The 72,089-nt window shown below is 35.8% G+C and overlaps 1 protein-coding gene across 1 annotated transcript; it reads left to right on the plus strand.

Moving 5' to 3' along the window:
- Window positions 1–48,834: 48,834 nt before the first annotated feature.
- Window positions 48,835–52,330, plus strand: LOC139858633 (F-box protein At5g03100-like). Its single transcript, XM_071847464.1, has 4 exons — window positions 48,835–48,972; window positions 50,001–50,935; window positions 51,097–51,327; window positions 51,821–52,330. The coding sequence occupies exons 2-4, from the start codon at window positions 50,015–50,017 to the stop codon at window positions 52,226–52,228; spliced, it is 1,560 nt and encodes a 519-aa protein (XP_071703565.1). The 5' UTR covers window positions 48,835–48,972; window positions 50,001–50,014; the 3' UTR covers window positions 52,229–52,330.
- The last annotated feature ends 19,759 nt before the right edge of the window (window positions 52,331–72,089 follow it).

Consider the following 72,089-nt stretch of genomic DNA (forward strand, 5'->3'; position numbering starts at 1 on the left):
TGGTTTTTAATTATCCAACCCAAAACAGCCCCCGGTTGCACTCCGACGTCGTAAAAACAGTTTTTAAGGTGTTCTTTGAAAAACCATGTTATACCTTGTTAAATTAGCATATTTTTAAGTTATATTACAGGTCTTGAAGTATTTTAAAAGTTAAGTTATAAGGATCTATTTAGTTTGCAAACAAGTTTGAAAACATTCAAACTATATTCTTGTTGTTAAAATTTTATACCACAAAATAAGATAGCTATATATATATGAATCGAATAAGGTTATGAACATAGTTACTACCTCAAGTTCCTTGGACAAGGTTGCTGTAAAAGAGGAGTAAAAAGCTAGAACCAAAAGGGTGATGGAATTGAATGAAAGATTGGAAGTAAGTTTGTGTTCTTGGAAGGATTTCTTGAAGTGTTTTTGTAAGGTTTTCTTATGAGGTTTAAGTGTTGTTTTTGAAGCTAAATGATGGGGAAAATGCTTAGAGATGATCAAGTATGAAGTTAAGAGTATTTTGAGAGAGAAATGAAAGTGTAAGTATGAGAAAATGGGGTGAAGAAATGGTGTGCATGCATAAAAACGTTTTTAGGTTATAAAGGAAAAAAAAAATACCTAACTTTGTTTTCTTGCTAAATAATTCATGCTACTTGACAAATGGTTGGTTCCACATATTTCTTAATCATTTAAGGCTACTAAGGAGCAGATTTTTATTGGTATATACCAATAGTAAATACATCTAGAAGCTGCGTATGATACGGGTACATATACCCTAGGTATACGTATAGAAATCTTTGAGAAAACGGAACGAGGATTCAAATATAGCTATCTTTTGTAAATATACTTATATTGTTTTATGTATTTAAGTCTTTAAAAGTGATTAAATACATTACTTATACGATATATGTATAAACATTATAGGTCATAAGTATTTAAGTCAAATAACGTTACGTATGGTTATCGTTTTGAAAACTTAAGTTAGTAGTTTCAAAATATACTTATAACTTATTGTTATTAATACAAAATGAGATATTAAAACATTCTTAGATCATGTTAAATATGTATATATACATATATATACACAAACGTATAATTATCATATATTGTATAGTTCGTGATATCATCGGTCAAACTAGACGGTCAAACGTTGTGTAAAACTTTTTTCGAAAACATAAGTCTCAACAATTTGGATTGCTTATCATGTTGGTAAGGTTTAATTTATATAAATATTAATCTTATAAGTATAGAACGATCGAAAAAGTGCGGGTCATTACAGTACCTACCCGTTAAATAAATTTCGTCCCGAAATTTTAAAATTGTACCTATTTTGCGTCATCGGAAAACAAGTGTGGATATTTTTGTTTCATTTGATCCTCTCGTTCCCAAGTAAACTCGGGACCCCTTCGAGCATTCCAACGAACCTTAACGATCGGTATGTTGCTCTGCTTGAGCCGTTTAACTTCACGATCCATGATTTCGATTGGTTCTTCGATGAATTGTAGTTTCTCGTCGACATGGATTTCTTCAAGAGGAATGGTGAGATCTTCCTTTGCAAGACACTTCTTAAGGTTTGAGACGTGAAATGTATTATGTACTCCGGCGAGTTGTTGTGGTAACTCGAGTCGATAAGCTACCGGTCCAATGCGTTCGATAATCTTGAACGGGCCTACATATCTTGGGTTCAGTTTACCCCTTTTTCCGAAGCGTATTACACCTTTCCACGGTGACACCTTTAACATAACCATGTCACCGATTTGAAACTCTAATGGTTTCCTTCGAACATCGGCGTAGCTCTTTTGGCGACTACGGGCTGTTTTCAATCTCTCCTTGATTTGTACTATCTTCTCAGTCGTTTCGGGTATGATCTCGGGACCAGTTAATTGTCGATCTCCTACTTCATTCTAGCAAATAGGAGATCTACACTTCCTTCCGTACAATGCTTCGAATGGCGCAGCTTTAATGCTCGCATGATAACTATTATTATACGAGAATTCTGCTAATGGTAGATATTTATCCCATCCGTTTCCAAAATCGATCACACATGCCCTGAGCATGTCTTCAAGAGTCTGAATCGTTCTTTCACTCTGCCCGTCGGTTTGCGGATGATACGCGGTACTCATATCCAAACGAGTTCCTAGGGCCTCCTGTAGTGATTGCCAGAACTTTGATGTAAATCTACTATCACGATCGGATATAATGGAAATAGGTATTCCATGCCTTGAAACAACTTCCTTTATATACAATCGTAATAGTTTCTCCATTCTATCCGTTTCCTTTATAGGCAAGAAGTGTGCAGACTTAGTGAGACGATCAACAATCACCCAAATGGTGTCGTATCCCCAGGCAGTCTTTGGTAACTTCGTGATGAAATCCATGGTAATACCATCCCATTTCCATTCTGGGATTTCTGGTTGTTGAAGTAACCCTGACGGCTTCTGGTGTTCAGCTTTGACTTTGGAACAAGTTAAACATTCCCCAACATATGTTGCAACGTCTGTCTTTAAATTAGGCCACAAATAATGTATCTTAAGATCTTGGTACATCTTTCCAACTCCAGGATGTATCGAGTATCTTGTCTTATGTGCCTCATTTAATATCAACTTCCTTAATCCACCCAACTTCGGTACCCAAATACGATTTGCAAAATATCGAATTCCATCTTCCCGCATAACGAGTTGCTTCTCATACTTCTTCATTATTTCATTTCCTATATTTTCTTTAGTAAGTGCTTCTCGTTGAACTTCTTTGATTTGTGAGTTGAGATTCATGCGAATTTTTATGTTCATCGCTCGTACTCGAATTGGTTCTCGTTCCTTTCTGCTTAAAGCATCGGCCACCACGTTCGCCTTCCCGGGATGATAACGAATTTCACAATCATAGTCGTTTATTAACTCGACCCACCTACGTTGTCTCATGTTCAGCTGTTTCTGATCAAAAATATGTTGAAGGCTTTTATGATCAGTAAACACAGTGCATTTAACCCCATACAAGTAGTGTCTCCATATCTTCAATGCAAACACGACTGCTCCCAGTTCTAGATCATGCGTCATATAATTCCGCTCGTGAATCTTCAATTGTCGGGATGCGTATGCAATAACTTTCTTTCGTTGCATAAGAACGCAACCAAAACCTTGTCGCGAAGCGTCACAATATATTTCAAAATCATCGTTCCCTTCTGGTAACGATAAAATAGGCGCCGTAGTTAACTTCTTCTTTAGTAATTGAAATGCACTCTCCTGCTCAGAAGTCCATTCATATTTCTTCCCTTTTTGCGTTAACGCTGTCAACGGCTTAGCTATTCGGGAAAAATCTTGAATAAACCTTCTATAATAACCGGCTAAACCTAAAAATTGGCGTATCTGCATTGGTGTCTTAGGAGTCTCCCATTTTTCAATGGCTTCAATTTTTGCTGGATCAACCTGAATTCCTTTGCTACTAACAACGTGGCCAAGAAATTGCACTTCTTTCAACCAGAAAGCACATTTAGAAAATTTAGCATATAGCTGTTCTTTTCTTAACAACTCTAATATCAACCTTAAATGCTGCTCATGCTCTTGCTCACTCTTGGAATAGATAAGAATATCATCAATGAAAACGATAACAAACTTATCTAGATATGGACTACAAACTCGATTCATGAGGTCCATGAATACAGCTGGCGCATTCGTCAATCCAAACGGCATGACCAAAAATTCGTAATGACCGTAGCGTGTCCGAAAAGCAGTTTTCGGTATATCTTCTTCTTTGACACGTAATTGATGATAGCCCGATCTTAGGTCAATTTTCGAGTACACACATGATCCTTGGAGTTGATCAAATAAGTCGTCAATTCTCGGTAGTGGATACCGATTCTTGATAGTTAACTTATTTAATTCACGATAATCTATACACATTCGGAAAGATCCGTCTTTCTTCTTGACGAATAAAATTGGAGCTCCCCACGGTGAAGTACTTGGTCGTATGAATCCACGATCCAGTAATTCTTTTAACTGACTCTGAAGTTCTTTTAACTCGGATGGTGCAAGTCTATATGGAGCACGAGCCACTGGTGCAGCTCCTGGTACTAAATCTATTTGAAATTCTACAGATCTAAATGGAGGTAATCCCGGCAACTCTTCCGGAAATACTTCAGGAAAATCTCTTGCCACAGGCACGTCATTGATGCACTTCTCTTTTTCATTCTTTTCGACTTTATTAACATGTGCTAAGATAGCATAGCACCCTTTCTTCAAGCACTTTTGAGCTTTCAAATAACTAATGAGTTTTAGCTTTGAGTTACCCTTCTCTCCATAAATCATAATGATTTTTGGATATAGTTTCAGGTTCATAGTAAAAATAATTTTTCCAGAATAACAACTTTTAAATCAAAGTTTATCATAGTTTTTAATTAACTAATCCAAAACAGCCCGCGGTGTTACTACGACGGCGTAAATCCGGTTTTACAGTGTTTTTCGTGTTTTCAGGTTTTAAATCATTAAGTTAGCATATCATATAGATATAGAAAATGTGTTTAGTTGATTTTAAAAGTCAAGTTAGAAGGATTAACTTTTATTTGCGAACAAGTTTAGAATTAACTAAACTATGTTCTAGTGATTACAAGTTTAAACCTTCGAATAAGATAGCTTTATATGTATGAATCGAATGATGTTATGAACATTATTACTACCTCAAGTTCCTTGGATAAACCTACTGGAAATGAGAAAAATGGATCTAGCTTCAAAGGATCCTTGGATGGCTTGAAAGTTCTTGAAGCAGAATCATGACACGAAAATAAGTTCAAGTAAGATCATCACTTGAAATAAGATTGTTATAGTTATAGAAATTGAACCAAAGTTTGAATATGATTATTACCTTGTATTAGAATGATAATCTACTGTAATAAACAAAGATTTCTTGAGGTTGGATGATCACCTTACAAGATTGGAAGTGAGCTAGCAAACTTGAAAGTATTCTTGATTTTATGTAACTAGAACTTGTAGAATTTATGAAGAACACTTAGAACTTGAAGATAGAACTTGAGAGAGATCAATTAGATGAAGAAAATTGAAGAATGAAAGTGTTTGTAGGTGTTTTTGGTCGTTGGTGTATGGATTAGATATAAAGGATATGTAATTTTGTTTTCATGTAAATAAGTCATGAATGATTACTCATATTTTTGTAATTTTATGAGATATTTCATGCTAGTTGCCAAATGATGGTTCCCACATGTGTTAGGTGACTCACATGGGCTGCTAAGAGCTGATCATTGGAGTGTATATACCAATAGTACATACATCTAAAAGCTGTGTATTGTACGAGTACGAATACGGGTGCATACGAGTAGAATTGTTGATGAAACTGAACGAGGATGTAATTGTAAGCATTTTTGTTAAGTAGAAGTATTTTGATAAGTGTATGGAAGTCTTTCAAAAGTGTATAAATACATATTAAAACACTACATGTATATACATTTTAACTGAGTCGTTAAGTCATCGTTAGTCGTTACATGTAAGTGTTGTTTTGAAACCTTTAGGTTAACGATCTTGTTAAATGTTGTTAACCCAATGTTTATAATATCAAATGAGATTTTAAATTATTATATTATCATGATATTATCATGTATGAATATCTCTTAATATGATATATAAACATTAAATGTCTTTACAACGATAATCGTTACATATATGTCTCGTTTAAAAATCATTAAGTTAGTAGTCTTGTTTTTACATATGTAGTTCATTATTAATATACTTAATGATATGTTACTTATCATAATATATATATATATATATATATATATATATATATATATATATATATATATATATATATATATGTCATCATATAGTTTTTACAAGTTTTAACGTTCGTGAATCACCGGTCAACTTGGGTGGTCAATTGTCTATATGAAACCTATTTCAATTAATCAAGTCTTAACAAGTTTGATTGCTTAACATGTTGGAAACATTTAATCATGTAAATATCAATCTCAATTAATATATATAAACATGGAAAAGTTCGGGTCACTACAATAGCCACCACCGATGATCATCAACCCGTTTGAACCACACCCGCCACTACCATCAACTACCCTCATCATCCAACCCACTTCAACTATCAACTATCGTGAGCCACTTTTCTCTCTCTCTCTCTCTCTCTCTCTCTCTCTCTCTCTCTCTCTCTCTTCTTCTTCTTCTTCTTCGTGAACTACCCTAACCACCACCATAGTCACATCGATAACCATCACCATCAAATACAACCGGTTACCACCACCCTCGTCATCTCTCTCTTTTCTATTCGTAACCATTTTTACTACAACAAGATGAACCGACACCTACACCTTGAACCTTTGATCACTTCCACCATAACCAAACCCTACGAAGAAGGTTACCAGTATGTTCAAGCCACCATCGTACACCACTATTCCAACATCACCTAGCTACACCATGGCTATGTTCGTTTCTGTTTCTTTTCGATGAACAAGGCCACCATGAACTAAACCAAAAACCTAAAATCCATTTAGATAAACTATCTTCTGCAACTTTCACATTTCTGTATCCGTTCGGGTAATAACGAGAGAGAACTAAACGTTAGTAATGTGCAACTTTTGTTGCTCCATTATTTATGTTTCTATTCCCAATTATGATGACAGGTGTATGGAAACAAAGATGGCACGTTTCTTTCTTTTGTTCTTTCTGGTCGACAACCAATCAACAAACCAACCCCACATATTGCACACTAGTGGTTGTTTGATACTTAATAAAAAGAAATTGGTTGTTACAAGATAGGGTCACCATGTCCTAATTTTTATTTTTTTATTTTGACAGAGAGTAAGTATTCTTGGTTGGGCCACGATCTTCGAGTTAGTATGTTGGGCCGTATATACTTGTATATTCTTCTGGGCTGATAGTATACACTTAGTGGGCCGGATATAAATCATTGATCATAAGAAATCGTTGCTTATGTATCTGGTAGTTTCAAAACTGAACAAGGATAGTAATGGTACACGAGATTATGATAATTATGATGTGGGACAATAGGGGTTATGATCATAATGAAAATAGAATAGAACGATGATGATGAGATGAATATGATGAAGATGAAGTGGTTGTGTATGACGAGTCACAGACAAGAGATAATAGAATTTAAGTACCATTTATATTAGAAAAACAATAAGCAGAATGATGGTCTTGGAGTGTTGTGTTAAACTGAGAGGTCTCGGGTTCGAGCTTGGACTCGAGTATATATATATTTTTTTTAAAAGAAGAAGAAGAAGGATATTATCGGGTTAGCGGGACGTCGCGGGTTCAAACCCGGACTTGGGCATTTTTTTTAGACGACTTCTTTGAGGTAGTTTTACTTATTACTCATTATTATTATTATTAAGATTATCATTATCAGTGCTATTATTATTAAAACCTATTATCATTACTACAATTTATTTAAAGTTATCCTTAAAACAAAAAGTATTATGATCATTAATAATATCAATATTGTTATTATTAAAAATATTATGAATATAACAAATAATGAAAGTTGTAAAAAATATTATTATTAGTAGAATTATAAGTATATATTAACTATATCAATAAATCATTTTAGAAATATTCATATTTATAACAATCTAGGTATTTTTAATATAACACTAAACAGATATACATATATATTAATATAACTATAAAAATATTAATCATTTTGAATATAAACACAAATTAAAAAGTATATGTTTTAATATATATATATGAATGATATAGGTTCGTGAATTCGAGGCCAACCCTATACTTCTTCAATGTCGTCATATGTATTTTTACTACAAAATACAGTATGGTGAGTTTCATTTGCTCCCTTTTTAATTGCTTTTGCAATATATATTTTTGGGCTGAGAATACATGCGCTGCTTTTATAAATGTTTACGAGATAGACATAAGTACTTAAAATATATTCTACGTTGAGTTGTACCACTGGCATATCTCCCTGTAGCTTGGTAACTACTATTTACATGTGGTATTGTAAACGCGAATCCTGTTGATAGATCTATCGGGCCTGACAACCCCAACCGGACTGGACGAAAAGTATTCAACGTTTGCACAGTACTTCGTTTCGGTGACTACACTTGGTACGGTGTAGTGAGATTTCATAATAAAGGGAATATGCGACGTTGATTAAATGTTAAGTATGGTTACCAAGTGCTCAACCACTTAGAATATTTTTATTAAAATGTTTGTGTATATGAAATCTTGTGGTCTATTAAGATATTGAAATGATTATTATGATAAACCTATGAACTCACCAACCTTTTGGTTGACACTTTTAAGCATGTTTATTCTCAGGTACGAATTAAGTCTTCCGCTGTGCATTTGCTCATTTTAAGGACATTACTGTTAGGATATTAGGACCCAAACAACGCTAGTAATTCTACAAGACTACTAGCCGAGTAGTGATTCTATCAAGATCACTCAAACCCACTTAATGAACGAAAGATAATAAATGCGTAAATGTAAGAACGACACAAGATATAACGTGGTTATATGCAATCGGTGTGATTGCTTTAGTCCACGGACCAACTAGAGAGTGTTTATTACTGAGAATCTGTATTTGGTATGTTACAATTGCATACAATGAGTTCTATATATAGGAGAAAACAAGAACACCATGAAAACTAGCTAGGAATCTTCATCATGACAAGTAATCATCTTGTTTACCAACTAGCCATGCTTTCCACCTTGTAATGGCATGATCACAGCCCTAATTTTAGGTGTAAAGTGATTAACTTTGCACCTAAAGTGAAAGGAGGCCAAAGCATGCTCGAATGTAAAGGTTGCAACTTGCCAACTTGCTGCCAGACACCAGATGCGCCGCATCTGATGTGTGATGCACCGCATCACTTTCTTTTCACGTTCCAAATTCAAGTACCAGCACTCGATGCGCCGCATCGAGATGGTGATGCGCCGCATCTGACCCCTGATGCGCCATATCAGCTCAATGCTCCGCATCAATAACTCTCGGAATATTTTGCTCGATGAATGCGCCGCATTTGACTGCTTCACGCTTCCCGAAATCTGCAAAATCCATGCAAGTGTTGGAACAGTTTTTTTTTCTCTCGTTTTGTATAAATGTCTCCATAATCTAACAAATCTCCCACTTGGAGACTTTGAACAAAACTCCAATCATATCAATGAATTAACCAAGAACATTAAACCACCTTCGATTACCGCCAAATACCATTTGGGACACGCACGCTCAACACATTCTTTGGATGAGTAGACTTTCGATAAAAGGTCTTCAATATTACTTGTTAAACTTGTAACACCATTCACATCTCTAGCTGGGGTCTTCTCTCATCAATTCATGAGAAGACCAATTGAGGTAATGCAAAACCTCAATTTCTCCGTCGTAACCACCTTAGTAAACATATCGGCAGGATTCTTCTTACCAAGGATTTTCTCCAAGAATAAAGTGCGATCATTTATATGTTGTCGAATAAAATGATACCTTATCTTGATGTGTTTCGTTCGACTATGAAACACTGGATTCTTCCCAAGATGAACCGCACTTTGATTATCACAATACAAGACGCAATAGTCTTGTCTTTTACCCAACTCACCTAAGAAGTTCTTCAACCACACTAGCTCTTTAGAAGCTTCCGCAATAGCCATGTATTCGGCTTCGGTGGTTGACAAAGCAACACTCTTTTGCAATCGAGATAACCAACTAATCGCCGTCTTCCCCATTGTGAAAACATAACCCGTAGTGCTTTTCCCCGAATCATCACATCCACCCAAATTAGCATCCGCATAACCTCTAAGTATGAGATTGTTTTTGGAGAAACACAATCCCATATTAGAAGTACCTTTCAAATAACGAAGCAACCATTTGACCGCTTCCCAATGCTCTTTCCCCGGATTAGACATATAATGACTTACAACTCCCACTGCTTGAGCAATATCGGGTCTTGTACAAACCATGGCATACATAATGCTACCCACGGCCGATGCATATGGAACCTTTTCCATATCCTTCTTGTCTCTTGCCATCTTTGGTGATTGACTTTTCGATAGTTTTAAGGTGCTTCCCAAAGGCATAGAACGAGCCTTTGAATCTTCCATGTTGAACCTCTCTACTACTTTCTCAATATATTTGGATTGAGACAAGTATAGAGTACCCTTCACACGATCACGCACAATACTCATGCCAAGTATTTGCCTAGCACCGCCAAGATCTTTCATCTCGAATTCTCGGGAAAGTAATCCCTTCAACTTGTTAATTTCGGACATGTTTGAACCTGCAAGTAACATGTCATCAACATACAACAATAAGATTATATATGAAGACTTGAATTTCTTCAAGTAGCAACAGTGATCCGCTTCACATCTTAAGAAACCAATCTTCTTCATAAAATCATCAAACTTCAAGTACCATTGCCGAGGTACTTGCTTCAATCCATACAAACTTTTCTTTAGCTTACAAACCCACTTCTCTTTACCCTTTACCTCAAAGCCCTCGGGTTGCCTCATGTAGATCTCTTCAATAAGATCACCATGCAAGAATGCAGTCTTCACATCTAGTTGCTCTAGATGTAAGTCTTCGGATGCAACCATAGAAAGTACCAAACGGATAGTAGTCATTTTAACTACCGGTGAAAATATCTCTTTGTAGTCAACCCCTTCCTTTTGTTGAAAGCCTTTGACTACCAAACGAGCCTTGTACCTTTTCTTGCCATCCATCTCATTCTTGATTCTATATACCCATTTGCTTTGCAATGCCCTCTTATCATGAGGTAACTTCACTAGTGACCAAGTCTTGTTCTTCTCAAGTGATCCCATCTCTTCTTTCATGGCAAGTTCCCATTGTATGGATTCTTTTGTTTTTCTTGCCACAAAATAACTTTCGGGTTCACCATTCTCGGTATAGAGCAAGTAGTTTGCTGATGGAGAATACCTAGGATTAGGTTTGGGCACTCTAGTCGAGCGTCTTAGTGTAGGATTAACCGGAATGGTTGGACCGGTTTCATTTGTAACCTCCTCATCACTAGAACTCGCACTATGTTCGGAATCATCACCGCTTTCCGAATCATCCCCATCATTAGCATTTCCCGACACCTCACCGTCATTCGGCAATTCATTGTTTCCCAAACTCCCACTAGAACCTGCAAGATCATCAATAGAAACATCGTCAAAAGTAACTTGACTCGGTTTAGGACTCCCCGTTTCCGGTTTGCCATAGACCGAATCTTCATCAAAAGTAACATCTCGCGAACGAATTACTTTTCTAGCTTCGTTGTCCCAACAACGATAGCCCATTTCATCCGACCCGTAGCCTATGAAAATACACTTCTTTGACTTAGCTTCAAGCTTGTCTTTATCGTCATCTATGGTCTTCACATATGCATTACACCCAAAGATCCTAAGGTGACCATAACTCACCTTCTTGCCTTGCCATTCTTCCTCGGGAATTCGGAAACCCAACGGTGTTGAGGGTCCCCTATTTATCAAATAAGCTGCCGTGTTAACCGCATCCGCCCAAAATATTTTAGGCAAACCGGCATGTAGTCTCATACTCTTAGCCCTTTCATTTAACGTACGATTCATACGTTCGGCGACCCCATTGTGTTGCGGTGTCTCCGGTACCGTTTTCAACATTCTAATACCGAGCTTTGCACAATGGTCTTTAAACTCAAGACTACCATATTCTCCTCCATTATCCGACTTTAAGCACTTAACCTTCAAGTTAGTCTCATTTTCTACCATAGCTTTCCACTTCACAAAAGTATTAAATACATCGGATTTAGCTTTAAGAAAATAAACCCATACCTTTCGAGTGGAGTCGTCAATGAAGGTGACTTTATAACGAGAACCTCCATGTGATTCTACATTAGTTGGACCAAACACATCCGTATGAACGAGCTCCAATTTCTCCAACTTAGGTGCATTCCCTGATTTCCCAAAAGTCACCTTCTTTTGCTTCCCATAAACACATGGTTCGCAAAACCCAAGTTCTAGCTTCTTCAAATCCGGAATTCTCCCACTCGAAACAAGCATCTTCATACCCTTCTCACTCATATGCCCGAGTCTTCGGTGCCATAGAGTTGATTCGGACTCAACATTAACCGTAGCAACCACCGTGTCTTCATCAAACACTTCAACCATATAAAGTGTTCCCCTTTTATGTCCACGAGCCACAATACTACTACCCTTAACCACCTTCCATTGGCGGTTTTCAAAAGTAACCGCGTTACCTTCATCATCTAATTGACCAACCGAAATAAGTTTCCTTTTCAATTTAGGAATGTACCTTACGTTCTTCAAAGTCCAATTAGAACCAAGAGTAGTCTTCAAAACAACATCTCCAATGCCCTCTATGTTGAGTTGCTTGTTGTCCGCCAATCTCACCTTGCCTTGATATGAACGAAAATTCTTCATCATGCTTTTGATATGAGTAGCATGAAACGAAGCTCCCGAATCCAAGATCCAAGACTCCATAGAATTTTCAACACTACACAAAAGTGCATCATCACTTTCCCCTTCGGCCAAGTTTACACCTTTCGTGGAACCATTTTTGCAATTCCTTTGAAAGTGCCCTTTTTGATTGCAACCCCAACAAGTAACTTCACTTCTATCTTTCGATGAATGCCTCTTCTTAGACTTCTTCCTACCCTTCTTCTCACCGCGTTCAAATTTTCTACCACGGTTGTCGGTACTTAACAAAGAACCGGATGTCAATTCTCCCGAGTTTCTTCTACGAGTATCTTCACCAAGAATCAAATCCCTTATAGCTTCAAACGCTAGCTTAGTAGTTCCCGTAGAGCTACTAACCGCGGTAACCGTACCCGACCAACTTTTCGGTAATGATGAAAGCAAGATAAGTGCTTTTAGTTCATCATCAAACTTAATCTCTACCGATTCAAGTCTTGAAACGATATTATTAAATTCATTGATATGATCCGTTGCACTCGTACCTTCCTTCATCTTAGTATTAAACAATTTACGCATGAGAAATACCTTATTTGCAGCTGTAGGTTTCTCATACATGTTAGAGAGTGCTTTCAAGCAAGCAAACGTCATCTTCTCATTCACAACGTTGTATGCAACGTTCTTAGCAAGTGAAAGACGAATAGCACCCAAAGCTTGACGATCCAAAAGCGTCCAATCGGCATCGTCCATGCTATCGGGCTTGGTCTCTAACAAGGGTTGGTGTAGCTTCTTTTGATACAAGTAATCTTCAATTTGCATCTTCCAAAAGCCAAAGTCTCTTCCATCGAATCGGTTGATTCTAAACTTCCCATCTTCCGCCATCGTTCCCTTAACGAAACCTCGTGCTCTGATACCAGTTGTTAGGATATTAGGACCCAAAAAACGCTAGTAATTCTACAAGACTACTAGCCGAGTAGTGATTCTATCAAGATCACTCAAACCCACTTAATGAACGAAAGATAATAAATGCGTAAATGTAAGAACGACACAAGATATAACATGGTTATATGCAATCGGTGTGATTGCTTTAGTCCACGGACCAACTAGAGAGTGTTTATTACTGAGAATCTGTATTTGGTATGTTACAATTGCATACAATGAGTTCTATATATAGGAGAAAACAAGAACACCATGAAAACTAGCTAGGAATCTTCATCATGACAAGTAATCATCTTGTTTACCAACTAGCCATGCTTTCCACCTTGTAATGGCATGATCACAGCCCTAATTTTAGGTGTAAAGTGATTAACTTTGCACCTAAAGTGAAAGGAGGCCAAAGCATGCTCGGATGTAAAGGTTGCAACTTGCCAACTTGCTGCCAGACACCAGATGCGCCGCATCTGATGTGTGATGGGCCGCATTACTTTCTTTTCACGTTCCAAATTCAAGTACCAGCACTCGATGCGCCGCATCGAGATGGTGATGCGCCGCATCTGACCCCTGATGCGCCATATCAGCTCAATGCTCCGCATCAATAACTCTCGGACTATTTTGCTCGATGAATGCGCCGCATCCATGTCAAGATGCGCCGCATTTGACTGCTTCACGCTTCCCGAAATCTAACTATTTTGCTCGATGGAACAATTTTTTTTTTCTCTCGTTTTGTATAAATGTCTCCATAATCTAACAATTACTTGGAGTCGATCATCGCAATGGGACCAAATGTTGATGACTTCGTCCAGGTGGTTAAAGACGGGTCCTTTCACACATGTTATGATATAGTAATATAAAAACGTTCACTAGACGGATCCACACAAAAAAAAAAGTTAAAATCATTCAAAAGCTTATCAATACAAAAACAAAAAATTTAAGGACTACGCATGAAAATTTAGATAAACCACATGGATTATCCACGTAATTTTATTTAATAGAAATCAACAAGTTTTACCTAACTTGCTTTATTTAATTAATTAATTAATTATTAATTTTAACTGTTCCATATTAAAAGAAGGTAACAATATCATATCACTAAAAACTTGGAGATTCGGTTGAGTAATTAAACGATATACATATCGAGTTTCCATTCACAATAAATCGTAATTATATAAACAGATTCGTAGTTTATACATTCACTATAATATTCGTAGGTTATATATTTACTATTCGCTATAGTAAAAAAAGATAGTATTCGGAAGAAGAAAAACAGGAAGTGAAGCGTGGGGAAACGTACGACGCTTGTTGATAAATTCGTTGTCGTTGTGAAGGTAATTCTGAACCCAACTTGAATATTATTACGTTATTAGGCTTGTGTAATCATACCGTATTAGTATAATTAATCCAAAACGACGTAAAGCAACCGTTAAACTATATTGTCTATATCAAAAGTTTTGGGACTTAAAAGGTCAATTTTTTGGCAAATAGGTTCCCAAAATTTCTAGTAGCTAGTAGTCTGTCGTTTACTAATATTGAATTTATTAAAAATTAGAACCAATTAGAAGATGAATATATCAGTAAGAGAATACTCTGTATAAAGTTTATCAAAAATTATATTAAAGTAACAAATAATGTTTTAATTCTATATAAACATGCCATTAAAAGTGGTTTGAAAAACATTATTATTGGTGTAGAGAACTTAAACCACATGAACTAACGTAAATGGTGTACTGCAGCTAATAGTTTCCAGAATCTGTCTATGTTTAAATAGTGCTCTGCGCATTGTTTTTTTTTTTTTTTTTTTTTTTTTTTTTTTTTTTTGTAATGAAAATCATGTATTTGCTTTATGTTATCAACGTGCAGCTTAAGTAGTGAGAATGAATCTACCTGCTGATAGACTAAGCAGCTTGCCTGACGATATCATCAACAAAATTCTGTCTTACATCGAAACCAAAGATGCTATCAAAACTAGTATTTTGTCATCTAGATGGAAGAATACATGGAAGTCAATCCCATATCTCAATTTCGATACTTATGATTTTGATTCATTACCCAAGTTCACTGAGTATGTTACTCATGTTCTGTCTTCCCGCAATAATGAAATAGAATTGTCGTCCGTTAGACTTTGTTTTGGTGGAGAAATTAGCCAAGCGTTTGTCGAATCAATTATGAACTATGCGTTTTCGCACAATGTCCAGAAGATGACTATTATTTGTTCTTACGTAAGAAAGCATATCGAATTCCCTCTTTCACTTTTCATCTCTCAGTCTCTTAAAGATCTCACTTTGTTTGAATGTTCAATATCAACAACAATCAAATCATCTTGGGACCTACCAACTTTAACAACATTGAATTTTGGTCGTGTCAATTTCCGTAACGTAATTCCTTTCCAAGACGGAGAAAGCCCCAGCACCGAAGTTAGCCATGCTAAAGGTGATGTTGAGTCTGGTGGTCTTTTTTCTAAGTGCCCAAACTTGAAAAATCTCACCTTAACTGACTGCAACATATATGTTGATGATTTCACCGTTTGCCATTCTCAACTTTCTAATCTCTCGATTAAAAATGGACGTTCGTATTCTGTTGTTAATGTGGTAGCACCTCATTTGAAGGATCTATCTATTGTAAAATTCAAAGGGGATGTTAAGATTTCTGCACCCAAATTATCCTCATTGACGTATGAAAGTGAATACTATACCGAATTGTATTCCGCATATGGTTTCTCTTCTTTGGAGAAAGTGGATTTCTATATTTCTTATCCATATGATGAAGATGCTCCCAAAATTATTCACGTGCTTCATCAGTTTGGAAATGTCAAATATCTTACGCTTGGATTGGAAGTTGTAGAGGTATTCATTTTTTAAGGTTAATACTTGAATCTATTAGCACTTCATTCTATTTTGAACACACTTCAGATAAAGTATATATATATATATATATATATATATATATATATATATATATATATATATATATATATATATATATATATATATATATATATATATATATATATATATATATATATATATATATATATATATATATATAGATTTAATCAAGAGGTAAGCACTTTTTTTGGGGGAAGTGGGGGGAAGTAAATTTTTTTCGTTTTTTTCAAAAAAAAATTTTCAGGCATCAAGACCACACGAGAATATGAACATTTTAAAAAGACACTTCGTGATATATTATTATTATTTTGGCGGGAAAACGCTAATAAATGATAACTTTCAGTGTACTGAATGTTTTGCTGCTGAGTTTTTTTTTTTAGGGTTTATAAATTAAGGTTTAGCTATTAGGGGTCAAATATTATGGTTTAGCTATTAGGGTTTAGCTATTAGGGTTTAGAAATTAGGGTTTAGATTGAATTTAACACGTACGGTTTAGAGTTTAGACTATAGGGTTTAGGGTTTAGGGTTTAGGAAATCGGGCTAAATCTTGAAAAAAAACTATACATATGATATAACACTCAGTAATAACATTACGCATACTGCATGTTATCAGTTTTCGCATTTTCCCGCCAAAATAATAACATTTATCAAAGTGTCTTTTTTAAATATTCATATTTTCGTGTGCTCTTAATGTTGGAAAATTTTTTTTTCGAAAAAAACGTAATGAAAAAAAATTACTTCTCCCTTCATCCCAAAAAAGTGTTTCCCTCTTGATTATATATATATATATATATATATATATATATATATATATATATATATATATATATATATATACACACACACACACGGAGTATATATATAATCATGTTCATTTTTGTATAATACTTTTCAGGTTCTTGCATCAAATGTGGAACTAGTCTCACATCAACCTTCTTTTGGTAACTTAATTAGTCTCAAGATTTATCCAAAAAACTTAAACTCGGTGGAGGAAGGACAAGAGAAAATAAACTTTCTTGAAGAAGTGAAAAATTATCTGGTTGATGGTTCTCTAAGTACCACTGTCACGATATTCTCACGTCAGGTAGTTTCACCATGAAGAATAATTTATATCCGAACTATCATTAACTTTTTGCTCTACTCAGATACTATTAATCATAAGCTGTACGATATCATGCAGGAGGCGCAAGCATTGCAGAATGTCGCATTAGCACAAAAACAGTTGGCTAAGTTGCGGTTGCTGCTAGAGCCTTGGGAGATCAATAAAGCTCATTTAGATCAGGTTGATGAAGAGAAACTTGTCAAAGAGAAATTATCACAGATCGAGAAATTTGGTTGGTTTCGTTTGGAGTTGTTGATTGACCATCGGAGAGCTAGGATTAATGAGATTCTTTCTAAGTTTTGTTATATTGAAAAATTATTGGACAATTTTCCAGCATCAAAGAAGGATGGGATTCAAGCATGTTTACCTAGTTTACGTGCAGAGGCCTACGTTGTCATGAAAAAAATGATAGATGAGTTTAAGATTGATTTCGATGAGATGGTGTCTGAAATGATTAACTAGCTATAGCATCACAACCGTCATCATAGCAAATGGTAAGTTTCTGATTTCCGTATGTTTTGCTTTCAGGTTTTAATCATTTTCTTATATGTTACCCCAAAAGCAATTAAACTGAAAATCATTTTATTATCATTATCTTTATGCTCTTAAACTGAATTGAAAATCTGATCAATATTTTTATTGAATACCTTTATTTCAAGGTTGTGTTCTCTTTACCATCCTATTAATTTCCCATATATGCAAATCTTGTTGGTCAACCAGTTTTTGTGATTATGTCTTTTTTGCTGAATGTTGCGACTTTTTTTGTTTTTGTAGTGTGGTCATATCCAACAAAATCACCACCAGATAGCCCATCGAGTGCATTTTTCGTTCAGGGATTTAAGTGATAACACAACCGAATGAACAGGGTGACAATCTCTAGTATAAAACAATGGTGATATAGTTATGATACTTATTCGTATTCTTATTGTGATTATTGTGGTTGTGGCATCTGCATTTGTGTGTGGCCTGATTGATTACTAAACAGAGAGTTTTTATTTTATTTTATTTTATTTTATTTTTTTTTTTGGATTTTAACTATTATTATTTCATGAAATTATTATATTCAGATTAGAAACCTAAATTATGTCACATGTCCGTTTTACAAATCCACAATGGGATTTTTTTAATTCGTTCACTTTTATATGCACCTCACATGATGATAGTTATTTTGGTCGATTAATAGAATGGTGAATAATTTGAATACTATTCAACCTTGCCTGTTTACCACACTTATAATAAATTTATTTTCTTCAACACAAATTAACATCAAGGTAAGAGTACAAGAAGTTCTGTTAGAAGTCGTTAGGTCTAGAATTATTGATGTAATTTGTATTCTCCGGAAAAGATTAATTAAAATGCCCTAGTCGATTAGCTGTAGCCATGAAAAGTGTTCTTGCGTCTGAGAATCCAACGAAAGTCTTGAAAATTACACACCATTTAAAACTCGAAATGGTGTTAATCGGTATTAGACATGGCAAAATGGACCCAAAGTCTTAAAAATGGGTCCATTGGATTTACTTGAAGACCCAAATGGGTCCAAGCATATAACATAACAAATATCTTAAAGACCCAAATGGGTCCAATCACATAATACAAAAATTACTTGAAGACACAAATGGGTTCACTTCAAAAGATTTTTTTTTCGGCGCGCGTTTTGGGGCGCGATTTCGGGGCCCGTTTTCGGCGCGCGATTTCGGAGCCCAATTTCGGAGCCCGTTTTGGGGCGCGTGTTTTCGGCGCGCGATTTCGGGGCGCGTTTTCGGCGCCCGTTTTCCGGCGCGCTATTTTTGTTGCGCGTTTTCGGCGCCCGATTTTGGCGCGCGATTTCGGGGCCCGTTTTGGGCGCGCGTTTTCGGCGCGCGATTTCGGCGCCGATTTCGGGGCCCGTTTTGGGCGCGCGTTTTGGTCGGCCGTTTTCGGCGCGTGTTTTCGGCGCACGATTTCGGGGCCCGTTTTCGGCGCGCGATTTCGGGGCCCGTTTTCGGCCCGCGTGTTCGGAAGAGACACAACAAAAAATACAAACAAGAAAATTTTTACTAGCCCGACCCAACCGACCCGGGTCTTGACCCAACCCGACCCGGGTCTCGACCCAACCCGTTCGACCCAACCCGTCCGACCCATTTTAATTCTGACCCGTTTCGACCCATGACCCATTTCGACCCGAACCCATTTGATCTTTGACCCAACCCGACCCATCTCGACCCGTTTGCCAGGTATAATCGGTATTAATGTTTCAGTTCCCCAGACCAAACCATCTGAAACAACTCCCAGACTTCTTCCCACACGGTTGAGAAGAAATTAAACACCTCGCATGTGCTCGAAGCCGATTTTGAGTAAATCGTCTAAGACTGAAAAAAACTCAAAACAGGGTGATCCAGAGTTTGCATTCACATCAAATCAATCAACCCAAAAACCCTAAGACTCCTACTGTCGTCAACCCAAGACGAATCACTTTATCTAGGACTTAATGATTATTCCAGCTATAAAAGCAACAAGATTAGACCATTCTTGGTAGCTAAAACAAAATGGGCAGGGAATATTCAGAGGATCATGACCAGTATGGTAACTAAACCATGGAAAATACCACTTTCCAATATTGACTTTGTGTCTACAAAACTACGAAACCCTTGTTGGAAATATAGGAGGTTATGTATATTATTTGTGGAAGAGGGGATTGATGATTTAGAAGTTTGATTGATATTGAAATTTTTTCTTTTATTGCTTATTGAATTGCTTTGTTGCTTGATTACAAATGAGGGGTGAAGCCCTCTATTTATACTACTCAATGGAGTAGTCTAGAATACTTCACAATCTACTAGTATCTAGATATTTCTTAGTATTATGATACTTCTAGACCTAGATATTTTGTAAGATCATTCTACACACTCTGTCTACTACATTTTACAAGAAGTTTCTACATAATGGATTATGATCTTGATCCAAAAGACTTGATACTTGCAAGCCCATATCCAAAACACATAGCCCAAAATCAAGTTTATTTTCCAACAGCCCCCCTTAAACTTGATTTCGTTACTCCGAGCATATTCCGTAATCTCTGAAACGTCTCGTGTTTTAGAGGCTTTGTGAAAATATCAGCAACTTGGTCATATGACTTCGCGTACTTTATTTGCACCTCTTTATTTGCAACACACTCCCTGATGTAATGGTATTTCGTATCGATGTGTTTGCTTCGATCATGGAAGACTGTATTCTTTGCTAGAGCAATCGCAGACTTGTTATCCACATATATCTCTATAGCTTCCTTTTGAAAAAACTTAAGCTCATTTAGTAACTTCCTGAGCCATATTGCATGACAGGTGCACGATGTTGCTGCAACAAACTCAGCTTCACACGTTGACAGAGTCACAATGGGTTGCTTCTTCGAGCTCCATGTGAACGCCTATCCGATCATCAACTCATTCAAATACCTAATTCATAAATTAGAGCAAAATCCAAGCATCAAGTTTACAAATCAAGTGAACACAAGTAATCTAAGCTATAATCATTGCATAAATAAGAACTAAATCAAAGAAATAACAATCATTCATCATTACAACTAGTTAAAGAAGAAAACTACCAAAATGAGATAAGAAACAAAAGGAAATGGAAAGGATGATGGAAATGGAGCTTCAATCTTCATGAATCTTCAACATATAACATGAAATTGGTATTGATCTTGAAGGAATCATGATTGAAACCCTTTTAGGGTTCCAAAACGGCCTAAAGTTGCAGCTCTCTTGGGTCCTCTTATCCCCTTTCATTTATAGTGGGTCAAAACAAAAAAATGTTGATTCAGCGTCGGTGCTCCGCACCATAAATTTTATAAATTTTAGGACTTAAATCATCAATTTTATAAATTTTTAGTAGCAGACTGTCGTATACTTGTATTGAATTTATTAAAAGTTTCAAGAATTTAAAAGATGAATTATACTCTGTATTAGACTATTAGTGTATTAACAAAAGTTAGTGATTTTATTGAATACAAGAATGAAGATTAAAATAATAAGATGATGCTAACCAAATTACATGAGATGATAATCAAGTAGTAAATTACTAATTAATTTTCAATGTTATTGGACTAAAAAATATATATTAACAACTTTAATCTTATGGAGTATTTAAGTATTTCAAATATAATACGAATATTTTTAAATTCAATATAAACATTCCATGAAAACTGGTTTGAACAAACATTATATTCGATGTAGAGAACTTAAACAATATGAATAACGTAAAAGATAGTTGATGTATGACACCTGGAAGTTTGCAGAACTTATACTGATTCTCAAATGCTGTAGCTTAAATGCAACAACAACATTATATATACTGATTCTCTGGTTAAAACTACTATGTTCGTGCTGTAGCTTAAATGCAACAACATTATACTGGTTCTTGATTTATGTTATTAACTTGCAGCTTAGATAGTGAGAATGACCACAGAAGGCGATAGACTAAGCAACTTGTCAGATGATATCATTAACAAAATTCTCTCTTATATCGACACCAAAGATGCTATCAAAACTAGTATTTTGTCATCTAGATGGAAGAATATATGTGTTAGAAATAAAAAGACAGCAAGATTAACTTTTACAAAAAGGGAAACATACCTTTATTTTTTCCATGATATTGTCATATAGCCGTTAGGCTATTCTCTGTATAAGTTTAGCTTTCATCTTCCAAATGTAAAAAATATATTTTTGAATACTCAAGCAAAATACAATTACAATTCTTATTTTAACATGGTATCAGAGCTTGTGTTGATGATCTAAATCATTCAATCACAGCAATTTAAATCATTTGCCTATTTTTTTTCGTTTGAGTGGTTATCATGGCAGAACATGACAGCCAAACTCAACTCATTACAGAATTAACTAGCCAATTGGCTAGAATTCTCCAAACCAACAATGAAAATCAATCACAAAGGCATCCTGATTCTTTAAAAATCAGTGTTACCCTTAACAACTCAAATTATTCATTATGGTCTCGTATGATCAAGGTTGCCATCGGAGGTAAATCCGAGGCCCTCCTCAATCATTTAACCGAAGATCCACCATCAACCAACAACCAGAAGTGGAACCAGGAAGACTTGGTGGTATTTTCATGGATCATTCAAAATATAGAGCCACAAATTGCAAGCAATCTGACCCAGTTCCCTACAGCAAAAACCTTATGGAATGCCCTCATTACAACCTACAGTTCTGGTAAAGACAAACTCCAAACCTTTGATTTACATGTTAAAACTAATAATATCAGGCAAGATGGTAAATCAACCGAAGAACTGTGGTTGAAATTGCAAGGAATCTGGGGTGAAATCGACACAAGGGATCCAAATCCCATGGAACATCCGAATGATATTGTCAAATATAACAACATCAGGTCAGAACAAAAACTTTTCCAGTTTTTAAATTCTTTAGATCATAAACATGACAATATCAAACGTGAGTTATTAAGAACCGATCCATTACCCACTGTCGAAGGAGCTTATGCTGCCATTCGAAAAGAAAATGCACACCAATTTATATTTAATAAAACGGATGCCTTTACCCAATCTGGCATAGCCACTGGTCTGGTAGCACCGGCATCAAAATCCAATGATTTCGACGGCCATGGTTTGCTATCAAGAAATCAACAGCGCCGGTCAGACTCCACGTCATCATCCCGAGATAAAGACAACCTTGAATGTACAAAGTGTGGTATGAAACGACATACCAGAGAACAATGCTTCAAGGTTATTGGATACCCCGATTGGTGGGCTGATAAACACAGAAAGGGAAAAGCCTCGATGGTAACGACGGCCACAACCAAGGGAAAACAGGAGGATAACGAAACCGGCACCACCACTCAAGGTGGTTTCGGTTTATTCACAGCCGAGCCACCATCATCATCATCATCATCCGGTGAAGGTAACAGGGGATTGGGATTAGGGATTAAATCCCTAAAAATCATACCCGACAAATTGAATAAAGTGGGTGGGGATAAATATGTCGATGAGTATGATGGGTTAGGAGTGTCGGTCACGAACTCGACACCCACCACCAAATTTAATTCCCCAAATTGTTTTATTAACACAAATAGTCCCTGTAATAATATAGTTGGTAATAAACAAATAAAACCTTTTTTCAATAAAACTAAAGATTTTAAAATTAAAAATAACGTTTCGTCAATTAATATTGTTTCAAATAAAACAAAAAGTAATGAGTGGATTATCGATTGTGGTGCCACCGATACTATGACTTTTAATAAAAATGATATTATTATAAATACGAAACCAAACAAAACCAAAATTAAAACCGCTAATGGCGGTATTATACAAGTCAAGGGCGGGGGAACAGTTGAAATCTCACCAAATTTAAATTTAAAAAACTGCCTTTATGTTCCCGATCTCTCCCATAAATTACTGTCTGTTAGTCACGTGACAAAAGAACTTAATTGTACCGTCTTATTACACCCTACATTCTGTATCTTACAGGACATCAGAACGGGGGAGATAGTTGGGCGTGGTACTGAACGGGATGGTCTATACTATGTGGATGAGGTCACTCAAGATTGTAGGATCATTCTAGCTCACGGGACTCCCGACAGACAAGCATGGTTGTGGCATAGACGTCTTGGTCATCCGTCTGCTGGATATTTACGCATTTTATTTCCTAATTTATTTTCTTCAAATAAAAGTATTGAGTGTGAAACTTGTATTTTGGCCAAAAGCCATCAAAACTCGTTTAAAACTAGTAATACAAAGACCGAACGTCCTTTTGCTTTAGTTCACTCCGATGTATGGGGACCCGCAAGGGTTAATGGGGGACACAATTTTCGATATTTTCTTTTATTTATTGATGATTGTACTCGTATGACTTGGACATATTTTTTAACTAACAAATCCTTAGTATTTGATAAATTTACTATTTTTTCAAACATGATTCAAACACAATTCCAAAGTAAAATACAAGTTTTAAGATCCGATAATGGTGGTGAATTTGTCAACAGTCAAATGCAACTCTTTTGTGAAGAAAGGGGTATTATTCATCAAACCACGTGTCCACACACACCTCAACAAAATGGGGTGGCTGAAAGAAAAAATCGTATTTTACTAGAAATAACCCGTGCTTTAATGATTGAATCTAATGTTCCAAGATCTTTTTGGCCTGAAGCTCTTGCCACTGCAACTTATCTTGTAAATAGACTCCCAACTAGAGCTTTAGAACTTAAGAACCCTCTTGAGGCCTTGACTAAATTTTATAAACCGCCATCTAATCTCACCCTAAGACCTCGAATATTTGGGTGCACGGTGTTTGTTCACATTCCTAAAATCGAACGAACCAAATTAGATGCGTGTGCTGAAAAATGTGTTTTTGTGGGATACGGGGTAAATCAAAAGGGGTATAGATGCTATAGTCCAAAAAGGAAACACATGTACACTACAATGAATTGTGATTTTTTGGAAACTGAATACTTCTATACCCAACACACAAGTCAGGGGGAGACAGACTTTGGTGACGCTGTGAGTTGGCTAGATATTCCATCATCTGAAGAAGTGACTCATCATACCACTCCACAAAGTCCTCCTCCAATCAGTACTACGGTTAATGATCTTCCCGACCATACAGAGGTAAATACCGAATCTCCTGATATTACTAATCATGAAAATTTAGAGGAGATTTTACAGGAAAATACAGAGCAAGTATATCCTGAAAATGAAACACAACAACAAGAACCGGAACGATATGTTCTTCCTCCAAGAATCAACCGAGGAATTCCTCCCAGGAGATACTCTCCTGAGAGAACTGTATCAAAATCAAGATATCCAATGGCAAATATTGCTAGAGGAAATCTATCAAAAGAAGCAACAAAGTTCACTTCCGCATTATACTCTGAAGAAATTCTAACAACGGTTGAACAAGCTCTAAAATCAACATACTGGAGGAAAGCAATGGAAGATGAAATGGAGGCTCTCAAGGTAAATAATACTTGGAAAAAATGTGTTCTTCCAGAATCAAAGAAACCAGTAGGATGTCGATGGGTATTCACAATCAAACACAAAGCCGATGGATCTGTCGAAAGATATAAAGCACGGCTTGTTGCCAAAGGGTACACTCAAACCTATGGCGTTGATTACTCAGAAACTTTCTCACCGGTTGCAAAAATTGATACTATTAGAATCCTTTTCTCCGTTGCCGCAAACAAAGACTGGCCACTTCACCAATTTGATGTTAAAAATGCTTTCCTACATGGAGAACTCAAAGAAGAAGTCTATATGGAAGGTCCTCCCGGTTTCACATCAGAATTCAAAGAAAGGGAAGTTTGTCATCTTAAAAAATCTCTTTATGGTTTAAAACAATCCCCTCGGGCTTGGTTTGGGCGTTTTACTATTGCTATGAAAAATTACGGTTTTAAACAAAGTAATTCCGACCATACTTTATTTTTAAAAAAAAGAGGAAACCTTATCACGTGTCTCATTATTTATGTTGACGACATGATTATCACAGGAAATGATCAAGAGGAAATTACAAACTTAAAAGCTAACCTTTTTAAAGAATTTGAAATGAAAGATCTCGGAGGTCTTAAATACTTTCTGGGAATCGAAGTTTTACGTTCAAAAAGGGGAATTTTTATATGTCAAAAGAAATATATACTTGATCTTCTTGCAGAAACAGGAATGGTCGACTGCAAACCCGCGGATACTCCTATGATTCCAAACCTCAGGTTATATATAGAGGATGATGCCAAAGCAGCAGATCGAATTCAATACCAAAGGATCGTGGGAAAACTTATCTACCTAGCTCACACTCGTCCAGATATATCACATGCTGTTGGAGTTGTTAGTCAATTCATGCATCAACCACAACAACACCATATGGATGCAGTATGGAGGATTATCAAATATCTAAAAGGCACTGCAGAAGATGGAGTCCTGTTCGAGAAAAACAATCATCTAGAAGCACAAATATTCACCGATGCGGGTTACGGAGGAGAAAAGGGAGATAGAAAATCAACATCCGGATACTTTGCCTTTGTTGGAGGGAATTTGGTTACTTGGAGAAGCAAGAAACAAAAGGTTGTTGCCCTGTCTAGTGCTGAAGCTGAATTTCGGGGAATTTCACGAGGTGTAACCGAGGCTTTATGGATCAAGAAACTTTTGACGGAAATTGGTTTTCCTCCTAATACCTCGATCAAGATCATGTGTGACAACGAAGCGGCAATTGCAATTTCAGAAAATCCAGTTCAACACGATCGAACCAAACATATAGAAATTGACAGACACTTCATTAAAGAAAAATTAGAAGCCGAAATCATATCTTTACCTCACGTCCGATCAGAAGACCAACTAGCAGATATCTTAACCAAGTCCGTCAACGGAAGACTTTTCAAAGGAATACTCTCCAAGTTGAACATCGGAAACCCCACTATTCAACTTGCAGGGGAGTGTTAGAAATAAAAAGACAGCAAGATTAACTTTTACAAAAAGTGAAACATACCTTTATTTTTTCCATGATATTGTCATATAGCCGTTAGGCTATTCTCTGTATAAGTTTAGCTTTCATCTTCCAAATGTAAAAAATATATTTTTGAATACTCAAGCAAAATACAATTACAATTCTTATTTTAACAATATGGAAGTCAATCCCACATCTCGGTTTCTTTAATTACAGTTCAGATTCATTACCCAAATTCTGTGAGTATGTTACTGGTGTTCTGTCTTCCCGCAATAATGAAATAGATCTGTCGTCTATTAAACTTGAAATTCATGAAGTTAGCCAAGAGTGTGTTACAAAGATTTTGAACTATGCTTTTTCGCACAATGTCGAAAAGATGACTATTATATATAGGCACACAAATGATATCGACCTTCCTTTTTCTATTTTTATTTCTCAATCTCTTAGAGATCTCAGTTTGAGAGGGTGTAATTATTACATTAAGATCAAATCATCCTGGGACTTACTAGCTTTAACAACGTTGTGTCTTTCTTCTGTCAGGTTCAGTAATAGAAATCCTAATGAGTTTGATAAGTTTGGTGGTCTTTTATGTAAGTGTCCAAACTTAAAGAATCTTACCTTAAGTGACTGCGACATACATTGTTTGAATGGTGCAACCATTTCCCATTCTCAACTTTCTAATCTCACGCTTTTTGGTGGGCGTTGGAATTCTGTCGTTTATGTGGTAGCACCTCTCTTGAAGCATCTCACTGTTGTAGATTGCCAATGGGATCTTACGATTTCTGCACCCGAATTATCCTCATTGGTGTTTAAAAGTCCATATTATAGGAAGTTTTCTGCAGATGGTTTGTTTTCTTTGGAGAAAGTGAATTTCTATATTGACAATCCAAATTGGGATGTTTCTAAAATTATTGACGTGCTTCAACAGTTCGGCAATGCCAAATATCTTACGCTTGGATTGGAAATTATAGAGGTATTCGTTCTTTACTGTGTATACGTGATCTATCATTACTCTATTATGTTATACATGCATTTAGAAAAGGATTCTACCTTACTCATTCTTTTTTGTACGTAGGTGGTTTAAAATTGTATCGTATTTTTTGATGAAATAACATTTTCATTAATAATGATACTTAAATTCATAACATTTTCACTTCAATCATAACATTTTCATTAATACTGATACTTAAACTCATTCTCATGTATTTGAATATTTATGTTTGTATACATCATGTTCATTTTGTGTAAAAATTTTCAGGCTCTTGCATTAAATGTACAGCTACTTTCACATCTACCTTCTCCATTTTCTAAGTTAACGAGTCTCGAAATTTATCCATATAACGTATACTTGGAGGAGGAAGGACAAAAGAAAATAAACATGCCTACGGAAGTCAAAAAGTATATGTTAGATGGTTCTCCAAGTGCCACTGTCACGATATGCTCACGTGAGGTATTTTTACAATGAAGACTTATGACTATTGATAACGGAGATTATTATATTGTTCATTATAAACTATGATATCATGCAGGAGATGAAAGAATTGTGGAATGCAAATAGAGCACAACGAATTTTGACCGAGTTGCATATGCTTCTAAAGGAGGAGAAGATTAAATGTGAGACCAATAAAACTCATATTGATCAAACTAAATCACAAACGGAGCGCCACAAGGAGATTATGAATGAACAAGGGGAGACATATATTGATGAAGGGAAATTTGTCAAAGAGGAATTTTCACAGATCCAGAACTATTGGAATGATCTGTTTGAGCAGATGAAACAAGGGGGTGATAAGATTAATGACATTTTTTCATCATTTGATCTGGTTGAGGATATAATGAAAAAGCTTCCAGCATCAAAGAAGGATAAGATTCAAGAACGTTTTTCTAGCGTACGTGCAGAGGCCTGCATTGTTATGAAATTGATAACGAGAAGCAAGATTGAAATAGGGTATGCCTTCATGAACTTGCTATAGCATCACAACCCTCTTCATAGAAAACTTTAAGTTTCTGATTTCCAAATGCTCATAGTTTCTGTGTTTTTTTTTTTTTTTTAACTTTTACCCTGATTGCAACGAACGGAAATTGATTGTGTAAACTGGAATGCTAAAAGTTTTATGTTTCGTGTACTCAAGTATTCTGCAGCTCCTTAGATTAATGGAGTTTAAAATTTTAATATGTCAAAGTATGATCCTTAGATTAATGGTAGTTGTAAGCTACTATGTTGATGATTTCACTGTTTACCTCAACTTTCTAATCTCACGACTAATAATGGATATACGTATTATGTTTTTAATGTGGTAGTACCATACCTGAAGGATATCACTGTTATAATACTTTTTCATATTCTGTTTCACGTTAACCTGTGCCAAATTTACCCGTTTGGACCCTTTACCCAACTTTACCGACCTTCCCATTTTACACCTATAGGTCTCTAGAATGATATCATCCATAGTACATTCAAGAAGCAACCTTGAAGTAGGAGAACTAATCCCTTATTGCTCGTGTGGTATTTGGGAAGATGTAATACTCTTGGGCCTACTCGACCCGACCCAACCCAACCCAACCCGGCCATTTGATTCATACATGTATTTGCTTGCATGTTTTTTTTTTCTTAAACACCGTTTCACCCATTGTTAGAATAAGAGATTATGTACATTTTATGATGTGAATAATGTTCGTTGTTCCTCGTAACAAGGGGAGTATACTATGAAAGGCGATAAATACTCCCCTTATCCAGTTAGACAATACTAAGAACACAATTCACTATAGCCTCACATAGTATACTCCATATTAAACACATATCCCATTATTAACCCCCCACCCCCCAAAGGTACATCTCGCGCCTATGGGCCACTATAACTATCCAAGAATACACTCGAAACTGGAAGGAGAACCTGAGATCTGATGCGAACAATTAGTCGAAGGAGCGGAGTTTAGAGCCTTGACTTTCTATATTAGTCAAGCGCACTCACTCTAACGGCGTACCTTCTAAACACAATTTAAACGCATAAATTCATCATATATATAAATACCCTCACACATTTTATCACAATAGCCTCCTCAACAGATAGTTCTTTAAACTTATATATTATAGACCTAAGCTAAAGCTAACATTAAAGGAAGCCGTGGAATTGTGTAATACATCATGCACAAGTTTATTTATACAATTACACAGTTCTCGTGTTGATCTTCATCTGATTCTTTCACATATTCATATATGATTTTGATCTTACACTTACATCATCATCATCATTCACAGTACAATTTCTATTGATCTCACGAGTGTTACTATTGAATTAACAAGATATAGCACAAATTAATATAATAACACATATTACACCACCCATTTGATCGGATGGATAATTTTGCCAAAATTTCCAACCAGTTTCAGTCTCCATAGTTGATCTAGGAAGAACTGAGATTGATTTAAGATCTTACAGTGCAAATTAAGTGAAATCCGAATTTCCGGTGTTGTTACACCCGTTATCAGATTCACAGATTGTGATTTTAGCCTTTCATAAAGCTAAAATTTCAAGATTCTTGTATAGGCAGCATGCAATGATTGTTTGTTATGTACATAATGATCAATATTCAATATCAATATTGTTGTTAAAAGAAATGCCTTAGGTATTTTTGTAGACGCTGGGAGAGGACCTTAAATCAACCTAACACGATCTAGAGGCGGAAAAACACTAGAACGAGCTTAAACGAATATCTATGGGTTTTCGGTTTTGTACGAGTCAAACCAAGATTAGATCTTGATAAACACGAAGCCTAGACTGACATTCTGTGGTATTTGGACATGAAGATTGGAGTGAGACCGGACATGGAACTGTTTGTGTGTGTAAAGTGTATTGAGTGATTAACCAAATTAGTGGAAATTAACTTGGCTTAAATATCCCAGATCTTTTGTCGGTCGACTGTGGTTGACAGTCGGTCGACTGACTATGTCAGTCGGCCGACTGTCGAGTAACATTACACATTACATTTAAACGTTTACAAATATATAAAGTAACAAATCGACAATCAACGTTTAACAATATTACAGGTTACTACATGATCGAATAAAACATTAAAGTTCATGGAACTAGGGATTACAAAATATGCACTAACAATTTTCACCCATGAAGATTGTGCACCTCTTCTTTTTTGAACCCCGTCTTTTGTATTTGAAAAAAAAAATACTACTCCTGCGTGTTATATAAGTAGAGGAAGTCATCCCATATTAAATGAGAAAAGACATGAAAGAATCATGTGTTTGTAAATACTTAGATTCTAAATGGGAATTGATTCTTAAACTACCATTTTTAGCCATACATCACTAACCGTGCATTATGGTGTTGTACAGTACAATACTTTAAAATATTTGGTAGTGTATGGCTAAAAAGTGATGGTGTACAAATCATCACTCATTCTAAATAGTACTTTATGTGAATCAACTAGCATTTAGACTTATGTTAATTAAAGTTTAATTCATGGTTAAATGGTATATAGATCTAAGTTCAAAAAATAATCATACAAATCTAAGTTAAATTTCAAAAATATAAGTTTGTATATAATCTAGGTATATAGCTCGTTCGACACAATAAGCTCGTTCACCTCGAATAATAAAACGAGTTTCCAAACAATTTAAGTCGAATTCTAGTTTTTAAAGCTCGATTCGATTAATTTTTAATCGATCCGATTCAAGTAGGAAGAGTTGTAACACCTCAAACTTTAAAAGGTATTTAATGAATTATGAATATGAATTGTATTATAAGTGTCTTAACTTACTAGATGTAATGTTATGAAAAGGACTTGGGTTGCAAAGAAATAGGACTCTGTGTGTAAGGAAATTGATGGGCAGGGTAGAATGTGTAAACGTGGCTAAATATAAAAATACCCAAATCAATTTTTTTACCTCCGTTGGTCCTTAAGTTATATACGAAATTGCAATTTGAATTCCTCAAGTTTTTAATTGAATTTTCGAGTCCTTTTAATTGCATAATTTGGCAATCCTAGTCCCTCCGTCTACCTGCCGTCTAAATTGGTTGTTAACCCTTAACATGTGACATGCATGTGAGGGTAAAATCGTCTTTTTACTCTTTTCTTCGACTTTTTTGCTCTGTTGGTCCTTCATTTATACATAAAATTGCAATCCGAGTCCCTCACGTTTTTAGTTCGACTTTTTATCCCTTTCTTTCATATACTTCATCTTCTTCCTTTACAATTAATTCATGAATCCATATATCATTCACATAATTATATTTAGCATCCAAATATCCCTCACTTCAGATGATCAAATCTAAGCAATTGCATCAATTTAAATTTTAAATAAATGCTAAAACAAAAACGCATTTGTTGAAACAGAAAAAAAAAATTAATCATAGTCGAGAAATTGGATCAGAAACCCATTTGTTCACTTCGATGATCAGATCCGGTGAGTGGTTGTGGCTGTTGAACCACCGCCGTCGTTGATGCGCCAGTAGCACCACCACCACCATCAATTGATGAATGGTATTCCTTTTAACAAACCTCCTTATCTTTAATTCATACTCGTCTAGTCATCATTATCATTTAAACCTCTTGTGTAAACCAAATCAAAAAACAAACTCAAACAATAATTATCAACCTTGAACGATGTAATCAAATCATAAATAAAATCATGAAAGCTTGAGATCGAACCAAAATAACAGATCAGCAAAATCCACTCTTTTGCACCAAGTTAACCCCAATTTGGTCCAGTAATGGGTCGTTCCAATTTTGATTTCATCTTGTTTTTAAATTTATATATATAAAGTAGATAAATAAAATTAAAAAAATATGGAGTATATTAAATTAAAGAAAAGTAAATATAATTATATTATAAGAATTTTTATAGTAAATATAATTATAATTATATTATAAAATTATAAATTAAAAATAAATAAATTAAAAGAATTTGTTGCGCCATTAGTCCCTCGTATTATGACTTAAGGGATCACCGTAGCTAAGCATTTTAAAAACGAGGGACCAACAGATCAAAAAAGAGGCAGAAATAAAATAATAAGACGAAAATGTTTATCACGTGTTAATTATGTGACGGCACTTAACGGCTAATTTAGACGGTAGACGGAGGGACGCAGATTGCCAAATTATGCAATTAAAAGGACTCGAAAATCTAATTAAAAACTTGAGGAGACTCTGATTGTAATTTCGTGTAAAACTTAAGGACCAACGGAGCAAAAAGGTCCAAATGTTTTTCTCATTTCCATCCCCAAATGCAGAAAATTAGATAAAGAAGCTTGTGTGTGCGAGAGTTGGTGATTTGGAGAGAAAGATGAAGAAGTCTTGAATCTTTCACATGCAATTATATGTAGGTGCGTAATCACCATTATTAATACTTGTTAGTACCGTTGGAACCCTAAATTATGTTGGGTTTTAATGAGTTTTACAAATATGAGGAATATTATAGTACAAGCCCAAAGCCCAACAATTTGGCCCATATGCAAGTTTGACTTGGTCTTGCATATTAGGGCATATACATACTCAAGTTGCAGCCACTTTGTTCAATAAGAGAGATCAGAGAGATCAAGAAAAAGTGTGAGATATTCCATTCCCGGTTTTGAAAACAGCAGGTCATAACAGAGACGATCCCCGGAGATCTAACCGTTGGATCTTCATCAAATTTGGGCTGTGTCTTCCTGACATCAGTGCCAAGGTTTTCAACCATTGAATTCTCCTAAAGAGGCCTGTAGCTCGTGTTCTCGCTGCTGGAACAGAGGGCAGTTTATTGGGTGAATCATTCATCTTTTGTCTTTAATTTCTTCATATACTTGTTGATTATTGTTGTTCAAGAGTATGATGATGTTGTATACCTCTATTTGATCTAGAAAAGGATTATTGTATTGCTCTCCTTGTTGATGATAGTGGAATTTAAGTGGCTTACGAGTCCCGTGGTTTTTACTCTCGATTTTGAGGGGTTTTCCACGTAAAAGTCTCGTGTGTATTGTGTGTGCTTTGTTATTTCGTATTTGCTGATTTGGGACAGAATTGGGGCTGATTTGTGGTGATTGTGGTATACCTTATTTGTTAGTTTCCTCACGGGTTCATACGGGTCGGGAAATGCTTGTCAAACGGGTTTGTTTCCGCTTTGTAGTTTGCCCGTTGTGACCATTTTCCCATCAAATTGGTATCTAGAGCTAGGTTATTTGATTTGACTTGTGTGAAAGATGGAAGCTAATACAAGTAAGATGATTAGTTTAAATGGTTCAAATTATCATGTTTGGAAAGGCAAGATGGAGGATCTTCTTTATGTAAAAGATTATTATTTGCCTGTTTTTACTGAGGATAAACCTGAGGAAAAATCTGATGCTCAATGGAAAATTTTGCATAGACAAGTATGTGGGTATATTCGGCAGTGGGTTGATGATAATGTAGTGAACCATATTACTGGGGAGACTGATGCTAAAGCCTTATGGAAAAAGCTTGAGCAGTTATATGAACGAAAGACTGGGAATAACAAGTTGTTCTTAATTAAGCAGATGATGGCTTTGAAGTACCATGATGGGACTCCTATTACAGATCACCTAAATGCATATCAGGGTATTATAAATCAGCTTGCAGGTATGGGTATCAAGTTTGAGGATGAGATTCAGGGTCTCTGGTTACTTGGTACATTACCGGACTCTTGGGAGACTTTTAGGACATCTTTGTCCAACTCTACACTGAATGGTACTATTACTATGGAATTGGCTAAGGGTAGTATTTTGAATGAAGAGATGAGAAGAAAGTCACAAGGTTCCTCTTCACAGTCAGATATCTTGGTCACAGAAATGCGGGGGAGAAGTCATAGTAGAGGTCAGGGTAAAAGAGGCAATCATCGTAGCAGCTCACGCAAAGGCAAATTTGCTAATGTTGAGTGTTATAATTGTCATGAAAAGGGGCACACAAAGTGGTATTGTCCAAAGTTGAAGAATGAGAAGAAAAAGGCATATGACAAGAATAAACAAAAGAAAAGTGATGGTGGTGATGATGATAAGGTTGAAGTTAACGCTATCACAGATGAGTTCTTTGTTTGTATTGATTATGATATGATCAATCTTACTCATGATGACACGAGTTGGATTGTTGATAGTGGTGCTACATGTCATGTTGCAATTTGTAGAGATCACTTCTCATCTTACACTCCAGGTGACTATGGATTTGCTAGGATGGGTAATACCGGGTTATCAAAGATCGTTGGTATTGGAGATGTTTGTTTGAAATTTGACACGGGAATGGAGTTAGTTTTGCATAATGTAAAACATGTTCCGGATATGAGACTTAATGTTATTTCAACAGGCATTCTTGATGATGATGGTTATTATAACGGTTTTGGTAATGGTATTTGGAAACTAACACTTGGTTCTATGATAGTGGGAAGAGGCAAGAAAGACTCAAGATTATACATCACGCGTCCGAAGATCATCCAGAACATTGTTAACGCAGTGGACAATGTTGATTCTACTGAGTTGTGGCATAAAAGACTTGGCCACATGAGTGAAAAGGGGATGTCTATCTTGTTTAAGAAGAATGTGTTGTCGGGTGTTAGTGATATTAATTTGAGTAAGTGTTCTCACTGTTTGGCAGGGAAACAGACCAGAGTTGAGTTTAAGAGTCATTCTCCTTTTCGAATGGAGAACATACTTGATCTAGTTTATTCGGATGTTTGTGGGCCTATGAAGACTAGGACACTTGGTGGATGTTCCTACTTTGTTACATTCATCGATGATCATTCCAGGAAGGTGTGGGTTTATACCTTAAAGTCAAAGGATCAAGTATTTGAAAAGTTTAAGGAATTTCATACACTAGTTGAAAGGCAAACGGGGAAGAAACTCAAGTGTATTCGGACTGATAATGGCGGTGAATACATTGGCAGATTTGATGCTTATTGTAAGGAGAATGGTATTCGACATCAAAAGACTCCACCAAAGACACCTCAGTTGAATGGCTTAGCAGAGAGGATGAACAGAACTTTGGTTGAGAGAGTTAGATGTTTGCTTTCACATGCAGGGTTGTCCGATTCCTTTTGGGGTGAGGCTTTAAATACGGCAGTTCATATTATTAATCTAACCCCTTGTGTTCCTTTGCATTTTGATGTTCCTAACAGGGTTTGGAGCGGCAAAGATGTTTCTTACCGTCATTTACGAGTTTTTGGATGTAAAGCTTTTGTTCATGTTCCCAAAGATGAGAGGTCAAAGCTTGATATGAAGACTAAGCCATGTGTATTCCTCGGCTATGGTGAAGATGATTTTGGGTACAGGTTATATGATCCAGTTCAGAAGAAACTTGTACGAAGTCGAGATGTTGTTTTTACAGAAGATCAGATGTTAAAAGATGTTGAGAAGACAGATTCAGTTCCTCAACCTAGTAATGATCTTGTTGATTTGGATCCAGTTACTCCACAACATGTTGGAGATGATGTTCAGAATGATGAACATGGTACTGATGTTGGTGATGCTCCGGAGCAGGTAGAGATTCCAGTACCAGATGTGCCCCCATTTGTCCCACTTAGGCGGTCTACCCGAGACCGTCATCCTTCTGTTAGATATTCTGCTGATGAGTATGTATTAGTTACTGATGGGGGAGAGCCAGAATGTTATTTAGAAGCAATGAAAGATGAGCATAAGAAAGAGTGGGGTGAAGCTATGCAAGATGAGATGAATTCTTTGCATGAGAACAATACTTATGAGCTGGTGAAGTTACCTAAAGGCAAGAGAGCTTTGAGAAACAAATGGGTATTCAAAGTGAAGCCTGATGAGCTTACTTCACAACCAAGGTACAAAGCTAGGTTAGTTGTTAAAGGATTTAGCCAGAAAAGAGGTATTGATTTTGATGAGATTTTCTCTCCGGTCGTGAAGATGGGATCTATTCGAGTGGTTCTTGGGTTAGCTGCTAGTCTTGATCTTGAGGTTGAACAGATGGATGTCAATACTGCTTTTCTTCACGGTGATTTGGATAAGGAAATCTACATGATGCAACCTGAAGGTTTTCGGGTTAAAGGTAAAGAAAATTATGTTTGTAGACTTCAGAAAAGTCTATATAGGTTGAAGCAAGCACCGAGACAGTGGTATAAGAAGTTTGAGTCGGTTATAGGAAAGCAAGGCTACCGAAAGACAACTTCAGATCATTGTGTTTTCTTTCAGAGATTTGGTGATGATGATTTCATTATATTGTTGTTATACGTTGATGATATGTTGATTGTTGGTAAAAATATGAAAAGAATTGCGCAGTTGAAGCGAGAATTGAGCAAGTCTTTTGCTATGAAAGACTTAGGACCAGCAAAACAGATTCTTGGCATTCGGATTTCTAGAGATAGAGGTGCTAAGACGTTACATATATCACAAGAGCAATACATTGAAAAGGTGCTAAGTAGATTCAATATGAAGAATGCTAAAGTGGTTAGTTCCCCTCTTACAAACAACTTTAAGCTAACAGAAAGAGATTGTCCTACTTCAAAGGAGGATGTTGAGGAGATGGATAAAGTTCCATATGCTTCAGCGGTTGGTAGCTTGATGTATGCTATGGTGTGTACTAGGCCTGATATAGCTCATGCGGTAGGTGTTGTTAGTCGGTTTATGTCAAATTCGGGTAAGAAGCATTGGAAAGCAGTTAAATGGATCATGAGATACTTACGAGGTACTTCAAAGTTGGGTATCACATTTGGAAATGGAGAACCGATGCTTGTTGGTTATACAGACTCAGATATGGCAGGAAACAAAGATAACATGAAATCCACTTCTGGATATTTGATGACTTTCGCAGGGGGAGCAGTTTCATGGCAATCAAGATTGCAAAAGTGTGTTGCCTTATCTACGACCGAGGCTGAGTATATGGCCGCAACAGAAGCGTGCAAAGAACTTTTGTGGATGAAAAGATTTTTACAAGACCTTGGGTTTAAGCAATCAAGATATGCGGTTCTTTGTGACAATGAGAGTGCGATTCACTTGGCTAGAAACTCTATGTTTCATAAGCGGACAAAACATATTGATGTGCGGTATCATTGGATTAGAGAATGTCTTGAAGATGGGTTGTTTGAACTTGATAAAGTTCATACTGATGATAATGGTTCCGATATGCTCACGAAGGCTTTGGCGAGTGAGAAGCTCAAGATATGTTGCTCGATCGCCGGGATGGCGATCCTTCCTCATAATTGAAAAGGGGGAGATTTGTTGGGTTTTAATGAGTTTTACAAATATGAGGAATATTATAGTACAAGCCCAAAGCCCAAAAATTTGGCCCATATGCAAGTTTGACTTGGTCTTGCATATTAGGGCATATACATACTCAAGTTGCAGCCACTTTGTTCAATAAGAGAGATCAAGAAAAAGTGTGAGATATTCCATTCCCGATTTTGAAAACAGCAGGTCATAACAGAGACGATCCCCGGAGATCTAACCGTTGGATCTTCATCAAATTTGGGCTGTGTCTTCCTGACATCAGTGCCAAGGTTTTCAACCGTTGAATTCGCCTAAAGAGGCCTGTAGCTTGTGTTCTCGCTGCTGGAACAGAGGGCAGTTTATTGGGTGAATCATTCATCTTTTGTCTTTAATTTCTTCATATACTTGTTGATTATTGTTGTTCAAGAGTATGATGATGTTGTATACCTCTATTTGATCTAGAGAAGGATTATTGTATTGCTCTCCTTGTTGATGATAGTGGAATTTAAGTGGCTTACGAGTCCCGTGATTTTTACTCTCGATTTTGAGGGGTTTTCCACGTAAAAGTCTCGTGTGTATTGTGTGTGCTTTGTTATTTCGTATTTGCTGATTTGGGACAGAATTGGGGCTGATTTGTGGTGATTGTGGTATACCTTATTTGTTAGTTTCCTCACGGGTTCATACGGGTCGGGAAATGCTTGTCAAACGGGTTTGTTTACGCTTTGTAGTTTGCCCGTTGTGACCATTTTCCCATCAAATTATTCACCTTCCATCTTAAATTGAAGATTTTGGAGGTTTTATAAACCCTAGAAGTATGAACTCGTATACTTTTAAATTCGAAATTTGTTGTTTTGATTCTTGTTTATAAATGGGATTAAAGTTGGTAGATGCTTAAAACTCCAAATCTCTTACTTGTGGGCTTGAATTTCTCAAAGGAAAGGGAGCTTACAAGCACTTTGAATGGGTTAGCTAGATGTTGAGTTTTGGCTAATAAAGTAGAGTAAAATGAACCTAAATTCATCTTTTATGATGATTTTTACACAAGGAAAGTTAAGTAAATTATTCGATTACTAATAAAAATCGTAATATTAACTAAACAATAAGAATTTAGAAGAATTTCTAATAATTGGTGAAAATTGTTGGTTCTTATCATTTTGTGACTAGCCAAAAATTGTTATGTGTGTCAAAAGGAATAAATCTGATGTAGGGAGATGATCTTGAAGGATCATGTGTTGTTGTGATGAGCCAAGAAATGTATATGTAATGAATGTATGTTTACATAGGTTAGCTATTGATTGGAAATTTGTCTTGTAGCTTTTGTGTGCTCGGAATCGACTGTTGCTTGGAATTGAGGTGAGTTCAAACTTGTACGATTATATATGTATGTGTATGCTTATGTGATTTATGTTGGCATATTTACCTCTGGGGATTTCCCTTGTGAGTTATGCTTTGCATCTTCGCCCGTAGGGGGTGGCCATGTGATTTCTGTTTGGCGTCTTCGTCTGTAGGGCTGGCCTTATGATTGATGTTTGGTTCTTCGCCCGTAGGGCTGGCCATTGGTTGATGATTTGTTGATGTAGATGATATGCTTATATGTATGTATATGTATTGTACTTGATGTTCTCACTAGGGAATCGCGTATCCGTTGTTGTTAAATATTGTATATTTTCAAATATGGATAAGGGTAAAGGTACTATGGATGACTAGTTGGCATGTTGTTTAAAGACTAAACTAGCAAGAGTAGGAGCTTTTGTGGAATTTAGGGTTCCCGATGAATCATGCTATGATACCATGATGTTTTAGGTCGAGTCAAATAGTGTTGTTTTAAATAATCGTATGTTGAATTGTTGTTTGTTAAACACTAAGTTTCTAATTTGGTTTAAAGGAATTGGTATTTTGTTTGGAAACAAGATGTATGTAACATCGTGTTTAATGAACTTGGTTTCGGGTAAGAACTGACCCGTGTGTGTCGTTTGAGTATAAAAGTAGACCAGAAATAGTTCCTAGCGTGTTTCTGGCCGTACCTAGGATGTACTCGCAGGGTAAAATACTTGAATTGGACCGTACCTAGGATGTACTCACAGGGTAAAATACTTAAAGTTGGGCAGAATGAGGTCCAAAAAAATCTACCTACCGACACGGTTTTAAAAAACGGTCGAGGCGTACGCCTCGAGGCGCGCCTCAATACAATTTTGGAATATATAGTTTTGGAATGTACACCTCAATTCTTGAAAAAAACGTACGCCTCAGATGGTGAGGCGGTTCGATTTTTGGCTGAGGCGGTTCGATTGATGAGGCGTGCGCCTCATGTTTCAAGAAGAAAAGATGAAGAAAGAAGGGAAGAAGGCTGGAGAAGATGAAGAAGCACGTTGATTTTATGGTTATCATTGTAGGTAATTATCAAGTTGAAGATGAGAAGATGAAGAAGCACGTTGATTTTAGATCTGATCTGGATCTGGAAGATATCAAGTTGATTTATTTATTTATATTTTAATTTTTTTATATATTATCAAATGACAATAACAGTCCCTGGACTTTTACTAAACTTAAATAACAAAAACAAACTTGATGATCACTCTTGAACCTTTAATAAAATGACAATAACAGTCCCTGTTCGCCTCGAACGTACGCCTCGGTTCGCCTAGAGGCGTACGCCTCGCCTCACCTCACAAAGGGAAATCGCCTCGAGGCGTGTTTCCGTTTTTTTAAACCTTGCCCGCCGGGTAAGATGTGTACCCACCGGGTGATTTTTGGGCAGAATGAAGTCAAAAAGGATCTACCTGACGGGTAAGTTGTGTACCTATCGGGTAAAGTTTTTTTTATTTTTAGTTTATTTTAATTTAAATAAGGTTGTTTCATGCGTCCCATTTTATGGGTTGGCAAAAGCGTCAGAACCCTTGTTTTTTCAGTCGGCTGAAAGTGTTGCGGGGGTGCTAAGCTTAGATGCAAGATCTCCCCTAACCTTTCCGTTTTGTTAGTTGATAGTATCCCGCTGTTGGATTCCAAGGTCTCGTATTAGCAAACATGGTCTGTTCGGATATGTGTTGTCTTGGTACTGATTTTGGATAGCTACAACAACATTCGAAGAGTGCTCGATCACAGGAGTTCACTTTGGTATCTCCCTTTTCGGATCTTGTGTCTTTTCATAGATTCGTTTGGCTGGAAATAATTAGCATTTCGGTGACATATGTTTCAAAAGAAAGTGCCTCGGAAGTTGGCGAGGTGTTGGCGGTGGCAAAGTCGTCAACAACCCTAGGTAGTGTAGGCTCTCTCTTAGATTTATTAAATCATCAAATGCGAAACACATTCATGATTCAGTTGAAGATTTGAAGTTGACATGGAGGATTCGATTTGCTCGATTTGCAATGTTTGGGTTTCTGAGGTTACCGATCTAAATTGTTTGAATCAGGTTCTTTTTGAGGCCTTCGGCCGTTAACTTTTGGTTTCCACTAATCTTTTTGTGATGTTTGGTGGCCCGGTGGAAGCGATTATCGGTTAATTTGCCTCTTTTGTTCATGTGTTTGTTAATTTGCCTATTTGTTTGTTTGGTTTGTATTTTGTTCCTGTGGGTTGGTTTTAGAGTTGTTTGTTTTATGTTTTGCTCGGTTTACATTTGTATCCTTATTGTTTATGGGGTCAGTTTTTGGTTTTATTCCTTTGACCGATTAGGCAAAGCTCGGTTTAGTTAGCTTTACTGTTATCGAGCAAGACTTGATGTCAAGTTGTATTGTTGTTGGTATTTTCCACGACCTAATACCTAACGATTAAATAATTGTTGTAAATGTGACTTTATTTAAGGATTTTTCTAACATAAATATAATGTGTACCTCATAACTTGTTGTAAATTTAGTGTAATTTTGGGTTTTAATCTACACTTGTAAATGGGTTTGGAGGTACGGAGTGTACATCCATTAAGTGATAGATTACCCGAAACCAAAAGTGGTTTTCCATTATTTACTATCATGACTTGGTCTACCTGAAATTTGACTAAGTGTTTTCAGTACTAAGTTTTCTTAGTAAGCTGAAATTTGGCTAAGTGTTTTGTGCTGGTTGTTCTGCATTGCTGGTCCTTGTGCTGGTTGTTCTGCATTGCTGGTCCTTGTGCTGGTTGTTCTGCATTGCTGGTCCCTGTGCTAGTTGTTCTGCGCAGCTGGTCCCTGTGCTGGTTGTTTTGCGCAGCTGGTCCCTGTGCTGGTTGTTCTGCGCAGCTGGTCCCTGTGCTGGTTGTTCTGCGCAGCTGGTCCTGTTTGCTGGTTCCTCTGCGCTGCTGGTCCTGTATGCTGACTTTTGCGCTGCTGGTCCTGTATGCTGACTTTTGCGCTGCTGGTCCTGTTTGCTGATTTTTGCGCTGCTGGTCCTTTTGCAGTGCTGGTTCTTAAGAGACAGCAGTAAGAAAACACTTAACACAATTTTGAGTGATTACGGAAGAATTATTCTTGCACCCACTTTTGCTTTAGTGGTTGAAGGAATAATACTTGTTTATTATAAAGTGATCACTCATTCTTTGATAGTTGTAAAATATAATATTTGTTTATTGTAAAAGTAACAACTTTTACTTTAATGATGGAAGTGATAATATTTGTTTATAGAAATATTCTTCCTGTAACCACTTTTGAATATTATAGAAGATACTTTTATTAATCAATCGGCCAATTGATTTTAATAAAAGACTCTTTCATGATTAAGGGTGTATATAAATATATTAACCAATATGCAAGAGAAAAATACACAAGTTACGAACACCAAAATATTCTTCTGCAAAAGGAATTCTTGTTTCTGCCAAAACAAGAATTTAATCTCTGTCTTATCCCAAAGTGATATTCGTGTAACCCAGGCTATAAGGGTCGAATAATTACTTTCGGAAAGTGATACCACGATTCAGTGATTTATCCGGCTATCGATTATTTTACCCTACACGAAAAAATTTAATAAAACCTCCAACAATCGAAAGTAATTACTCGTTATAATCGATGGCGGCTACGATGAAACACATGACGGCGAATTTCTCCAAACTTGATAAGTTTGAGGGAATTGATTTTAGGAGATGGCAAAAGAAGATGCACTTCTTTCTGAGCAGCATGAGTGTGGTGTACGTACTCAGCACACCAATTCCTGAAGATCATGGTGATGATGCCACTATTGAACAAATTCGGAAAAGGTGCAAGTGGGAAAACGACGACTACATCGCTAGAGGTTTAATCCTCAATGGTATGGCTGATTCCCTTTTTGATATTTACCTAAATGTTGAATCTTCTAAAGAACTATGGGACTGTTTAGAAACCAAGTATATGTCTGAGGATGCTTCTAGTAAAAAGTTCCTTGTGAGTAATTTTAATAATTACAAGATGGTCGATTCTAGACCGGTCTTGGAACAATACAATGAGCTCATTCGTATACTTGGTCAATTCACACAACATAAGATGAACATGGATGAGTCTATTCAAGTCTCAAGCATAATTGATAAACTACCTCCATCTTGGAAAGAATTTAAACATTCTTTGAAACATAAGAAGGAGGAGTTAACTCTTGTTGAGTTGGGTAGTCATCTGCGTATTGAGGAATCCCTCAGGTTGCAGGATAATGACAAGCCAAAGAGCAACGAAGTTGCTGGTACGTCTGTTGTCAATATGGTGGAACATAAAAAGTTCACTAGTAATAATGACAAAAAGGGCAAACGTAAACATCAAGGTTATAACAAGGCTAATCCGAACAAGAAGTCTAAATTGACTTGTTGGAAGTGTGGTAAAACTGGACACATGAAAAAGGATTGCAAGGTTATTTTTGGTAATAATAATGCCAAAGGATCTAGCACAAGCGGTTCGAGAAATGGTTTAAACAACCACAACTCGAAAGGTCAGAATATATTTAATAATTCAAACGAGAATTATTATGTTTCATATATATCTGAGGCTTATTTTGTGCAGGATGATGATGTCGCGTGGTGGGTTGACTCGGGAGCCACCACCCATGTATGCAAGGATAGATTTTGGTTCAAGACTTACGAGTCCGTGACTGATGGATCAATTCTTCATATGGGAAATGAGTCAACAGCCTCTGTTCATGGACGTGGAAGTGTGGATTTGTGTTTTAGTTCTGGAAAAACTATTTGTTTGTTTGATGTTTTGCATGTACCACAAATAAGAAAAAATTTGGTTTCCAGTAGTGTGTTAAATTGTTGTGGTTATAAACAAGTGATTGAATCTGATAAGTTTGTTTTGTCAAAACATGGTATGTTTGTTGGTTTTGGTTATTTATGCAATAGAATGTTTAGACTTAACATTAATCACTTGAATGTTAATTTTGCTTTTATATCTACTTCTAGTATAAATAATTCTACACTTTGGCATGCTAGACTAGGACATATACACTTTAAAAGAATGCAAGATATGTCTAAAGATGGATTAATACCGGCTTTTGACATGAACAATGAAAAGTGTAAAACGTGTATGTTAACAAAGATCACTAAGAAACCATTTCAAAATGTACATCGTGATACTGAAATTTTGGAATTAATACATAGTGATTTATGTGATTTGCATGCTACTCCTACTTTAGGGAACAAGAAATATTTTGTGACTTTTATTGATGATGCTTCTAGATTTTGCTATGTTTATTTGTTACATACTAAGGATGAAGCATTAGATAAATTTAAAATATTTAAAACTGAAGTAGAATTACAACAAAAGGCTTTGATTAAAAGACTTAGAACAGATAGGGGAGGTGAATACATTGACCAATCGTATTTCCAATCCGTTGGTATTATCCATGAGACCACAGCTCCTTATACTCCACAACAAAATGGTATATCTGAAAGGAAGAATAGGGTCCTTAAGGAAATGGTTAATTCCATGTTATCCTATTCGGGTTTAAGTGAAGGATTTTGGGGGGAAGCTTTGTTAACAGCTTGTTATTTGCTTAATAGAGTTCCTAACAAAAGAAACAAGATTACACCTTATGAACTTTGGAATAAAAGGAAACCTAACTTGAATTATCTTTGGGTATGGGGCTGTAGGGCGGTTGTATGACTACCTGATCCCAAGAAGAAAAGTTTAGGTGAAAGAGGTATAGATTGCATATTTGTTGGATATGTTGAACATTCCAAGGCATATAGGTTCTATGTAATAGAGCCTAATGAGTTTGTCTCAATCAATTCTGTGATTGATTCAAGGGATGCAATCTTTGATGAAAATCGATTTTCATCTATACCTAGACCAAAGGATATGATTCCAAGTAACAATGGAATCAATAAGGATTGTAATGATGAAGTCTCTGAAAAGACTGTTGATCAGTCACTTGAGCTTCGAAAAAGCAAAAGAAAAAGGAAACCTAAATCATTTGGACCAGATTTTCAACTATACTTAGTTGAAGGTTCTAGGGATGATGTTTCTACCCAATATTCGTATTGTTTCAATGTTGATGATGATCCTAAAACATATGATGAAGCAATGAGGTCTCAGGATGTTGCATTCTGAAAAGAGGCAATTAATGATGAGATAGATTCTATCATGGGCAATAACACTTGGGTGTTAGCTGATCTACCTCCTGGTTGCAAACCTTTGGGTTGTAAATGGATTTTCAAAAAGAAGATGAAGGTGGATGGAACTATTGAAAAGTTCAAGGCAAGGTTAGTCATTCAAGGCTTTAGACAAAAGTCTGGAATTGACTATTTTGATACTTATGCTCCCGTGGCACGTATCACTACCATTAGACTGCTGATTGCTTTGGCTACGATTCACAATCTAGTTATTCACCAGATGGATGTGAAGACAGCATTCTTGAATGGTGAATTGGATGAGGAGGTTTATATGAACCAACCTCAGGGCTTTGTCATGCCAGGAAATGAAGGCAAGGTGTGCAAACTTGTGAAATCCTTATATGGTTTGAAACAAGCACCTAAGCAATGGCATCAAAAGTTTGATGAAGTGATTTTATCTAGTGGTTTTAAATTAAACCAAGCAGATAAATGTGTATATAGTAAATTTGATGATTCTAGTAAAGGAGTTATAATTTGTCTATATGTTGATGACATGTTAATCTTTGGGACTGACCAAAGTCAGGTTGATTTAACAAAAGAATTTTTGTCATCAAAATTCTCCATGAAAGATATGGGGGAGGCTGACGTTATCCTTGGCATTAGGATCAAACGTGAAAGCAAAGGAATTTCGATTTGTCAATCTCATTATATTGAGAAGGTGTTGAAAAAGTTCAATTGCTTTGAATGTAATCCTGTGAGTACCCCTGTTGATCCAAGTGAGAAGCTTATGCCTAATCAAGGTGAAGCTGTATCACAACTTGAGTATTCTCAGGTGATTGGCTGTTTGATGTACGCCATGACTTGTACAAGGCCGGATATTGCTTTTGCTGTGGGAAAACTGAGTAGATATACTAGTAATCCTAGTACTCATCACTGGCAAGCAATTAGGCGGGTACTGAAGTACTTGAAGAAAACTATGGACTATAGTTTATCTTATAATGGGTTTCCTTCGGTAATAGAAGGATATTCTGATGCGAGTTGGATAACCAATATTGAAGATCATTCTTCAACGAGTGGTTAGGTGTTCTTGCTTGGGGGAGGTGCTATTTCATGGGCTTCTAAGAAGCAGACATGTATTACCAACTCAACGATGGAATCTGAGTTTGTTGCTTTAGCTGCTGCTGGTAAAGAAGCAGAATGGCTTAGAAACTTGATCCATGAGATACCATTATGGCCTAAACCTATAGCACCCATGTCTATCCATTGTGATAGTGCTGCGACATTGGCAAAGGCTTATAGCCAGATGTACAATGGAAAGTCTAGACACTTAGGTGTCAGACATAGCATGATTCGTGAACTCATCATGAATGGGGTGATTTCTATAGTGTTCGTGAGGTCACAACAGAATTTAGCTGATCACTTGATGAAGGGATTGGCAAGAGACTTGGTGAACAAGTCTGCTGTGGGGATGGGTTTAAAGTCCACATAAATTTCTAATTATAAGATACCCAATTCCCTTCTGATGAAAATTAGAAGTTGAATTCAATGTGGAAGACTTATACTTAGAAATTTGGAGTACAAAATTTTGTATCATCCCAAGGTAAGGTATGTACTCGGACATGTTGAAGGTGAGGATGAAGTTTAGCTTCTTAATGGTTTATTTGAAAAAGTGCAATAGCAGGTGCATGACTGAAATGAACTACCTATGTGAATGTGAAGTTTTGCCGCTTCAACAAAGCTTGGACTTTTGCTTTAGATACATTCATGAATGGATATGGACACATGGCTTGTAAAGTGTCAGGATAGCTTTAGAGTATTTGAAAACTTATGTGTATGTTATTTTCAGTTATTCAAATGGGTTGAAGGGTTCAATTCTTAGAACACCCCGATTCTCGAATATTTGGAATGTGTAATGTACTAAGGTGAAAATTCAATCTTCAAGATATTTTCATTTATGCATGAGTTTTGTTTTAATTTGTTTAATTCTCATGAAACGAATTGCACTAAATTGGGGAGGATTGTTGTAAATTTAGTGTAATTTTGGGTTTTAATCTACACTTGTAAATGGGTTTGGAGGTACGGAGTGTACACCCATTAAGTGATAGATTACCCGAACCCAAAAGTGGTTTTCCATTATTTACTATCATGACTTGGTCTACCTGAAATTTGACTAAGTGTTTTCAGTACTAAGTTTTCTTAGTAAGCTGAAATTTGGCTAAGTGTTTTGTGCTGGTTGTTCTGCATTGCTGGTCCTTGTGCTGGTTGTTCTGCATTGCTGGTCCTTGTGCTGGTTGTTCTGCATTGCTGGTCCCTGTGCTGGTTGTTCTGCGCAGCTGGTCCCTGTGCTGGTTGTTTTGCGCAGCTGGTCCCTGTGCTGGTTGTTCTGCGCAGCTGGTCCCTGTGCTGGTTGTTCTGCGCAGCTGGTCCTGTTTGCTGGTTCCTCTGCGCTGCTGGTCCTGTATGCTGACTTTTGCGCTGCTGGTCCTGTATGCTGACTTTTGCGCTGCTGGTCCTGTTTGCTGATTTTTGCGCTGCTGGTCCTTTTGCAGTGCTGGTTCTTAAGAGACAGCAGTAAGAAAACACTTAACACAATTTTGAGTGATTACGGAAGAATTATTCTTGCACCCACTTTTGCTTTAGTGGTTGAAGGAATAATACTTGTTTATTATAAAGTGATCACTCATGCTTTGATAGTTGTAAAATATAATATTTGTTTATTGTAAAAGTAACAACTTTTACTTTAATGATGGAAGTGATAATATTTGTTTATAGAAATATTCTTCCTGTAACCACTTTTGAATATTATAGAAGATACTTTTATTAATCAACCGGCCAATTGATTTTAATAAAAGACTCTTTCATGATTAAGGGTGTATATAAATATATTAACCAATATGCATGAGAAAAATACACAAGTTACGAACACCAAAATATTCTTCTGCAAAAGGAATTCTTGTTTCTGCCAAAACAAGAATTTAATCTCTGTCTTATCCCAAAGTGATATTCGTGTAACCCAGGCTATAAGGGTCGAATAATTACTTTCGAAAAGTGATACCACGATTCAGTGATTTATCCGGCTATCGATTATTTTACCCTACACGAAAGAATTTAATAAAACCTCCAATATAACTGACATTTTCAAATCATTATACAAATACTATGTACAATATTTCTTATGCAGATTTGACTACAACCTAAATTGCTATCATTAGAAGGGATCCTTTACATACATACGTTTACCAATTACAGTATTAAGTTGGGCCAAATCAAAGAAAAGATTACTCTGAGCTATAATAATAATATATAATATATATATTAATATTAATTTATTAATATTAATATTAATAAAATAATAAAGTAAAATTAAATAGTCAAATTGGGCCAATATATCGAACTACGATTATACACTTTCCATTTGTATAGCCCTGTTTTCCGATTGTTGCGGACGAAACGACTCCAGATCTCACTATTAAAGGAAGTCATTAAATTCATAATTTCAACCCTAATCTCACATTAACACTTAAAATTATGATGACGCCAAAGGAATAGAGACAATAGAAGGGCTGCAGTCGGCAGAGTTACGGTACAAACTCCATTTTATTTTGAAGGTAATAGTCATCCTAACCTCAATATTTATATTAATCTGTTATCTGTTATTATTAGGCTTTACTAATTATCTCGAGGAATCATCAATATCATCGAATCAGTAAGTTGCGGGTCTTCAAATGTGTGGTTTGTTGGTGAATTTGGACCTAAATTTTTGTACTAATAAACAATATATATTAGGTTTATTTTTTTTTAAATAATTTGATTCGAAAATAAGAAAATAAAGGAAGAAAAAGTTCAATATATAAGAAGTCATGGATGATTATGATTTTACACTTTGGGTCCTTTGGAATTATTTTTTTTTTTTTTTTTTTTTTTTTCAGAGAACAGCAGAGGGTCCTTGGATTATAAATTTAGTCCTTTGGCCCCGCAATGAAAAGAAAAGTTTAGATTGTTTTTATACTTATGAGTTTAATGGGATTTTTTAAAAGCTGTTACAATAGTCGTACTCAATGTATTCCCTATTCATCAAGAGTTGTGTTTTTTCTTGAATAAAAAAGGAATAAAGATAAACTCTAAAATCACAAGATGATCATAATTAAATTACACGATTTAATTGATTGTAGTATTTTAGACAAATTAAGCACAAATGTTAAGTTATTAATACTAATTAAGTACTGTATTTACGAGTTAATTGATTTTGGTGATTATATGGCAATACAGTACTAATTAATTTTTAATTAAATTTAGAAAAAGAACAAAGATATATAAACTAAAATAATAAGATGATCATAATTAAATTACAAGATTTGATTGATTATACAATATTAATAATTTATAATAAATACAGATTTAATCATAAGTTACAGTATTATTATGTACTGTATTATGATTTATTCGATTAAACATTATTTATGATGTAAATAACTTACACCGCATGAACTAATGAAAATGGTGTACACAGGAAGTTTTCAGAATTTGTCATTGTTTAAAACTAGTTTGTTCATTCTTTAGCCTAAGTAATGTTGTGCATTTGTTTTAATTCCTATTAAGTATCTCATGATTCTTGGTTTATGCTATTAACTTGCAGCTTAAATAGTGAGAATGAATGCGGAAGTCGATAGACTAAGCAGTTTGCCAGATGATCTCGTTAACAAAATTCTCTCTTTTAGCGATACCAAAGATGCTATCAGAACTAGTGTTTTGTCATCTAGATGGAAGAATACTTGGAAGTCAATCCCGCATCTTGATTTCTCACTTGACCATCTTAATCATTTACCCAAATTCTATGAGTCTGTTAATCATGTTATGTCTTCCCGCAATAGTGAAATAGAATTGGAGTCCATTAAACTTTGTTTTAGGGACGAAGCTAGTCAAGAGTTTGTCAAAAAGATTATGAACTATGCGTTTTCGCACAATGTTTCAAAGATGACTATTAGTTATCGGTACAGGGATATTGAATTCCCTATTTCTCTTTTTATTTCTCAGTCTCTCAAAGATCTCACTTTGATTGGATTAAGTTATCATTACACTAAGATCACGTCAACTTGGGACCTACCAGCTTTAACAACGTTGTGTCTCGATGGTGTCAAGTTCAAATTCGGTGATAATTATAATGAGTTATGTGGTCTTTTTTCTAAGTGCCCAAACTTAAAAAATCTCACCTTAACTAAGTGTGAGATATGTCATGGATGCGGTCCTTTCATTACCATCTCCCATCCTCAACTTTCTACTCTCAATGTAATAAATGGATATCAGTCTTATGCTATTAATGTGGTTGCACCTCACCTTAAGTTTCTCACCGTTGTAAATTGTCAAGGGGGTTTGATTTCTGCACCTGAATTATCCTCATTGACGTATGAAATGCAAGGTCATTTTACGTTTTCCACAGATGGGTTGTTTTCTTTGGAGAAAGTAGACTTTTATATTTGTTATCCAGATAAAGAAGATGCTCCTAAAATCATAGACATGCTTCAACAGTTCCGCAACGTCAAATATCTTACACTTGGATTGGAAATTGTAGAGGTATTAATTAGTTCTTTAATGTTTATACATTTATTTTTTATTAGCACTCTATTTATTTTAAACACACTTCATATTCATATATAGGACTCAACGTCACTCGTTATGATTTATTTAACTATTTATGTGTATACATAATGTTCATTTTGTATAATATTTTTCAGGTTCTTGCATCATCCGTGCAACTAGTCTCTCATCTACCATCTTCATTTGCTAACTTAACGAGTTTCAAGATTTATCCAGCAAACTTAGACCACTTCCCACGTCCGTTACACAAGAGTCAACTTTCCCGAATGAAGGAGGAAGAACAAAAGAATTTAAAAATGCCTACAGAAGTCAAAAACTATCTGCTAGATGGTTCTCCAAATGCCATTGTCACGATATTCTCACATCAGGTAGCTTCACCATTGGAACACGTCGTGTTGCTATATTTATCATACTAGTATTTAACATTAGATTTCAACTTAAAATTTTCGTATGCTCTATGGCTATTGATTTGGTATAATACTCCGTATTATACTCCGTATTACACTCCGTATTATAATACATGTTAAGTGATTAAGTTACTTGGCTTTTAGTATAAGTTTAAATTTTGATAATGATATTCATATGGTATTAGTAGCGTCTTCCAAATTTGAGTAATAATTCTAGCCCAATTTATAATAATGAAAATCTTTTAGCAGACATACTTTTAGCACATAATGATAAGTTGAAAATTTAATAGGGATGGTTTGGAATAAAAGTATAATTGATACACGAGATCTGATATTTCAAAAGGCTTAGAACCCGCTTCCTATATATAATTATAATTATAAATATAAATATAATAATTAAATAAAAGATGATGATAAACAAAAGACTTTTATAATGTTCTATGATATCATGTAGGAGATGAAAGCATTGGAGAATGCCACAAAAGCACAACAAATTATGCTCGAGTTGCAGATGCTGCTAGCAAAACAGAAATATAAATGTGATAATAATAGTGCTCCTATAGATCAGAGTAAATCACCAATGGAGCGGAATGAGGCAAATATGGACGATCAACTGGCGACACATTTCGAGAACTGTTGGCAAGATCTGTTTTGGCAGATTGATGAAGGGGGCCAAAAGATTAATGAAATATTTTCAACGTTGCGTCAGATTGAATACTTACTGAAAGGGGAGCTTCCAGCATCAAAGAGGGATAGAATTCAAGCACGTTTTTCTAGCTTGCGTGCAGAGGCCTTCAATGTTATAATATTAATAACGAAAAGCAAGGCTGCATTAGTGCCTGCCTTCGTGAACTTGCTATAGTATCAAGACCATAGTAATAGCAAAATTAAGAATTTCTAATTTCCATATGATGTTGGAATGTTTGTCATCCAAACAATGCCCGGTTTGTCTACTATAGCATATAAGGAGAATTTTTTTTTTTTTTTTTATATGTGATGTTCATCTACCAGGATTCTTTCCAAAAACATAACTGAAATACATGCTCATAATCGTTATTGTTGGAATGTTTGTCATACTTGATATTTGTAATATACTTTTTTTAGTTTCTGGTGCTCTGAAATGACCTTGGTAACAAAATTTGATTACATTAAACATTCAATATACGGTGCTGGAGTATGTGTTTAGAGACATTTTACTTGCTATGTTTGTAGGTTAATCAGAATGCAAGTCTTGTTGCTAGTATATATATGTATCTTATAATTTTAACATTATTATGTAGTTACCTGTGTATATTTTAAATGGTTTCTCTGCTCATTTGCAACACAAAAATATCCACACAAATAATATAAACCAATAGGAAAGAAGAGAAACAGAAGTAGAGAAAAACAATTAAGTTGTGATTCATTAACTACGTATATTCAATGAGCTTGTTTGTGTAAAAGCGGGAAACTTTCACCATTAACCTGCACAAATTTACAGAGTCGGCACATAACTAACAAAACAAAGCACGAAAAACATCCCAACGACCAAAGGAGAATGAAACTAGGAAACTAAACAACAACAACAACAACAACAACAAAACCCAATACCACATAAGCGGTGTATGGGAGAGGTGAGATGTAGACAATCCTTCCCCTATCCGAGAATAAAGACAAGTCATTTCTCCGCCCAGAGTGAAACACCAAAAGTCATCCCTCTCTCTATTCAACAGATAGAGAGATTGTTTCAGAGTGGACCTCCGGCCAATAAGTAGGAAAAAAGTTTTAACAAATAAAATAAAATTGAGACGCCATGAAAATGGTAAAATCAAATTTTCATGGGTTTTAAATCCTACCTGAAATTTACTTTAGGCTCTAAGAGTTAGTCAAGTCGCCAATAAATCAACGTTTGTTTTCGACTCAATAACAATACAAACCAATACAAAGACAACCGCAATAAAAGGACTCACCAGGAACTAAAGCACCACAACAATAGAATAAACGAGCATAAAAAACGTATGAAGGGCCCGAAGAATCATGCCTCGCAACTTCAACACTAACAGTCTTGCATTCGGAACCCGACTTCATAAGTTTGTCGTGTACTTTGGAGAAACGAACGGATTTGCTCGCGCGATATGAATATATAAAAGTCCATATCCAAATCACCTTCTGCAATACAAATGGAATCATCATCCCCGTCCTTGTCCACCACAACCAGCTTGCCCTTCCTTTTTTTCTTCTTCTTGACCTTGGAAGATTCATCTAAAGTCCGACGTCTTCAAGCCATTGCCATTACCTTCCCCGTTTGACCCCTTGGACTTGAACTTTGACAACGAGTGCCCCTTAAGGTTTTTCTATACACAACACAACACAACACGGACAATCTTTAGCACCACTTCAACCCAAAACATTGCAAGTCCCCACCTTATCCACATCATTTCCACCACCTAAATTACCTAAAGGGCCTAAACTACCTGCTGAGATGATAACTTGTTCCAATCCATCAGACAAGGACGAAGTCATATCCCCACAAACTGAAACCTTATTACCTAAATATAATAAGGTTAACCCCAATACATCCGAACCAGCAGACACAAAGTTCTCCACCTCACTATCCTCTTCGACCTAAACCAAAACAGAATCACTCGATAAGCCACTCTCTTAAGGTAGGTGAAGAAGAATTGGAATAGAAATAGAGTGGGATGGACTATTTTGCCCTCACAAGCTACGCACATTGTCACGACCCGGAAAATTTCGACTAATTTTGAATCAAACTCTCGATACGATATTGTGTTTTTGACACGATAAGCAAAGTCTGTTATGTTGAGTCTCAAAAATTTTGAATTGTTTCATATATTCAATTGATCTTTGACTGCTCTCGACGATTCACGAACCACTATTTGTAAATAGATATGTGTGTATATATATAAATAAATAAAAAATTGGAAGTATAATTTGAAACATTAAATGTTGTTGTTATGAAATATGATATTATGATAATTATTATTTAAAACATATCTTATTATATAAATAAAGTATATTTAGGAGATATTTATTAAATTTTTACACTTTGTATATTTTACTTGGGGTTGAGAACTAGAAAATAATTTAATTATAAATAATCAATTTTATACCATAATGATTAGAATAAATAAATATAATTATCATAAAAATTTGGAATTTATTTGAGTACTTTTTATCCGCCACTGAATTAACGACGGAGTCCGATGTACCGAAACTGTCGGTAGGAAATATCTTATATTACAGCTATAAGTGTTTGTGAACGTTTCTTTTATTAATTATATATATTATTATTTAACTATTTAGCTTGTGATTAGATTAATGTGTTTATAACTTTCCTTACATATATAGATTCATGACATATACATATCATAATATATATACACATATACTTGCATAATGATCAAAACTATCTTCCATCCTCACTCCCTCGTCTGATCACCAACCCTTGCTCCTGCCTGCCACTAGATCACAACCACCCAATCACCATGAACCTCCACCAAGGATCAAACACCACCACCACAATCCACCACCCACTATATGCTCGAGTTTATTTTCTGTTTTGTTCAATAACTAATCCGCCACCCTCACCAAACCGTATCCTTTTTCATCACCACCCTAATCGATAGCTGAAATGTCCCGTTCTTATTGATTAAAAACGTTCCATATTAATTGATTTCGTTGCGAGGTTTTGACCTCTATATGAGACGTTTATCAAAGACTGCATTCATTTTTAAAACAAACCATAACCTTTATTTCATAAATAAAGGTTTAAAAAGCTTTACGTAGATTATCAAATAATGATAATCTAAAATATACTGTTTACACACGACCATTACATAATGGTTTACAATACAAATATGTTACATCGAAATCAGTTTCTTGAATGCAGTTTTTACACAATATCATACAAACATGGACTCCAAATCTTGTCCTTATTTTAGTATGCAATAGCGGAAGCTCTTAGTATTCACCCGAGAATAAACATGCTTTAAACGTAAACAAAAATGTTGGTGAGTTATAGGTTTAACCTATATATATCAAATTGTAACAATAGACCACAAGATTTCATATTTCAATACACATCCCATACATAGAGATAAAAATTATTCATATGGTGAACACCTGGTAATCGACATTAACAATATGCATATATGAATATCCCCATCATTCCGGGATCCTCCTTCGGACATGATATAAATTTCGAAGTACTAAAGCATCCGGTACTTTGGATGGGGCTTGTTGGGCCCGATAGATCTATCTTTAGGATTTGCGTCAATTAGGGTGTCTGTTCCCTAATTCTTAGATTACCAGACTTAATAAAAAGGGGCATATTCGATTTCGATAATTCAACCATAGAATGTAGTCTCACGTACTTGTGTCTATTTTGTAAATCATTTATAAAACCTGCATGTATTCTCATCTCAAAAATATTAGATTTTAAAAGTGGGACTATAACTCACTTTCACAGATTTTTACTTCGTCGGGAAGTAAGACTTGGCCACTGGTTGATTCACGAACCTATAACAATATATACATATATATCAAAGTATGTTCAAAATATATTTACAACACTTTTAATACATTTTGATGTTTTAAGTTTATTAAGTCAGCTGTCCTCGTTAGTAACCTACAACTAGTTGTCCACAGTTAGATGTACAGATATAAATCGATAAATATTATCTTGAATCAATCCACGACCCAGTGTATACATATCTCAGTATTGATCACAACTCAAACTATATATATTTTGGAATCAACCTCAACCCTGTATAGCTAACTCCAACATTTACATATAGAGTGTCTATGGTTGTTCCGAAATATATATAGATGTGTCGACATGATAGGTCAAAACATTGTATACGTGTCTATGGTATGTCAAGATTACATAATATACAATACAAGTTGATTAAGTTATGGTTGGAATAGATTTGTTACCAATTTTCACGTAGCTAAAATGAGAAAAATTATCCAATCTTGTTTTACCTATAACTTCTTCATTTTAAATCCGTTTTGAGTGAGTCAAATTGCTATGGTTTCATATTGAACTCTATTTTATGAATCTAAACAGAAAAAGTATAGGTTTATAGTCGGAAAAATAAGTTACAAGTCGTTTTTGTAAAGGTAGTCATTTCAGTCGAAAGAACGACGTCTAGATGACCATTTTAGAAAACATACTTCCACTTTGAGTTTAACCATGATTTTTGGATATAGTTTCAGGTTCATAGTAAAAATCATTTTCCCAGAATAACAACTTTTAAATCAAAGTTTATCATACTTTTTAATTAACTAATCCAAAACAGCCCGCGGTGTTACTACGACGGCGTAAATCTGGTTTTACGGTGTTTTTCGTGTTTCCAGGTTTTAAATCCTTAAGTTAGCATATCATATAGATATAGAAAATGTGTTTAGTTAATTTTAAAAGTCAAGTTAGAAGGATTAACTTTTATTTGCGAACAAGTTTAGAATTAACTAAACTATGTTCTAGTGATTACAAGTTTAAACCTTCGAATAAGATAGCTTTATATGTATGAATCGAATAATGTTATGAACATCATTACTACCTCAAGTTCCTTGGATAAACCTACTGGAAATGAAAAAAAATGGATCTAGCTTCAAAGGATCCTTGGATGGCTTGAAAGTTCTTGAAGCAGAATCATGACACGAAAACAAGTTCAAGTAAGATCATCACTTGAAATAAGATTGTTATAGTTATAGAAATTGAACCAAAGTTTGAATATGATTATTAACTTGTATTAGAATGATAATCTACTGTAATAAACAAAGATTTCTTGAGGTTGGATGATCACCTTACAAGATTGGAAGTGAGCTAGCAAACTTGAAAGTATTCTTGATTTTATGTAACTAGAACTTGTAGAATTTATGAAGAACACTTAGAACTTGAAGATAGAACTTGAGAGAGATCAATTAGATGAAGAAAATTGAAGAATGAAAGTGTTTGTAGGTGTTTTTGGTCGTTGGTGTATGGATTAGATATAAAGGATATGTAATTTTGTTTTCATGTAAATAAGTCATGAATGATTACTCATATTTTTGTAATTTTATGAGATATTTCATGCTAGTTGCCAAATGATGGTTCCCACATGTGTTAGGTGACTCACATGGGCTGCTAAGAGCTGATCATTGGAGTGTATATACCAATAGTACATACATCTAAAAGCTGTGTATTGTACGAGTACGAATACGGGTGCATACGAGTAGAATTGTTGATGAAACTGAACGAGGATGTAATTGTAAGCATTTTTGTTAAGTAGAAGTATTTTGATAAGTGTATGGAAGTCTTTCAAAAGTGTATAAATACATATTAAAACACTACATGTATATACATTTTAACTGAGTCGTTAAGTCATCGTTAGTCGTTACATGTAAGTGTTGTTTTGAAACCTTTAGGTTAACGATCTTGTTAAATGTTGTTAACCCAATGTTTATAATATCAAATGAGATTTTAAATTATTATATTATTATGATATTATCATGTATAAATATCTCTTAATATGATATATATATACATTAAATGTCTTTACAACGATAATCGTTACATATATGTCTCGTTTAAAAATCATTAAGTTAGTAGTCTTGTTTTTACATATGTAGTTCATTGTTAATATACTTAATGATATATTTACTTATCATAATATCATGTTAACTATATATATATATATATATATATATATATATATATATATATATATATATATATCCATATATATGTCATCATATAGTTTTTACAAGTTTTAACGTTCGTGAATCACCGGTCAACTTGGGTGGTCAATTGTCTATATGAAACCTATTTCAATTAATCAAGTCTTAACAAGTTTAATTGCTTAACATGTTGGAAACATTTAATCATGTAAATATTAATCTCAATTAATATATATAAACATGGAAAAGTTCGGGTCACTACAGTACCTACCCGTTAAATAAATTTCGTCCCGAAATTTTAAGCTGTTGAAGGTGTTGTCGAATCTTCTGGAAATAGATGCGGGTATTTCTTCTTCATCTGATCTTCACGCTCCCAGGTGAACTCGGGTCCTCTACGAGCATTCCATCGAACCTTAACAATTGGTATCTTATTTTGCTTAAGTCTTTTAACCTCACGATCCATTATTTCGACGGGTTCTTCGATGAATTGAAGTTTTTCGTTGATTTGGATTTCATCTAACGGAATAGTGAGATCTTCTTTAGCAAAACATTTCTTCAAATTCGAGATGTGGAAAGTGTTATGTACAGCCGCGAGTTGTTGAGGTAACTCAAGTTGGTAAGCTACTGGTCCGACACGATCAATAATCTTGAATGGTCCAATATACCTTGGATTTAATTTCCCTCGTTTACCAAATCGAACAACGCCTTTCCAAGGTGCAACTTTAAGCATGACCATCTCTCTAATTTCAAATTCTATATCTTTTCTTTTAATGTCAGCGTAGCTCTTTTGTCGACTTTGGGCGGTTTTCAACCGTTGTTGAATTTGGATGATCTTCTCGGTAGTTTCTTGTATTATCTCCGGACCCGTAATCTGTCTATCCCCCACTTTACTCCAACAAATTGGAGACCTGCACTTTCTACCATAAAGTGCTTCAAACGGCGCCATCTCAATGCTTGAATGGTAGCTGTTGTTGTAGGAAAATTTTGCTAACGGTAGATGTCGATCCCAACTGTTTCCGAAATCAATAACACATGCTCGTAGCATGTCTTCAAGCGTTTGTATCGTCCTTTCGCTCTGCCCATTAGTTTGTGGATGATAGGCAGTACTCATGTCTAGACGAGTTCTTAATGCTTGCTGTAATGTCTGCCAGAATCTTGAAATAAATCTGCCATCCCTATCAGAGATAATAGAGATTGGTATTCCATGTCTGGAGACGACTTCCTTCAAATACAGTCGTACTAACTTCTCCATCTTGTCATCTTCTCTTATTGGCAGGAAGTGTGTTGATTTGGTGAGACGATCAACTATTACCCAAATAGTATCAAAACCACTTGCAGTCCTTGGCAATTTAGTGATGAAATCCATGGTAATGTTTTCCCATTTCCATTCCGGGATTTCGGGTTGTTGAAGTAGACCTGATAGTTTCTGATGCTTAGCTTTGACCTTAGAACACATCAAACATTCCCCTACGTATTTAGCAACATCGGCTTTCATACCTGGCCACCAAAAATGTTTCTTGAGATCCTTGTACATCTTCCCCGTTCCAGGATGTATTGAGTATCTGGTTTTATGAGCTTCTCTAAGTACCATTTCTCTCATATCTCCAAATTTTGGTACCCAAATCCTTTCAGCTCTATACCGGGTTCCATCTTCCCGAATATTAAGATGCTTCTCCGATCCTTTGGGTATTTCATTCTTTAAATTTCCCTCTTTTAAAACTCCTTGTTGCGCCTCCTTTATTTAAGTAGTAAGGTTATTGTGAATCATTATATTCATAGATTTTACTCAAATGGGTTCTCTGTCCTTTCTACTCAAGGCGTCGGCTACCACATTTGCCTTCCCCGGGTGGTAACGAATCTCAAAGTCGTAATCATTCAACAATTCAATCCACCTACGCTACCTCATATTCAGTTGTTTCTGATTAAATATGTGTTGAAGACTTTTGTGTTCGGTATATATAATACTTTTGACTCCATATAAGTAGTGCCTCCAAGTCTTTAATGCAAAAACAACCTAATTCCAAATCATGCGTCGTATAATTTTGTTCGTGAATCTTCAATTGTCTAGACGCATAATCAATCACCTTCATTCGTTGCATTAATACACAACCGAGACCTTGCTTTGATGCGTCACAATAAATCACAAAATCATCATTCCCTTCAGGCAATGACAATATAGGTGCCGTAGTTAGCTTTTTCTTCAATAACTGAAACGCTTTCTATTGTTCATCATTCCATTCAAATTTCTTCCCTTTATGCGTTAATGCAGTCAAGGGTTTTGCTATTCTGGAAAAGTCTTGGATGAACCTTCTGTAGTAACCAGCTAGTCCTAAAAACTGGCGTATGTGTTTCGGAGTTTTCGGGGTTTCCCACTTTTCAACAGTTTCCATCTTTGCCGGATCCACCTTAATACCTTCTTTGTTCACTATGTGACCGAGGAATTGAACTTCTTCCAACCAAAATGCACACTTTGAAAACTTAGCGTACAATTCTTCCTTCCTCAATACTTCTAACACCTTTCTCAAATGTTCACCGTATTCTTGGTCATTCTTTGAGTAAATAAGTATGTCATCAATGAAAACAATGACAAACTTGTCAAGGTATGGTCCACACACTCGGTTCATAAGGTCCATGAACACAGCTGGTGCATTAGTTAAACCAAACGGCATGACCATAAACTCGTAATGACCGTAACATGTTCTGAAAGCAGTCTTTGGAATATCATCTTCTTTCACCCGCATTTGATGATACCCGGAACGTAAGTCAATCTTTGAATAAACAGACGAGCCTTGTAGTTGATCAAATAAGTCGTCAATTCTCGGTAGTGGGTAGCGGTTCTTGATGGTAAGTTTGTTCAACTCTCGGTAGTCGATACACAACCTGAATGTACCATCTTTCTTCTTGACAAACAAAACAGGAGCTCCCCACGGTGATGTGCTTGGTCAAATGAAACCACGCTCTAAAAGTTCTTGTAATTGGCTTTGTAGTTCTTTCATCTCGCTGGGTGCGAGTCTGTAATGAGCACGAGCTATTGGTGCAGCTCCTGGTACAAGATCTATTTGAAATTCAACGGATCGATGTGGGGGTAATCCCGGTAATTCTTTCGGAAATACGTCGGGAAATTCTTTTGCAACGGGAACATCATTGATGCTCTTTTCTTCAGTTTGTACTTTCTCGACGTGTGCTAGAACAGCATAGCAACCTTTTCTTATTAGTTTTTGTGCCTTTAAATTACTAATAAGATGTAGCTTCGTGTTGCCCTTTTCTCCGTACACCATTAAGGGTTTTCCTTTTTCTCGTATAATGCAAATTGCATTTTTATAACAAACGATCTCTGCTTTCACTTCTTTCAACCAGTCCATACCGATTATCACATCAAAACTCCCTAACTCTACTGGTATCAAATCAATCTTAAATGTTTCGCTAACCAGTTTAATTTCTCGATTCCGACATATATTATCTGCTGAAATTAATTTACTATTTGCTAATTCGAGTAAAAATTTACTATCCAAAGGCGTCAATGGACAACTTAATTTAGCACAAAAATCTCTACTCATATAGCTTCTATCCGCACCCGAATCAAATAAAACGTAAGCAGATTTATTGTCAATAAGAAACGTACCCGTAACAAGCTCCGGGTCTTCCAGTGCCTCTGCCGCATTAATATTGAAAACTCTTCCGCGGCCTTGTCCATTCGTGTTCTCCTGGTTCGGGCAATTTCTAATAACGTGGCCCGGTTTTCCACATTTATAACAAACTACGTTGGCATAACTTGCTCCGACACTACTTACTCCGCCATTACTCATTCCGACACCATTTGTTCCTTTCGTTCTATTAACCCCTGGTCCGTAGACCTCACACTTCGCCGCGCTATGACCATTTCTTTTACACTTGTTGCAAAATTTGGTGCAGAACCCCGAGTGATACTTTTCACACCTTTGACATAGATGCTTCTGATTGTTGTTGTTGCGGTTATTATTGTTGTTGGGATGATTGTTGTAGTTGCTGTTGTTGTTGTTGTTGTTATTGTTGGGCCATTTGTTGTAGTTGCGATTGATGTTACGATTGATGTTGCGATTGTTGGGATAATTGTTGCGATTATTGTTGTAATTGCTGTTGTTGTTGTATTGGTGATTCTTATCACCGTTTTCCTCCCACTTTCTTTTGACTTGCTTCACATTGGCCTCTTCAGCAGTCTGTTCTTTAATTCTTTCTTCAATCTGGTTCACTAGTTTGTGAGCCATTCTACATGCCTGTTGTATGGAGGCGGGCTCGTGTGAACTTATATCTTCTTGGATTCTTTCCGGTAATCCTTTCACAAACGCGTCGATCTTCTCTTCCTCATCTTCGAACGCTCCCGGACACAATAGGCACAATTCTGTGAATCGTCTTTCGTACGTGGTAATATCAAATCCTTGGGTTCGTAACCCTCTAAGTTCTGTCTTGAGCTTATTGACCTCGGTTCTGGGACGGTACTTCTCGTTCATCAAGTGCTTGAATGCTGACCACGGTAGTGCGTAAGCATCATCTTGTCCCACTTGCTCTAGATAGGTATTCCACCATGTTAACGCAGAACCTGTGAAGGTATGCGTAGTGTACTTCACTTTGTCCTCTTCAGTACACTTATTTATGGCAAACACCGATTCGACCTTCTCGGTCCACCTTTTCAATCCGATCGGTCCTTCGGTTCCATCAAATTCCAAAGGGTTGCAGGCAGTGAATTCTTTGTATGTGCATCCTACACGATTTCCTGTACTGCTAGATCCAAGGTTATTGTTGGTATGTAGCGCAGCCTGTACTGCGGCTATGTTTGAAGCTAGAAAAGTACGGAATTCCTCTTCATTCATATTCACGGTGTGTCGAGTAGTCGGTGCCATTTCCTTCAAAATAGTCAAATGGAACAAGTTAATCATACAGAATATTAAGAGTAGTTAATAGTATTTCGTAGCATAATATGAACTCATTTATAAAAGCTTTTTCTTCATATTAGCGTTTTATAAGTTTAAATTCGGGTAGTACCTACCCGTTAAGTTCATACTTAGTAGCTAATATACAATTCAACTACTACAATTCTATATGAAAAACTGATTATAATAATATTTCGCGTTCAAACATTTACACAATATTTTACAAACTTACAATACCGCTTATTTTACATATAGCATGAAATATAGCACACAATAAATTTGATACAAGATGGTTGTGAAGATAATTCTAGCTAGTACACAAGTCGTTCAGCAAAGGCAATAAAGATACGTAATTCATACGTCCAGAAACAAGTCATGCATTCTGGTTTTACTAGGACTACTTCCCATCCTTGGTCTTGTGGAACATAACCGTTATGGCCGTTCAAAAGACAATGTGTTGTAACGTCGTCAAAGGGACGAGGGTTACGTAATGTCCAACAGTCCCGTAACAATCTAAAAACCTCATTTCTTACCCCAATTACCGACTCCGTCACTTGTGGGAACGTTTTGTTTAATAGTTGTAGCGCGATGTTCTTGTTCTCACTTTGGTGAGAAGCGAACATTACTAATCCGTAAGTATAACATGCTTCTTTATGTTGCATGTTAGCCGCTTTTTCTAAATCACGAAGTCCAATATTCGGATATATTGAGTCAAAATAATTTCTTAACCCATTGCGTAAAATAGCATTTGGGTTCCCCGCAATATATGCGTCAAAGTAAACACATCGTAACTTATGGATTTCCCAATGTGATATCCCCCATCTTTCGAACGAAAGCCTTTTATAAACCAAGGCATTCTTGGAACGTTCTTCGAATGTCTTACAAACTGAGCTCGCCTTAAATAGTTGAGCCGAAGAATTCTGACCGACTCTAGACAAGATTTCATCAATCATGTCTCCGGGTAGGTCTCTTAAAATATTGGGTTGTCTATCCATTTTGTATTTTTATACTGTAATATAGACAAGAGTTAGATTCATAAAAAAAATACTTATTAATACAAGCAATTTTTACATATATCATAAAGCATAAGCACACTATATTACATATATTACACCACACGAATACAACTATCTTATTCCGACTCGCTCGTTTCTTCTTCTTCGGTTTTGGTTCGTTTTGCCAAGTTTCTAGGGATATATGATGTTCCCCTAATACGAGCCGTCGTTTTCCACATTGGTTTAGAAAAACCTGGTGGTTTAGAGGTTCCCGGGTCATTGTTACAACTTAAGGACTTCGGGGGTTGACGATACATATAAAGTTCATCGGGGTTGGAATTAGATTTCTCTATTTTTATGCCCTTTCCCTTATTATTTTCTTTTGCCTTTTTAAATTCAGTTGGGGTAATTTCTATAACATCATCGGAATTCTCGTCAGAATCCGATTCATCGGAGAATTGGTAATCCTCCCAATATTTTGCTTCCTTGGCGGAAACACCATTGACCATAATTAACCTTGGTCGGTTGGTTGAGGATTTTCTTTTACTTAACCGTTTTATTATTTCCCCCACCGGTTCTATTTCTTCATCCGGTTCTGATTCTTCTTCCGGTTCCGACTCTTCTTCCGGTTCCTCTTCGGGAACTTGTGAATCAGTCCATGAATCATTCCAATTTACATTTGACTCTTCATTATTATTAGGTGAGTCAATGGGACTTGTTCTAGAGGTAGACATCTATCACATAATATCAAACGCGTTAAGAGATTAATATATCACATAATATTCACATGTTAAAAATATATAGTTTCCAACCAAATTTGTTAAGCAATCATTTTTCAAGTAAACACGATCGAAGTCCAGACTCACTAATGCATCCTAACAAACTCGATAAGACACACTAATGCAAAATTCTGGTTCTCTAAGACCAACGCTCGAATACCAACTGAAATGTCCCGTTCTTATTGATTAAAAACGTTACATATTAATTGATTTCGTTGCGAGGTTTTGACCTCTATATGAGACGTTTTTCAAAGACTGCATTCATTTTTAAAACAAACCATAACCTTTATTTCATAAATAAAGGTTTAAAAAGCTTTACGTAGATTATCAAATAATGATAATCTAAAATATCCTGTTTACACACGACCATTACATAATGGTTTACAATACAAATATGTTACATTGAAATCAGTTTCTTGAATGCAGTTTTTACACAATATCATACAAACATGGACTCCAAATCTTGTCCTTATTTTAGTATGCAACAGCGGAAGCTCTTAGTATTCACCTGAGAATAAACATGCTTTAAACGTCAACAAAAATGTTGGTGAGTTATAGGTTTAACCTATATATATCAAATTGTAACAATAGACCACAAGATTTTATATTTCAATACACATCCCATACATAGAGATAAAAATTATTCATATGGTGAACACCTGGTAATCGACATTAACAATATGCATATATGAATATCCCCATCATTCCGGGATCCTCCTTCGGACATGATATAAATTTCGAAGTACTAAAGCATCCTGTACTTTGGATGGGGCTTGTTGGGCCCGATAGATCTATCTTTAGGATTCGCGTCAATTAGGGTGTGTGTTCCCTAATTCTTAGATTACCAGACTTAATAAAAAGGGGCATATTCGATTTCGATAATTCAACCATAGAATGTAGTCTCACGTACTTGTGTCTATTTTGTAAATCATTTATAAAACCTGCATGTATTCTCATCCCAAAAATATTAGATTTTAAAAGTGGGACTATAACTCACTTTCACAGATTTTTACTTCGTCGGGAAGTAAGACTTGGCCACTGGTTGATTCACGAACCTATAATAATATATACATATATATCAAAGTATGTTCAAAATATATTTACAACACTTTTAATACATTTTGATGTTTTAAGTTTATTAAGTCAGCTGTCCTCGTTAGTAACCTACAACTAGTTGTCCACAGTTAGATGTACATAAATAAATCGATAAATATTATCTTGAATCAATCCACGACCCAGTGTATATGTCATAACCCGTCCTTAACCATAAGAACGTGTTAGATAACGTATGATTTCATTGCGAGGTATTGACCTCTATATGCGACATTTTTAAAAGAACAACTGCATATATTTTACATTACAAACCATAATTCTTATTTTGATACAAGCTTTAGACAAAATAAAGATGATTATCGTTTAGCGATAATCTTAGACTTACAAACTTTACATGTGATGATAACAATACGATTTCTAGCATATTTTACATTACAAATCCTCCGATATGCAGTTTTATTTTTGACACAAATATGCATACTCAAGATCTTGTTTAAATTCAACATGTTGCAGCGGAAGCTTCTAATTATCACCTGAGAATAGACATGTTTAAAACGTCAACATAAAGTTGGTGAGATATAGGTTTAATGCCGGCAGCAATATATATATAGACCACAAGATTTCATATATAAACGTTTTTAATAAAAATATTCTAAGTGGTTGAGCACTTGGTAACCATACTTAACATTTAATCACGTCGCATATTCCCTTTATTATGAAATCTTACTACACCGTACCAAGTGTAGTCACGAAACGAAGTATTGTGCAACCGTTGAATACTGGTCGTCCAGTCCGGTTGGGGTTGTCAGGCCCGATAGATCTATCAACAGGATTCGCGTTTACAATACCGCTGTAAATAACAGTTACCAAGCTACAGGGAAGTATGCCAGTGGTACAACTCAACGTAGAATATATTTTTCAGTTACTTGTGTCCATAACGTAAAACATAAAATACATGTATTCTCATCCCGAAATACTTAGAGTTTAAAAGTGGGACTATATACTCACTTTCGTCTTGAAGATATGTAATTTCGACTTGGTCTCCGATTGATATCACGAACCTATCCATATATAGTTTATCAATATATTTCTATTTTAAACAATCGTCACATATATATACTTTTTATACTTTTAATTGTTTTAATAATTTCTTAGTCCGTAGTTAGCAGTCCGATGTTAGTAATTCAATTTTAATGGTTCATTTTTAGGTGTTTAATAAACCCCCAATGAAATAAATAAAAACCCCCATCGTATATGTATTGGTCGAGATTAATCTTGACCCATGGTACCGGTGTTGTCAAATGACGTGTTGCGTACATAAAGTACCGGTGTTGTCAAATGACGTGTTGCGTACAATCATGGGATCTTATGATTAATCTTCTCGTATTGTTTACGGGTGATCCTGAACCATATAAAATTAAATTATGAGTACATATATATAAAATATCATGTTATTTTAAAAAGATGTGATTTATTTAATTTTCTCCAATTATTTTCGTAGCCAAACTAGTCTTAGATATCCGATCTCGTTTTGGTCATAGTTTCTTCGTTACAACTCCGTTTTCGTTGATTCAACTTGCCACTTCCTTGGATCGAGTCCCTCTTTAATACTATGAACTGTAAATACCTTAGTTTGTATTCGAAATCACAGGTCATAGGTCAAACTTTAGTGAAACTTATGAAGTTAATCATTTTCCATCATGTAAACAACCTTAAATGATTATTTTTCTAAAAATACTTATACTTTGAGTTAAATCATGAAATTTTTATGTGTTATCATATTCATAGTAAAAATCATTTTTCCAGAAAATAAACCTCCAATTCAATGTTTAAGATGGTTTTTAATTATCCAACCCAAAACAGCCCCCGGTTGCACTCCGACGTCGTAAAAACAGTTTTTAAGGTGTTCTTTGAAAAACCAAGTTATACCTTGTTAAATTAGCATATTTTTAAGTTATATTACAGGTCTTGAAGTATTTTAAAAGTTAAGTTATAAGGATCTATTTAGTTTGCAAACAAGTTTGAAAACATTCAAACTATGTTCTTGTTGTTAAAATTTTATACCACAAAATAAGATAGCTATATATATATGAATCGAATAAGGTTATGAACATACTTACTACCTCAAGTTCCTTGGACAAGGTTGCTGTAAAAGAGGAGTAAAAAGCTAGAACCAAAAGGGTGATGAAATTGAATGAAAGATTGGAAGTAAGTTTGTGTTCTTGGAAGGATTTCTTGAAGTGTTTTTGTAAGGTTTTCTTATGAGGTTTAAGTGTTGTTTTTGAAGCTAAATGATGGGGAAAATGCTTAGAGATGATCAAGTATGAAGTTAAGAGTATTTTGAGAGAGAAATGAAAGTGTAAGTATGAGAAAATGGGGTGAAGAAATGGTGTGCATGCATAAAAACGTTTTTAGGTTATAAAGGAAAAAAAAATACCTAACTTTGTTTTCTTGCTAAATAATTCATGCTACTTGACAAATGGTTGGTTCCACATGTTTCTTAATCATTTAAGGCTGCTAAGGAGCAGATTTTTATTGGTATATACCAATAGTAAATACATCTAGAAGCTGCGTATGATACGGGTACATATACCCTAGGTATACGTATAGAAATCTTTGAGAAAACGGAACGAGGATTCAAATATAGCTATCTTTTGTAAATATACTTATATTGTTTTATGTATTTAAGTCTTTAAAAGTGATTAAATACATTACTTATACGATATATGTATAAACATTATAGGTCATAAGTATTTAAGTCAAATAACGTTACGTATGGTTATCGTTTTGAAAACTTAAGTTAGTAGTTTCAAAATATACTTATAACTTATTGTTATTAATACAAAATGAGATATTAAAACATTCTTAGATCATGTTAAATATGTATATATACATATATATACACAAACGTATAATTATCATATATTGTATAGTTCGTGATATCATCGGTCAAACTAGACGGTCAAACGTTGTGTAAAACTCTTTTCGAAAACATAAGTCTCAACAATTTGGATTGCTTATCATGTTGGTAAGGTTTAATTTATATAAATATTAATCTTATAAGTATAGAACGATCGAAAAAGTGCGGGTCATTACAGTACCTACCCGTTAAATAAATTTCGTCCCGAAATTTTAAAATTGTACCTATTTTGCGTCATCGGAAAACAAGTGTGGATATTTTTGTTTCATTTGATCCTCTCGTTCCCAAGTAAACTCGGGACCCCTTCGAGCATTCCAACGAACCTTAACGATCGGTATGTTGCTCTGCTTGAGCCGTTTAACTTCACGATCCATGATTTCGATTGGTTCTTCGATGAATTGTAGTTTCTCGTCGACATGGATTTCTTCAAGAGGAATGGTGAGATCTTCCTTTGCAAGACACTTCTTAAGGTTTGAGACGTGAAATGTATTATGTACTCCGGCGAGTTGTTGTGGTAACTCGAGTCGATAAGCTACCGGTCCAATGCGTTCGATAATCTTGAACGGGCCTACATATCTTGGGTTCAGTTTACCCCTTTTTCCGAAGCGTATTACACCTTTCCACGGTGACACCTTTAACATAACCATGTCACCGATCTGAAACTCTAATGGTTTCCTTCGAACATCGGCGTAGCTCTTTTGGCGACTACGGGCTGTTTTCAATCTCTCCTTGATTTGTACTATCTTCTCAGTCGTTTCGTGTATGATCTCGGGACCAGTTAATTGTCGATCTCCTACTTCATTCCAGCAAATAGGAGATCTACACTTCCTTCCGTACAATGCTTCGAATGGCGCAGCTTTAATGCTCGCATGATAACTATTATTATACGAGAATTCTGCTAATGGTAGATATTTATCCCATCCGTTTCCAAAATCGATCACACATGCCCTGAGCATGTCTTCAAGAGTCTGAATCATTCTTTCACTCTGCCCGTCGGTTTGCGGATGATACGCGGTACTCATATCCAAACGAGTTCCTAGGGCCTCCTGTAGTGATTGCCAGAACTTTGATGTAAATCTACTATCACGATCGGATATAATGGAAATAGGTATTCCATGCCTTGAAACAACTTCCTTTATATACAATCGTAATAGTTTCTCCATTCTATCCGTTTCCTTTATAGGCAAGAAGTGTGCAGACTTAGTGAGACGATCAACAATCACCCAAATGGTGTCGTATCCCCAGGCAGTCTTTGGTAACTTCGTGATGAAATCCATGGTAATACCATCCCATTTCCATTCTGGGATTGCTGGTTGTTGAAGTAACCCTGACGGCTTCTGGTGTTCAGCTTTGACTTTGGAACAAGTTAAACATTCCCCAACATATGTTGCAACGTCTGTCTTTAAATTAGGCCACCAATAATGTGTCTTAAGATCTTGGTACATCTTTCCAACTCCAGGATGTATCGAGTATCTTGTCTTATGTGCCTCATTTAATATCAACTTCCTTAATCCACCTAACTTCGGTACCCAAATACGATTTGCAAAATATCGAATTCCATCTTCCCGCATAACGAGTTGCTTCTCATACTTCTTCATTATTTCATTTCCTATATTTTCTTTAGTAAGTGCTTCTCGTTGAACTTCTTTGATTTGTGAGTTGAGATTCATGCGAATTTTTATGTTCATCGCTCGTACTCGAATTGGTTCTCGTTCCTTTCTGCTTAAAGCATCGGCCACCACGTTCGCCTTCCCGGGATGATAACGAATTTCACAATCATAGTCGTTTATTAACTCGACCCACCTACGTTGTCTCATGTTCAGCTGTTTCTGATCAAAAATATGTTGAAGGCTTTTATGATCAGTAAACACAGTGCATTTAACCCCATACAAGTAGTGTCTCCATATCTTCAATGCAAACACGACTGCTCCCAGTTCTAGATCATGCGTCGTATAATTCCGCTCGTGAATCTTCAATTGTCGGGATGCGTATGCAATAACTTTCTTTCGTTGCATAAGAACGCAACCAAAACCTTGTCGTGAAGCGTCACAATATATTTCAAAATCATCGTTCCCTTCTGGTAACGATAAAATAGGCGCCGTAGTTAACTTCTTCTTTAGTAATTGAAATGCACTCTCCTGCTCAGAAGTCCATTCATATATCTTCCCTTTTTGCGTTAACGCTGTCAACGGCTTAGCTATTCGGGAAAAATCTTGAATAAACCTTCTATAATAACCGGCTAAACCCAAAAATTGGCGTATCTGCATTGGTGTCTTAGGAGTCTCCCATTTTTCAATGGCTTCAATTTTTGCTGGATCAACCTGAATTCCTTTGCTACTAACAACGTGGCCAAGAAATTGCACTTATTTCAACCAGAAAGCACATTTAGAAAATTTAGCATATAGCTGTTCTTTTCTTAACAACTCTAATATCAACCTTAAATGCTGCTCATGCTCTTGCTCACTCTTGGAATAGATAAGAATATCATCAATGAAAACGATAACAAACTTATCTAGATATGGACTACAAACTCGATTCATGAGGTCCATGAATACAGCTGGCGCATTCGTCAATCCAAACGGCATGACCAAAAATTCGTAATGACCGTAGCGTGTCCGAAAAGCAGTTTTCGATATATCTTCTTCTTTGACACGTAATTGATGATAGCCCGATCTTAGGTCAATTTTCGAGTACACACATGATCCTTGGAGTTGATCAAATAAGTCGTCAATTCTCGGTAGTGGATACCGATTCTTGATAGTTAACTTATTTAATTCACGATAATCTATACACATTCGGAAAGATCCGTCTTTCTTCTTGACGAATAAAATTGGAGCTCCCCACGGTGAAGTACTTGGTCGTATGAATCCACGATCCAGTAATTCTTTTAACTGACTCTGAAGTTCTTTTAACTCGGACGGTGCAAGTCTATATGGAGCACGAGCCACTGGTGCAGCTCCTGGTACTAAATCTATTTGAAATTCTACAGATCTAAATGGAGGTAATCCCGGCAACTCTTCCGGAAATACTTCAGGAAAATCTCTTGCCACAGGCACGTCATTGATGCACTTCTCTTTTTCTTTCTTTTCGACTTTATTAACATGTGCTAAGATAGCATAGCACCCTTTCTTCAAGCACTTTTGAGCTTTCAAATAACTAATGAGTTTTAGTTTTGAGTTACCCTTCTCTCCATAAATCATTACTGGCGTTTTATCCTTACGAGGAATGCGAATTGCCTTCTTGGCGCACACAACTTCAGCTCCTATTTTGGACATCCAGTCCATGCCGACTATTACATCAAAACTTCCTAATTCTACGGGTATCAAGTCAATTTTAAACGTTTCTCCGGCTAAATTTATTTTACAATCACGACAAATTTTATCGGCTTTAATTAGTTTACCATTAG

Source organism: Rutidosis leptorrhynchoides, chromosome 7, assembly GCF_046630445.1.
Source record: "Rutidosis leptorrhynchoides isolate AG116_Rl617_1_P2 chromosome 7, CSIRO_AGI_Rlap_v1, whole genome shotgun sequence".
In the NCBI taxonomy this organism is placed as follows: Eukaryota; Viridiplantae; Streptophyta; class Magnoliopsida; order Asterales; family Asteraceae; genus Rutidosis; species Rutidosis leptorrhynchoides.

Coding starts and splice junctions, on each gene's coding strand:
- LOC139858633 (XM_071847464.1), top strand. CDS start 50,015: ATGAATGCGGAAGTCGATAGACTAAGCAGTTTGCCAGATGATCTCGTT. Junction 50,936..51,096: donor TTGGATTGGAAATTGTAGAG/GTATTAATTAGT, acceptor AATATTTTTCAG/GTTCTTGCATCATCCGTGCA. Junction 51,328..51,820: donor TCACGATATTCTCACATCAG/GTAGCTTCACCA, acceptor GATATCATGTAG/GAGATGAAAGCATTGGAGAA.